Source organism: Castanea sativa, chromosome 8, assembly GCF_040712315.1.
Source record: "Castanea sativa cultivar Marrone di Chiusa Pesio chromosome 8, ASM4071231v1".
NCBI lineage: Eukaryota > Viridiplantae > Streptophyta > Magnoliopsida > Fagales > Fagaceae > Castanea > Castanea sativa.
The window spans coordinates 37,545,568-37,617,656 of record NC_134020.1 but is presented as its reverse complement, the minus strand read 5'-3'; the positions used below and the strand labels follow the sequence as shown (position 1 = coordinate 37,617,656).

The 72,089-nt window shown below is 33.9% G+C and overlaps 1 protein-coding gene, 1 long non-coding RNA gene and 2 pseudogenes across 2 annotated transcripts; all 4 read left to right on the top strand.

Annotated features, from left to right (window-relative positions):
* The first annotated feature begins 2,494 nt into the window (after window positions 1–2,494).
* Window positions 2,495–4,725, top strand: LOC142608304 (aluminum-activated malate transporter 2-like; annotated as a pseudogene).
* A 5,832-nt stretch (window positions 4,726–10,557) lies between these two features.
* LOC142606721 (uncharacterized) lies at window positions 10,558–15,071 on the top strand. Its single transcript, XR_012839168.1, has 4 exons — window positions 10,558–10,679; window positions 12,697–12,748; window positions 13,244–13,344; window positions 14,769–15,071. It is a non-coding gene; the product is annotated as an uncharacterized LOC142606721 (long non-coding RNA).
* Window positions 15,072–29,076: 14,005 nt separating this feature from the next.
* LOC142606275 (aluminum-activated malate transporter 8-like) lies at window positions 29,077–43,781 on the top strand (annotated as a pseudogene).
* Window positions 43,782–67,101: 23,320 nt separating this feature from the next.
* LOC142606685 (aluminum-activated malate transporter 8-like) lies at window positions 67,102–70,531 on the top strand. The gene is made up of 6 exons (XM_075778021.1): window positions 67,102–67,375; window positions 67,497–67,637; window positions 67,830–68,102; window positions 68,510–68,622; window positions 68,755–68,898; window positions 70,190–70,531. Exons 1-6 carry the CDS (start codon window positions 67,102–67,104, stop codon window positions 70,529–70,531), a joined length of 1,287 nt encoding a protein of 428 aa, XP_075634136.1.
* The last annotated feature ends 1,558 nt before the right edge of the window (window positions 70,532–72,089 follow it).

The window sequence follows — 72,089 nt, the reverse complement described above, 5'->3', positions numbered from 1 at the left end:
TGACTGCAGTGTCATCTCAAAAAAGTGAGGCCGTTTGCACCCTCTAATTAGAATCATAGAACAACATCGATAATTAAAAAATTCTTACGATTGTTAGAAGATGTGACTTTATTGTTATCTCTAGGATTTACATAAATAAATTTTGCCACAATTTATTTATATGATAACTTTTTCAATCATTTGCAATTGATCACTTCAATGAGTTATTGCAAAAAAATGTGTCTATAAATTTTCTCATAAACAAATGACATTAAAATCTTAACATTCTTTTCATTAGTAAAAATAATGGCATTGTATATACGTTACTCTAATAATAATTGATGAAGCAGAATCTTGTCGGTTTCTCTGGGATTCGTCCAGATGGTTCCTGGTAGTACTTTGACGAACCTATGGATTCAAGAACTTATTGAGTGGTCACCGTTGTGGTGCCTGCCACAACGTCTCCGATGCCAAAGTTAGTGTGAAAGAAGGCCACAGTCAAAATATCAAAAATAACTTAGTATAGGTTGTGATGCTGTGTGTACCTTGTATTGGTGTTGTGAGGGTTTTATATATCCTTGGGGACTATAGCCGTTGGGGTGTTAATGACTCCCCTGATAACGTCTCTGGTAGAGTAATGGGTTTTAATGCGTTTCCACCGGTTTGTCCAGCTGGTCTTGTAACGGTTGAGGCATTATTGACAGCATTGAATGGCATTAACGTTTTCTCCAATGACGCGGATAACTGGTCAGCTTCGTCCATAAAGGCTACCTCGTCTGTGTTTAACTTCGTCAGTACCATTAGTAATAAATTATTAAAATTAAAAAAAAAAAATTGGTGTCGTACGTACGTAAGATTGTATTGTTTCCAATGGATAACAACATTTATCTAGAGCTACTTTGCACTCGTGTCAATTTTGCTTTTTCAACCTCGATCTTTCAGTGAAATTTCCTTGTACTTGACCGTACAAAGTAAAGTAAAACTGTAGACATGGCAAAACAGGTTGGTCGGGTCGGGTTCAGGTTGGGTCAAACGGGTCACAGGTCAAAGCAGGTTATTTTTAAACTGGTCAATCGGGTTGCGGATATTGGGTCGGATTGACCCATATTTTTCAAACAATATTTTTTTTTAATTACAAAAACAAATCAATGACAATTTGTTTAGAGAGAATGAATAAAATCAATTAAGCAAATAAATTGCACTTAATGCCATTTGTTAATATCGTTCCAATTTTGACAGTTTTGAGCATAACAAAAATTATTTATAGTCATAAATTCACGATGGAAAAAGTCTTTTCAATGTTAATAGTTTACTATCAAAATGCATATAATTACAAGTTTACATCTTCCAAAAGAGATAGATATTAAAAGAAATAAAACAAGTAAGCCAGCAAAGTAGCTAATTATTGGTCTTCTTAAGTGCACATGTTTCTATTGCATTTAAAATAATACTAAAGTTAGATTACCTAGAAAAATAAACTAAACAAGAGAAAATGAGAACCGAAAGAAAAGAGAAAAACTGAAGTTCTGAAGGGTCTGAACTGAGGAAGAGGGGTTTGTAAACTTGTATTGTGGATTTAAGAATTTTGTCATTTAGAGGGCGTTTGGATCCGCCGTTTGTGCGTCTACGTTTTTGCTTTTTTTTTTTTTTTTTTTTTTACCCAGCGGCTTATTTTGACTTTTCAGCCATGAACAGTGTACAAATGCACTGTTCATGGGTCCCACAAATTTCACTTTTTAACAACTTTTTCATTAAAAATGGGTCCCACAAAACTATTCATGTATTTAAAAATTATTTTGCTACAGTGTTTTCAGTTTTCAGTTTTCAGTTTCAGCAAAATAAGTTTTATCCAAACGAACCTTTAGTCTCTTTGTTTGGCTTTGAAAATCCGAAATGGAATGGACTACAGCTACTAGGCAACAAGCATTGACCAATGACCATTGAATTTGAATGAGATTTTTTTTTTGAACGGTTGTGATACAGCCAAGCCTTGTCAATGTTGTCAACTTGTCATTGTGTAATGTCACTAATGTGTTGGACGGTGGACTTGTTGGTTATAACTGTGTAAGGTGCTGTGCTTGTGATGTGAGTTTCCAATTGTCAAGACATAATAATTGATTCAATATTTTATTAATTTATAATTTTATATGATTATATTTATATGAAATATTTAGGTGCTTTATGTATCTAGTATTTATATATAATTTAAATATTTTTTTAGTGAATTTTTTTGACAGGTTAGATTACGGGTTATTTGGGTCGGATCAGGTTGATCTGTAAAAAATTGGATCGGGTCACGAGTTAACCCGTTTTTGTTTCGGGTCAAAAAAATTAGGTTCGTGTCATGTATTTTTCGGGTCGAGTCAGAAAATTCTGACCCGTATTGCCATGTCTAAGTAAAAGACAAGAAAACGTGTACGCACAACTGAAGCAACACTATATTTCAAGTCCTCTAGCATATGCTCTCTTTGATCTTATAAATTAGTGGCTGTAGAGCTCGTCGAAAAGCATCCGAAGCCTTTCATTTTCTTTCCCACCTTGTCATCTTTTCATTCAAACTTGTCTGCCATAATTTAGCCATGGAGATAGTTAGTCCTGCAAGCCATGAGAAAGCAAGTCTGTTGTCTCGTGTGTGGTGGTTGTTCGAGGCCTTGCCTAAGAGGTTGACAGCCAAGGCGATTGAGACTGCTAGTAACACAAAAAAACTTGCCCAAGATGATCCGAGAAGAGTAACTCATTCGATAAAAGTGGGACTGGCACTCTCCTTGGTTTCATTATTCTACTACCATCAACCACTCTATGACAATTTTGGCGTCTCAGCAATGTGGGCTGTAATGACTGTGGTTGTCGTCTTTGAATTCTCTGTAGGTAAGTTGGTAACAATCATTTCTTTTTGGTAACATCTTTTAACTCGTTTAAAATTACAAATATGTACCCAAGTACATCTAGGGGTGAAAACTTTAAATTTTCTTGCTTATACTTTAAGGAAAAGAATAGAATTCTAATTCTCTGACTATGCTTTTGATCGCACTTTTCAGGAGCCACTCTTGGAAAAGGTTTAAATAGGGCATTGGCAACATTACTAGCGGGTTCTTTAGGACTTGGAGCACACCACTTAGCTAACCTATCTGGCCACATAGGTGAGCCCATTTTACTTGGGCTTTTTGTCTTCATACAAGGTAAGCAAATTTATCGAAAGAGTTGTGTTTATTACACAAACTATTACATGCAATTTTATATATTGAGTTTTTGAATAAACATTATAACTTTAAGTCATGATAAATCATGACTTTAAGTTATAGTTTCAATTCAAAAGTGAAATAAGTGTAAAACTGTGTATTTGTGTACAACAAGTAATTAGCATTCAAAGAAATATTGAATCATGAATTATATAACTAAGTCATTAACTATTTTATGCACTTGTCACGTATGTTGTGTTTTCAGCTGCAACATCAACATTTGTATGATTTTTCCCAAAAATTAAGGCCAGATATGATTATGGGTTGCTGATATTCATATTGACATTCTCCTTGATATCTGTGTCTGGTTTTCGAGATGCTGAGATATTAGAGTTGGCGCACAAGAGGCTATCAACCGTTCTCATAGGTGGCTCAAGCTGTGTGATTATCTCCATTTTGGTTTGCCCTGTTTGGGCGGGTGAAGATCTTCACAATCTCATTGCTCTCAACACGGAAAAGCTAGCCAACTTCTTAGAACATCCATCCGTAATAGGTACAAATACTCCATCGATTTATGCATATAATATATCACATGTATGGGTCGAAAAAATACATACATGAGACCAAAAAAAAAAAGCTCACATCACAAACTAACATGCTAACTGTCCTTTTTTCCCTATATATATATATATGTGTGTGTGTGTGTTTCTTGCGAATGTGCATACTGAATTGATGCGCTTAGTGGCCACCTCAACTCCGATATTCAAGTAATATTAAAACCCATATTTCATATTTGATCATTGTCCAAATTCACTTTACTTAAAACCAATTTAGGCACCTAATAACTAAAACAAGAAAAGAAAAGAGAGAAAGTTTGTCTAGTTGATGACTAGGAATGACCTTTTTTTCATAAAAAAAGTACATGCGTGTATGGGAAAAAGTAACACTAATATATAAAAATAAAAAATAAAAATTATAAGACACCCATTGCGCATATGATTAGCCATACATATGTACTTTCCTCACCTAGTTAATTAAAAAAAAATATACTTTCCTCACCTTAGTAATAGTATCCTCTGCTACCTTTGCAGGCAAAGCCAGAAATTTGCAGTAAAATCCGGGAGGCATGCACAACAATGAGCTTGGAAAGTGGCAAATGCCTAAGAGAATTAGCATGTGGAGTGAGAGCAATGACTCACCCATCATCGGCAAAACCCCATATTTCAAAAGCTAAAATTGCAGCCAAGAAACTCAAATTGTTACTCAAGTCAAGCTTATGGGAACACGATGCTGACCTCTTAGCAGTGATACCAAGTGTCACTGTGGCTTCATTACTAATTGATATTGTCAACTGCACAGAGAAAATCGCTGATTCCGTGCTTGAGCTTGCCTCCTTTGCACATTTTGAGAGTGTAGACCCTACTGTATCCCCAGAAAAATCACAAGTGAGACAAGGTGAACCAGATAAACCGCTCACTGAGATTGCTTGCCCTCAAGTTGTTATAATAGTTGGTCAGAAAATGACAATCCTCCGGGACCCTTGACTAATAGATACATTGAAATGTAAATATTTTACTAACATTTAACGATGATATTATACAAGAACTAGGTTATTGTAAAGTTTGGGTGTATAATTGAAAGTTTACTTGGTGTGTAAAACACTAGTAAATGTTTAAACTCCCAATTTCAAAATAATCAACACAAGCTTATGCTCAAATATTATATGTGCAGAATGATAAGTATAAGCTATACCCAAACAAACAAACAAACTACTTTAAGCCATAATTATAACACAACATAGCAGTAATTAAAGGCAAAGAGTAAGGGTTAGAAAGAAGTAAACACAAGATAACACCAGTATGTGTTATCGAAGAGGAAGCCGAAGAATTTGGCTAAAAACCTCTCCGCCGCCTTCCAAACGGTAAAATGATCCACTAAAAAATCAGTTGGGATACATGAATAGTAATAGACCCTCCCTCCAAGCCTAATTTACCTGATGCACCTAAGCCCTCTAAGCCTAATCTACCCGATGCACCTAAGCCTTCCAAACTTCATGCTCTAACAAGGTTAAGCCTAACCGTGTCTTCTCTAACTTTTCGAATCCCGTAATAAGCCCTTTGCATCAACTAAATGAATTGGTCCTCTTTAAACTGCTTCCCAAGCACCAAATAACCTTCTCACTGATATGGGTATGGTGAGATAAGGATTTGGCTATAGGTAGGGGGGCTAAAAAAAAATTTTAGTAGGTAAATTTTTTTTTTAAAATAGACTTGAGCCCCCTTTATCAAAAAGACTTGGGCCCCCCTTATCCTAGCCGGCCAACCCAGTCAAGACTTAAGAGCCCATGTAAATCTAAAAAAAAAATGTAAATAAGAAAAAAGAAAAAAGAAAAAAGAAAACCCAGCAAGAAAACCAAACGGAACAAGCTAAGTGAAAAACGAAGGAAAAAAGAAAAGAAAAGAGAGAGGTGAGACAAAGACAGTGAGAGGTGAGACAAAGAAAGTGAGAGGCAAGACTTAGAGAGTACTTACACTGCCATTCACGCCGTCGCCACGCGAGAGAGACCCATCTCGCTACCCACATCGTCGCTCACCTTGTGTTGTCAATTGTCGGCGTCGCATACCCAAACAGGAAATGGCCAGACCAACGCCGCCACCAGCGCCATGCGAGACCCATCTTCCCGCCGGTTGCTCGATTTGCCCAGCCCAACTTCATTGCTCCCACCTTCACAGTTCACAAGTATTTAATCTATCATTTCCTTCAAAACCTAATATAATATTTGTGAATCTTAGAATCTAACAATCTGTGCTTGTGGACTTATGGTGTTTGTGTTTTTACTGATGAGTGATGAACTGAGTTGGTGATTGTGAATTGAATATGTGCCTATGGTGTTTTTTTTTGGCTTTGTGGCTTTGTGACTCTCTGTCACTCTGTGTTTGTGACTCTCTCTCTTATATTATATAGATAAGAGAGAGAGAGAGAGAGAGAGAGAGAGAGAGAGAGAGAGAGAGAGAGAGAGAGAGAGAGAGAGTAGGGTTTGTAGAGATTAGAGAATATATTAGTGTAGTGTTTGACTGTTTATTCTTTGTTGACTGATAGTTGAGCAATAATACGGACAAGTGACAAAAAAAAAATGGTAAAGTTAGGAAAAGTTTTTTGTTGCTAGTGCCGAATAAATTCATAGTGTCGGAAGTGGGATTGAGTGAGTGTCGGAAATATGGAGACAAGACAAAGACAAAGAGATAAATAAAGGCAAAGACCAAAGACAAAAGACAAAAACCAATCATATGATATAGAAAATTGTCACACAAATTTAAGAAAATAATAGTGATTCACTTGTACCTATTGCTAACTCATAATGCTAAATTAGATAAATTTATAAATTGAAAAGAAGTGAGAAATACTAAATTTATAATTAAATGCATCATGCATATTACCTAGATTCTAGTATTTGTCTTTAGTTAGTAACAACAACTGTTTGTGAGATAATATATATGATTCTTATTTTATTTGTAGATCATGAAAAAATCAATTGCAATGTTTGATTTTTTCAAAAGAAAAGATTCAAATTCTTCAAAAGTCAACGTAGGATTGCTAACAACTAATGTAGCTATTCCAATTCTAGAAAATGTGGATGTTCCAATTCTAGAAAATATTCATTCCCCAATTCTAGAAAATGTCGATGTTCCAATCCCAAAAAATATTCATTCCCCAATTCCAGAAAATGCCGGTATCCCAATTCCGAAAAATAACCATATCCCTCAAATACAATTTCAAAAAGTTGATCTTGATTCTTTGGATCATGATCTCGGAGCACGCAAACAAATATGGGAATATCATGTTAATCAACGTGATGAAATTCAACGGGCTTACATTAAAAATGGTCCGCACCAACCTCTTCTATAGAAATACAACCAAAGTGGAAAACACAATCGTAGCTTTCAAGCTTCTTGGTTTGAATATTATTCAACATGGCTTGAATATTCTCCTACAAAAGATGCAGCTTATTGTCTACCTTGCTTATTGTCTACCTTGCTTTGTCTTTCATAATCCAAATAGGATTGTGGGACAAAATACATTCACTATTGGTGGATTTAGAAATTGGAAACAAGTTGGGGGCAAAAATTGTTATTTTCAAGGTCATATAGGAAAAGATCCTAACTCAGCTCATAGAGTTGCCGAGCAAATGTGTAAGGATTTGATGAACCAATGGTAGCATTTACAAAGGGTAGTTGATCATTTCATTACTGAACAAGTTGCTAATAATCGGTTGCAATTGAATGCCTTAATTTACATTGTCTGACATCTTGCCTTTCAAGTTATATTGTTTAGAGGTTGAGATGAAAGCTTTAGTTTATCTAATCGTGGGAACTTTCTTGAAGTATTGAACATTGTCACTTTTTGGAATGAGAAGGTTGCTAACATAACAAAAAAGGCTCCCAAAAATGCAACCTACACGTCACCTAAGATTCAAAAGGAAATTCAAATTGTTTACTCAGTTAACGTGAAGAGGGCAATTTGGGAAGAAATTGGTGATGCAAAGTTTTGCATAATGGTTGATGAAGCTTGTGATGAGTCCATGAAAGAGCAAATGGCTGTGGTTTTTAGATATGTTGATAGAGAAGGCTTTGTGAAAGAACATTTTTTTGGACTTATTCACGTTGTTGACACTGCTGCTTTAACTCTAAAGAAGGGGATATATTCTTTGTTTTCTCAACATTGCTTAAACATACAAAATATTTGAGGGCAAGGATATGATGGAGCAAGCAACGTGCGAGGTATGTGGAATGGATTACAAGCTTTGATTTTGAATAATTACTCTTATGCTCATATGCATACTACATCCATTGTTTTGCACATCGCTTACAATTGGCTTTAGTAAAAGCATCAAAACAAGTTGTCCCCATTAGTGGGTTTTTTCTTAAATTGCTTTTGGTGATCAAAACTGTTAATGCTTCATGCAAGTGTAATGAGCAATTGAAAGTTGCCAATGCTAATGAAATAGCACGTTTGATTGATCTTGAATAGCTTGAGACTGGAATTGGAATTAATCAAATTGGCACTTTACAATGACCTATAGAAACACGTTGGAGTTCACATTTTAGATCAGTTTCTAGCTTATTAAGGATGTTTACTTCAACTGTTGAAGTTTTACTAAATATAATTGATGATGCAAGTGATGGAGAACATCGGGTAGAAGCAGAGTCAGCTTATGATGGTTTAACTTCATTTGAATTTGTCTTCATTTTGCATCTTGAGAAGGAAACTATGGAGATCACTGATAAACTTTTTCAAGCTTTGTAAAGCCAATTTTAAGACATTTTAAATGCCATGCATTTAGTTTCATCTACTAAAGCATTTATCCAAAAATTTAGAGACGATGATTGGGATGGCTTACTCACCACAGTGATATCATTTTGTGAGAAGCATTGCATTGATGTCCTAGAGATGAATGCTTGTTATGTTAGGAAGTGAGGTTGAGCTTGTAATCAGCAAGATAACGTTACAATTGAGTATCATTATCGAGTAAATATTTTTTATGCTGCAATAGATTCTCAACTACAGGAACTAAATTATAGTTTTAATGAAGATGCAATGGAGTTACTTAGGCTTAGCTTAGCTTTAGAACCTCAAGAGGCATTAAAATCTTTCAGAAGTAGTGATCTTTGTTTGTTGGTAAAGAGTTTCTATCCACAAAATTTCACAGATTATGACAAACAAGTTTTGGAGAAGGAGCTTTATCATTTTGAGCATAATGTAGTTTAGGATCCAGAGTTCAAAAAATTGAACAGTTTATCTGAGTTGTGTCAACGGTTAGTGAGAACTAGAAAATCAAAACACTACAAACTTGTTTATAGAATGATGAGACTTGTGCTTACTTTTCTAGTTTCTATTACTACTACAAAGCGAACATTTTTAGCTATGAAAGTTGTCAAAACTAACATTAGAAATAAAATAAAAAATGATTTTTTGACGGACTCTTTGATGTTATACATTGAAAAGGATATAGCTTCGACATTTAGTTGAATTCAATCATAGATGATTTTGAAGATTTGAAAGAGAGTCAAGTTCCCTTTTCATAGATGATTATATCAAGAAACAATAGTATTTCGTGTCTTTTGTTTTTGTTGGTTGATGATTGTATCTTAATATATTAAGAAACAATGATTTTTGGGTATTTGTCTTGGTATAGTTTATTAATACTATATGGATCCGTATTTGAATTTTTTTTTCACTTATCTCTGGCCTCCCCCCTTAGCTTGAAATCATGGGTTCGTCCCTGCTCTCAAGGGTATGTCAATGGAGAGGGTGAGAGTAGAGGAATTTAGAGAATCAAAAGTATAAGATTGTGGATGAATCAATCTTGTTGTTCTCTAGGGTTTATCTTTAAAAATTCTCTCTGGAAGCTCTCTATATTTCGTGGGTATAAGGGTATTTATAGTAGGGTATGTGAGGGAATGTGAAAGTCATTTTTCTGCAAAATAAGGGGCTTTGGCGACTCACTTGCAACTAGGACAATTGGGACAAGTCGCGAGTTCCAATAACCAAATAACTGACCAGCCAGACTATACTTTCACTACAAAAAATGTGAGCAATAGGGGATTTTTTTAATCCACGTTTAGTAAAAACATAGCTATAGATACTCTGGGTCTGTTTGGATAGAACTTATTGCTGAAAACTGAAAACTGAAAACACTGTAGCAAAATAATTTTAAAATGTGTGAATAGTACCGCGGGACCCATTTTTAATGAAAAAGTTGCTGAAAAGTGAAATTTGTGGGTCCGTAAACAGTGCACGAATGCACTGTTTACAGAAGATTTAGTCAACACTTGCGGCTGGAGGAAAAAAAAAAAAAAAAAAAAAACTTAAAACGCAGACGCAGGAATAAGTTTATCCAAACGCCCTCTCTATAGCCGCATTTGTTATAAATGTGGCTAAAATTATGAACCTATAGCCGCGTTTTATAGGGCAGTTCTGTAGCTGCATTTTTGTTGTTTGTAGTGGCACCTTATCGGGTTGGGCCTATGGCCGCGTTTGTAAACCGTGGCTATAGGACAAGCCCATTTTTTAAAAAGGAAGTCCTACAGCCGTGTTTTCCATAAGTACACTTAAAGTCGCGTTTTTCAGAAACGCGGCTATAGTGTTGCCTGTAGCTGCGTGCTTTATTCGCGGCTATAGGTTGAACAAAATATATATGGCTTAAAGCATGATTATAGCTGCGTTTCTTTAAACGCGGCTACATGTTTGGCATAAATTAAAAAAAAAAAAAAAAAACCTCAGATTACTCTCTCTCTAACCCGGTCTCGCACTCTCCCTTTGACTCCCAAACCTTCACCGCCGATCCACCCCTCCCTACCACCAATCCTCCTCACCATGGCCGAAGCCTTCACTCTCTCTCACACCCGAACCTCCAGGTATCACTCTCTAATCACAATCTAAAAACTCTCGGACTCAGAGAGAGAGCCCCAAAACAACGCACATTCCATTCAAGATTCCACACCCATGGAAGACCAAGCCCAGGTAATGGTAACTACCACCAGCGCCGATTATACAACATTATTGTTTTCCTTAATTTTTGAAACTTCGTTTTTATCTTTTTGTTTTGTTTTTGTTTATTTTTATTATTATTTTGTCTTTTCTTTTGTAAAATATAAGTGAAGATTTGAAATTGAAAAAAATAAAAAATAAATAATTGTACGTTGAAGAAAGCTTATGCGGCAGCGCGTGTAAGTTAGTGTGTCTCTTTAGGTTTAAGAAGAATCAAGGGATTCGTTTGCTCACATAATAAAATGCACAGTTTTGGAAAGAAAAACGGAGAGAAATGGGATAGTACAGGGAGATATGAGATGGGAAAGCTTATGCGGCGGCGCGCGTATGTCTCTCACTCTCTCACTTTTCTGATTTTGCCCTCCCTTGAAATGCCCAAATGGGCTAATCCATCTTCTCATTCTCTTATTTTCCTCCTAAAATCCTCAGGTGTCTCTTTCTATGCTTCTGTGCAGTAGATTTACACAGTTTTACATGATTAGAAGTTTAGGGTTTGTTCAAACTTTGGAGAATAGAACAATATTTATACCTTTTTTTTTTTTTTGGATTTATACATAAGCAAATAAAGAAAGAAGGGCAACCCACATTGTTGAAGGCATAGAACTTAGAATTATTTGAGGGTTATTTTTTTTCTTTTGGGAATTTTCTTTACTGGGTATGTGCTATAATTCAAAGTTATTATGTAATCTCGCCCTTTAAACAATTCTAAGCTTAATTTAGGTTTATCCATAATAAAAAAAGAAGAAGCTTAATTTGGTGTTTTTTATTTGGTCCTGGTAATTTTATCTTTAACTATATGTAAGTAACCTGGAATTAGCTATAAATTTAGTTTCAATTTGTTTTCATTTGTTTAAATTATTCAATCTTTGCTGTGAAGTGTGTCACTGTGTCTGGTTTGTTTTTCTTCATTTTTCATTTCAGGGTTTGCTGCGATTTTAACCACATTGTTTTTGAAAATCAAGTACTTGGTGGGTGTTCTGTTTTTGTTTATATATGTCCACAGTTTGTTTAATTCTTTGGTTTGTTTGTTAGTTATTCCTCTTGATGTGCTATATCATCCACGGCTATTGGTTGTTTTTATTGACTTATTGGTGGTGCATTATTTGGTCGAATGGTTTTTTTTTTTTTTTTTTAATGTGTAATTTTACTATGTGAAATTTATTAGGCTGAGTTTAGATAGGGATTATTGCGTTTACGGTTCACGTTTCAGCTTTTTTTTAATTATTTTTTGCAGCTTTTTAGCTTTTAAGGGACAATTGTTACTGTTTATGTGCTGTGCATAAACAGTAGTCGCAAATTATGATTTTTTCAGCCACTTTTCTGCATGAACAGTGCATCTGTGCACTGTTTACGGACCCACAAATATCACTTTTTAGTAATTTTTTATTAAAAATGGGTCTCACGGTACTATTCACACATTTAAAAATTATTTTACTACTGTATTTTCAATTTTTAGTTTTTAGTTTTCAGCTGTATCTAAACGGACCTTAGTTTGTTTAGATGTTGTACTTTAAAGAATTGTTATTGTTTAAATTTTATTAGCTTGTTTATGCTGTATTGATGAGTATGTGACATTGACCTTGTGCATATTGAGGGGCCAACTTTGACCTTGTGCATATTTTGGTGCTACGTCCTACGTACCCTGATGATTTCTGTTTTGTTCTTCCGTGGGACACTATGGGTTGATACATGATGAAAATCAATATAACCTCCACTATGTATCTTGTACTTGTTAGGACTCGTAAATAGTTTTATAAAAAATCAGCTTTCAATCACGTTTTGTTATTTCAAATACCTCCAATCTACAGGTGGCGATATAGGATGCAAATTTTGTCCATGGCTTATGCATATCCCTTCACTTAGTTGGAACACCATGTTGGATTCTTTCTGCTTACTAGACCACTTTATTTTTTTATTTTTTATTATTTTTTTTTCACACAGTACTATTAGTCATACTATTACTGATGGGAATGAAACTGTGAATTCTCAGGTAAAACAAAATTTCTTTGATGTTGCACGGGAAGTTGGTTGGTAATTCTCAGGTAAAACAAAATCAATTAAATAATCTTCTCAATTATGTGCAGTATATAGTGTACATGGAGTCTTTATATTGAGTCAATCATGAAGTCCACTTGTGGACCACCACAAAGTGTAAAAGTGGAAGTCAGTCGTGAGTCACATCTTTGATGTTTGGCACGGGAAGTTGGTTGGTAATTCTCAGGAATATGACATTCACCATGCGGTTGTTATTTTGACATTTATCTTATTTCCCTTCTCTCTCTCTCGCGCACACGCACACACACACACGCTTTGCTTTAATACCTGAAGAATGAAAACAAAAAATAAAACTATGTTCCCATATTGAAGGTGGTTGTAATGAATATTTAATAAAATCAAATAATATGTACCTTTGATTTTCCTTTTTGCTAGATATTGCAATTTTAAATGTATTCGGCATAGCTCACAAAATGACAGTCAATAGACCTTTTCTTGTTAAGAAATAATGCATCTCTTATAAATTATGATTTTATTTGAAGGGATCAAAAGTCCCACTTGGGGGTAAAAGACATAGTCTTGGTATGACTTTTTATGAGCCTACAGTTATTGGTGATGTCAAGAGTGAGATGCTTCTATTAAGGTAAATGGTTTTCTTTTTAAAATTTTTACATTTGTTGTTCTACATTTGACTTTTTTTCAATCGTGGATATGATATTGCACTTATTCTTGTGTGCGTATTAACGTTTTATACTATGACCTCAACAGTAGCTGGGCCATTATATTCCACATATGGGTTTTATTCCATTTAATTGTGATGGACAAGTTTCAAGAGGCAACTTGAACATGTCTTTAAAAAGAAAATTGAATATGAGCATGATGTCAAAAGAAAAAGAAAAAGAAAAATTTGAGAGGCAAGAACACAAATAATGTGTGAACTTGAAGTCTTGAACACGATTTGTTTATTTTCAGAATGCCAAACCTTTACGGAATTCGAAGGTTGTACAAGTAACATGACACGGCATGGCCGACGTGGTAGGTGTGAAATAAGTTTGGTTCACTCGGGTTACCTATTGATCTGACATGAAACTAACAAGTTTAATTTGTTTTGTCAAATGTTTTATTTAGAATATTAGACCACTTACACTCCCTTTTGTTATAATGCAAACTCAACGTCTTAAAATATTGCCATGAAAGATCTAGTTGAAAAAGTAGTACTATAACATTAATCTAGTTGTTTGCCATATTGGGTTGAATCATTATATTGTCAAAGGGGGTAAGTATTTGTGTCAAATGTAGGTCAATTATGGGATTGGAAAGTTTCCCAAATATGAGCTATCGAATATGCATAAGATGGGTGAACCCAATTTACCTAAACAAGACTAGGAATTAAGGTGAAAACCAAACTGCTGACTTTGTTTAGCTTTGAGTTGTTCATGAATTGTGTCAAGACTACTCGTTAGAATTTGGAGTCGTTTCATTGTTGCTAGTAGAACTTCTCTCATTTAGGAATGTTATCCTTGATTTTGCATAAAGTGATCAAAAAGTGAAATTGAGTTAGCAAGTTGGACTCAATCCTCCATGTTTTACAAAATCCCTTTCCCCCCTTTCTTTTTGGTGAGAATCAAAGACATGGACATGACATGGAACATGGTGATACGAAAATTCTTGAAAAATTAAGACATAATTTGATGCAGATACTGCAATTTAGTTAAATAATAAATATATATTTTTAGATATGTTTTTATTTTTGTAGGCATCTTTTATGTTTAGTTTGGCAAAGATTTTTTTTTTTCCCACAACACAACTAGGACTTGGAATTTGATGATCAGTAATCTGTTAATTTTATTTTAAGAAAAATTTAAAGAAAGTTTCTTTGTTACTGAGTCTATTGAAAAAAAAAAAATTGTTTGCTTCTTTTGGTATTAACTGTGAATAATTGACTGATGTGAGTAGGGCATGTATATCCATGCCTCAGTACACTAATTACTGGGTTCTGTAGCGTAGCATTCCTATCTTTGGATAACCTTTATTTATTTATTAATTATAATAAAAAATTGTTTGCAGGGTCAGTCATATGTTGAGATATTTGTTGGGGACTTGTCTGTGGAGGAGGATGCCAGCGGTTTGATTCATCCTTATGTTTCTGCATCTTTATTCATCCTTATTTCAAAGTTTGTGCTGCTCATAATGGCCGATGGATGGGCTGGGATTGCTACAGAGATGCTCAGAATGGTTCCATTAGTTATAGGATCTTTTTGTGATGTATGAGAACATGCAAAATTTTTTGTCAGCGGAACTTACAAGCTGATATATTTTTTGTTGGGAACTTGAAAAATTTTGGCAATGAACTTCAGAAATTGCGATGCATAGGAACTTCATAAATGGTTTTGAATGCTTGCAGGAGTTTGCGATATAGCAAGGACAAAGGAGGCTTTAGCCGCGTTTCTAAAACGCAGCCAAAACGGTACATATAGTTGCGTTTTCTAGAACACAGCTATAGGTGTTTTTAAATGCAGCCCAAACACGGTCTATAGCCGCATTTTTAAAAACGCAGCTATAGGTCTCAGCCTATAGGAGAATAGGCCGTGCGTATAAATGCAGCTATAGACCAAATGGGGCTATAATTGCGTCTTTAGGATCTATAGCCGCGTTTTATAAACGCGGCTATAGCCCTTTTTTTTTTAGTGTTTTTGTCCTGTAGTGCTCTAGTTGTTATGACATTTGAACTTCCTACATACTTCACACATGTGACACTTTTGGCGAGTCACCACTCGCGAGATCTAGTCATGAGAATGCTCTTGAATGCACACATTTGATCAAATTTGCACACTCTCACACATAACCCTTACATTTTTCCCACCTAAATACAAGATTTTTTTTTTTTGAGAATCAGGCCTAAGCAGTCAGGCCGGCAATCATTTTATTACTGGAAGATCAGATACAAAAATCCTATGAATATCTGAAGGAATAGAGTTCAACCAAACTGAAACAGGAAAAGAAAGTCTCGCTCGTTGCGCTAGAGCATGTGCTAATACATTGCCTTGCCCATGTGTGTGAGAGAAAGAGGAGTACTACAAAGTACTGACTGAAGACATAATGTCTTTAACTAAATGACCCACCAACGGATGCTGAAAACATTGATTCTTGATTGCCAAAATGGATTCTTCGCCTTCCAGAGCCACGAAGACCAAGCTCACTAACAAAGAGGGTTGCTCTTCTAGCTGCAATTGTTTCCAGAGCTACTATGGATGAGGGCAGGGGAATAATCTCGGACAAGGCTGCCAGGACTTCACCGGAGGAGTTCCAAACCATGACACCAATTCTTGCTGCTCTCAAGTCTTCAAAAATTGCTCCATCAAAATTTGTTTTTAATAAACTTGCATCGGGTGGCTTTCAAATGACTTTCCTTGGCAACTTCTTTGTGACAGGCTTCAACCTTTGCTGCTGAAATTTCGAAAGGTTGTGCTGTGCTAGATCAGGGGTCTTCTCTAAGGGCGCGACTACCTCCTTGGCTCTAATTTTATTGCGCCAATTCCAAATGAACCAACAGGTCGTAATAAAGCCTTCAGTTCCTCGAGAATTCTGTAGCACCAACCTGAAAGATCAACAAAAGACAGCCTGATTTGTTGCAGCACGCAACTCATCAAAGTTAGTACCCCAAGCCACCTTAATATTCTCACAACTCCATAATGCATGAATCACTGTATCGGGCTCTCTATTGCAGCTTGTGCAACAGTTTGAAAGCACCACCTTCCTCCTGGCCAAATTATCCAACATAGGGAGTGACTCAGAACAAGCCTGCCATGCAAAAGTCTTAACTTTATTCGCCACTTTCATTCTCCATAGGCCTAACCAAAGTTTTCTGTTCACCTCATTGGTTGATCCCGAAGATGAATCATTGCTTCCATAGCACACAACAATTGGTAGCCGAGCTTCACAGAATACTGACCATCCTTAGATTTTGGCCAAATCAGAGTGTCTTCCTGGGGTGTCAAACAAAGGGAGATAGACTTGATTTTTTGTGACTCAAACGGCAGAAAACACCTCTCCAACAGGTACACATTCTACCAACCCGAATCAGCATCTATGAGGTCTGCTACCTTAGCAACAGCAGATAGCATTGAAGGAGGTGAAATAACCTTGCCTGACCCCTCCCCTAGCAGCCAACAGTCCTAGTAGATCCAGGCTGTTTGACCATAACCAATTTTGTATCTAGCACCATCAGCAATTAAATAACGTGCCTTAAGGATACTCCGCCAAGCGTAACAGCCTGATTTGACTTGAGCTGAAAAAATATTACCCGATGGGAAGAACTTAGCCTTAAACACCTGATAAAATAGTGATTCCTTGTCATGGACCAGCCGCCACACTTGCTTAGCTAACATGGCATCGTTGAATTTTCTAAGCTCTTTAAAGCCCATCCCACCTTCAATTTTTGGCAAGCACAAAGACTCCTATTTTTTCCAATGAATCTTACGCCTCTCACCACGTTGACCCCAAAAGAAATTTTTTATCATAACCTCAATCTCATGGCAAAGACTCATATAGGGAGTTTAAAACAACTCATAGCAAAAGTGGGGATGACTTGGACAATAGCTTTCAATAACACCTCCCTTCCAGCTTGTGACAAAAGTTTCTCCTTCCACCCTTAAAGTTTTCCCCAAATCCTCTCCTTTATATGAATAAAGCTTTCCTTCTTATTTCTCCCCACCATCGTCGACAACCCTAGATATTTGTCATACTCCTTAATTTCCAGTACACCAAGAAAATTCTTTATTTCAATTTTAGTGCCATCAAGAACTGATTTCCCAAAGAAGAGGTTTGTCTTGGTGCCATTTATTTTTTGACCAGATGCCCTTTCATAATGGACTAAGGCAGATTGAATTTCTTGCATATCACCCATCTTTGCACGACAAAAAATCAAACTATCATCGGTGAAGAAAAGATGAGAGATTTGTGGACCATTCTTGCAAAGCGAAAAACCCCTAAGATCACTTGTTGCCACAGCTTTCTTAAGCAGTCCATTCAGCCCTTCCGAGCACAACAAAAATAGGTAGGGAGCTAGAGGATCTCCTTAGCGAATCCCTCTTGTTGGTTTGATGAACCCCCGGGGTATTCCATTGATTAGAATGGAATATGAGACGGATTTAATTGTTGCCATCACCAACTCAACCCATCTACCATGAAAACCCATCTTCCGCATTAAGCTCTCTAAAAAAATTCATTCCACTCTGTCGTAAGCCTTACTCATATTTAGTTTCATTGCCATATACCCCTCTTTGCCTGGTTTTTTTATTTTTTATTTTTTTAATCTTCATGTGATGCAGCGTTTCAAAAGCCACCAAGATGTTATCCAAGATGGCTTTGTCAGATTGAAAAGCACTTTGAGATTCTGATACAAGATAAGGCAAGAGACTTTTCAAACAATTAACTAACACTTTAGAAATTAGCTTATACAGAATATTGCACAAAGATATGGGCCTGAAATCAGAAACTCTTTCCGGGTTTTTTATTTTCGGGATAAGGGTGACATAAGTATGCTTTAGACTGGCAGGAATATTACTTGAATTGAGGCAAGATAGTACTGCACAAGATACATCATCACTAATGGAATCCCAATAGTGTTGGTAGAAAATTGGGGGCATGCCATCCGGTCCTGGTGCTTTCAAAGACACCATTTGTTTTAAGGTCGTATCTACTTCATGCTTCAAGAAAGGGCTCACCAAATCTATATTCAAGGAATCAGGTACTACTCGAGGTATTGTGGCCAAAACTTCCTTCTACTGATTCGGGCTTGATGTTGAGAAGAGCTCACTGTAATAATCTATAAACAGTTTTGCAACATGATCATCACCTTCACACCACACCCCACTAGAGTTCCTTAGGCGTTTGATACTATTTTTCCTACACCTCTGAGAAGCTTATTTGCCATGGAAATAACGTGTATTTTGGTCCCCTTCTTTAAGCCAATGCAACTTAGAATGCTGTTGCCATAGCTATTCTTCCTTGGTGAGGAGTTCCCTTAACTCAGCCTTAAGTTCATGCAATCGGTCTGCACTACCACTTCCCACCGCTGCCTCTTCCGCTGCCTTGACTTGCTGCTTCTTCTCAGCTACTGCCTGAGATATATTTCCAAAAGATGCCTTACTCCATTGTCTCAATTTTGTTTGACAGTGGAAACACTTGGCCTCAACCATGGACATAGGATTCAATGAAGAGGTGGAATTTACCCAAACTGCTGCCATGGTGGTATGACAGGATTCTTCACTCAACCATACTTGTTCAAACCTCCAAGGCCTTTGGTTTCAGATAGGCAGACCTGCCATCTTAATGCTTAGTGGTTTATGGTCTGAGAAAATCGTATCAAGATGAGTGACTGAATACCCTGGGAAAAGTGTGATCGCCACAGGGTATTTAATTGCTGAATTATAAGCAGATTTAGCATAGAATAAAACCAACACATGGTTGAATAAATTCTACTTTACAATAATTGAGTTAAATTCTTCTACAATCAAGTTGAAAAGAACTAATAAATTGTTCAAATTTACCCTACATATGATAATTTGATAGTAGCAATTATATTAAGAAATTTATTGCTTTCCCATGATATCTTTGTTTCTTTCTTTACTGTAAATGTTTTTTTTTTTTTGAGGAACAACTGTAAATTTTCTTTAATTTCAACAACGTGGGGCGCCTTAAATTGAATGGTTTATGCCTTATATGGGATTTTCTTTCGCCATCACTATGACTTTATCAAATCATCTTTAAATTCTTTTTACTACAGGATTTTGTTTTTGTCATTAGAGATGTAAAAATTTTGTCCCATATCTTTGCCCATTGAGCCGCCTTTTGTTATTGGAATGGACCTATTAACATCTCTTTCTCTCCCTGATTGAGTTTTCCATCATAAAATTAGAGATAGGAATGAACCACTTCTCCTTTATCTTAATATATATGTTTATTAAAAAAAAAAAAGAACTAAAAAGTAAAACCCTAAAATTAATTTTGGAGTGGCCTAGGCTAAGTGTCCTTTTCTTCTTCATGGTATTTTGTGTAAGCGAGAGTGCCTCTTTCACAGGCAATGAAATTCAAGAAAAGTTAGGTAGAATTTTGTAGATATTGTACTTTAAATTTCTTAATTAAGTTCAATTATATTGTAGCATTAACTAATAATTTTTTTTATAAAAAATATATTAATTAATGCAGCTATATTAAAATTTTATTGTATTTTATACTATTATTTATGTAAAGATGTGCTACATATGAAATGCAAGTAAACTTTTTAGTTTTTGCTTAACAGCTTGGATCGTTACAACTCTAGTCATTTTTTTCTTTCCTCTTGTTGGACACAAGGGAAAAAATTCAATTGGATCTCATAACCTATGATATCAATTAAGGGCTTGTTTGGATTGAGAGGGGAGGGAAGGAGAGAGGAGGGGAGTAGAGTAAAATAAACTAATTTTTAGTCAACTCTACAATCTACTCTCCCTGTAGGGAATTTTCACTAATTCCTAAACCTGTGAGAAAAAAAAAAAGAAAAAAAGAAGGAAAAAACACACACCAAAGAAAAATAATCACACACATAAGACAGTATTTACGTGGTTCAGCAATTTGCCTACGTCCACGGAGTTGCAGAGATTTCACTATTATCAAGGAAAAAATACAAAGTGCGGCTACAGTCTTTTTTCTCTCTCAAAACCGACTACACAAACCCTAACCACAAAAACTGCGTTTTCTACATCCTGTGCATAGGACTAAGCCTGTGCCTCCGCTTAAGCATCCGCTTCGTGGACTAAGCCTCAGAAAATCTCCCATTAAAAACCATGCAACATTATTTGGGTCAAGTCGGGTCGTCAATCGGATCAAACATAAACTAAGCTCCACAAAGCCCAACACTCCCTCCCTCCCTCAATTCAAATAGACCATAAGTAAGCCTATTTGATATGGCTTTAAAATGAAAATAAGCTAATTTTATGTATTGTTTTTTAATACAATAACTTTTTTTTGCTAAGAAATTTCAGACGGAATATTGGTCGATGTGCTCTACCTGCTAAAGTTACGATAGCTTATAAAAAAACAATGTTTATAGCCATATATTATGAAGTTCAACGACATATATGACAATTGTAGGAAATGGTGTTGGAAATTCCTTTTGACTACTACAAATGCTTAAGTTGGTAGCAAGTGGGTTCAGTGTCCACACTTACCACACAAAATGATCATCATGAGCAGCGGTCTGCAGAAAAAGGAAGAGATAATTAAAGAGGTAAAGTGAAAATGTGCGGTTTGCGTTGTCTTCCACTAGGTTCTCTTACTGGCTGGGTATATAAAACTATGTTTATTTTAGTAGAAATCAAAGGTGGTGAAATTAGCAGAAACTTTATCAGTGATTTGCAAGAGCATCTATCACTTTAATACTCTACTACACTTATCATAGACTAGTTTTGCGCTTTTGTCTACATATAATCCAATTTGTCTAGGTTTTGACCTCTTAGTAGAAAATAACATTTTAGAGCAACAGCAGAATGAAAGTATAATAAAAGAAACTACCACAAGACAATTAATACAGCAAATAAAATAAAAGATAATACAACAAAACAAATAATAGAGCAAATAGAGTAAGGATATTACAGAAGAATAATTGATAACTTGAAAACACTGTAGCAAAATGAATAATAGTACGAATATCAAATAAGCTAAAACATGTTATAGCGCAGGAATAACTACAATTCTAAGCAAGTGGGATAGCGTTGACTCACACTCCTAATCCTGGGCCAAGTCATTCAGCAGGTTCAGGTCCAAGAAGGGAACCAAATGCCAACATGGGTAATCTCGTTACAGATTTCTGCCATTGAAATTACTTGTGCTAGAGAAATGGCCTATATAGTTTTGTGTTCCAATTCACAGAGTTTTAGAGGGTGGGGATGATAAGAGGTAAAGAAAATGTGGTCTACTGATGCATATCTCTATTTTTGCCGTATTTTCTCTCTTCCCTTCTTTTTTTTACCTTTTCGGTTTCTTTTCTTTTTGTTCTTTAATTCTTAGTTTTTTTCTTACTCCCCTCTTCATGGGTTTCTCCCTATTCATGGCTACCTCCCTTCCTTTTATATTGTTTGATTCCATGAGATTTCTACCTTTTGTCCCTAAGGCTTCACCAACTGTTTTTAGTTTCTTGTGGACATCTCTCTAGGATTGCCCACTAACCTGTTGGTTGCCCGGCCACTACCTTTGCTCAAAGTGTGCTTGTTGCACCACTTTTCATTCCAGGACAAATCTCCTAGTTTTGTTTCTCCCTCTCCCCTTCTCTGCCTTACCCAAATGGATAAGAGCTAGAGGCTTTCTCTCTACTTACCCCTATGGCATGCATCAAGTGGCCCTAGCCCATTACTTGCCTCTTTTGGATGAAATGCCATTCCACCAAGGCATTCTCCCCGAAAGAAGCCTCAGTAGAAACCCCAAAATAGACCCTTTTCTCCCCACTACCAAACCATGCCCTTTAAATCCCTTGACTGAGGACCTGCCCTCTAGATCCCTTGACTGAGGACCTACCTTTCCTGTATTGGTTAGGTACAAATAGGTGGTGCTCCAGCCCTTGTGTGAATTCCACTTACCTCTGTGTTTGTCTTCTTTTACTCCTACACCATTTCTACCATTCTTACCTTGTCTCATTTTGCTGCGTGCTCATGCTTCTCCCTTACAGTGTGAAGAGCGTGGGCCTTTGGGATTGCACTGCCTCCCCTTATTCCTATTGTGGGCCTAGACATTGTCTTGGCAAATGCCCTTGCACGTCTAGCCCTTTAGGCTTCCATTTATGTTGTTCCTTTTCTTGCCATGCCTATGGGCTTACCATGTTGGCCCATTGGATTTATTACTTTTTCCTTTGGGCTCCTATGACCCATTTACTTTACCTTTACCTCTTATTGTACCCATGGGCCTGTTAGCTGTTATTCTTGCCATGCTGGCCTATTGCACTTATTAACTTTTCTTATGGGCTTTCATGACCCATTTACTTTATCTTTACCTCTTGTTGTGCCCATGGGCCTGTTGGCTGCCATCCCTGCCATGTTGGCCCATTGGGTTTATTACCTCTTTTCCTTGGGCTTCCACAACCCATTTACTTTACTTTTACGTCTTGTTGCACCCATGGGCTAGCTAGCTGCCATTCTTGCCATGCTAGCCTGTTGGACTTATTACCTCTTTTCTTGGGCTTCCACAGTCGATTTACTTTGCTTTTACCTCTTTCATTTCCTTTTTTCTCTCACCTTCCCCTATTGTTGGACTTCTTTTGTCATTGGGCTTTTTTGTCAAAAATGGGCATCAACACACCCCTACAACAAATTCCTAGCTCCGATAGTATTAACCCCTAGCAAAAAATCTTAAAGCCACCACTAGTGGGACCTGAGTGTGCTAGGTTTTAAAAGTTTAGAATAATTGGCAAATCGTGAACATACAAGAACATACAAGCTGCAAAAAGAAGATTTCAGAATTTGCCTGGTTTGACCGATCAAAGAACAAGCTCGACCGATCGAAAGTTGTATCTGCAAAATTTTAATTAAGCCTAAACAGCAGTTCAAGCCCATTAAGGATTAGAGTTTCAGATCTACTTCTCTCACTATATAAAGGAAACCCTAAGCACGTTTTTATAAGGCTTTTCAGAGAGTGAAGAGTGTGCCTCTTTTTTATTTAGGGTTTTGTTCCTAAAAAGCTCTCTCATATCTTCTACCAGTGTTATTACTTGAAGAATCTCAAGCTCCAGTGTTGTAGAAGTTGTTGCCTTCTCTAGTCATCAATGGTGCTGATGATCTAAACCTTCAAGGGTGGTCTTGGTGTCACAAATAGGAGAGTTTGTGTTGCTAAACCTTTGAGTGGGATCTCAAAGTCACAAACGTGGGTGTTTGTGTTTTGCAAAGATCAAAGAAAGAAGTAGTCCGTGGACTCGGAGCTATTATGGGGTCGTGGTAGTAAGTTTTCTACTCGAGGTAGCAATAGGATATTAGTGGTCTAAGTCGCTATTGTATAAACTTCAATTCTTTCATAGTAGATTTGCTATTTTACCTTGAGGATAGCTAGGTCAAATCCTCCCTAGGATTTTTACCAGTTTGGTTTTTCGGGGTCATCATATCATTGTGTTCTTTATGTTTCCGCTGCTTTGCATGATATGATTGCTTTGTTTTAACCTAGATCTGAATAATAAACCTAAGATTCACTTGGTTAATTAATTAGGTTAAACAATCTAGTTTTACAAGGGTCTAAATGTACAAATGATATCAGAGCGGGTTAGCTCTAGTGTTTAGATTTTTTAATCAAAGAGTTGATCCTTGATCCTTGTTATCATGGATAATTTTCAGTGTCTTACTGTTTTTGATTGTGATGATTTGAATAAAAAGAACACTGTTGTTTCTGTTGATTTTATTAATGCTTGTGAAACTCTTCGTAAGGAATTATTGAAATCTTTGAAAATTTCTAAGAAATTCAAGGAAGAATTAAAATTGGCTAATCTTGAAAATGTGGAATTGGTTGTTAGATTAGATGAATCTAATAAAAAAAATGAATTTTTGAGAAATCAAATTTTCTTTCAAGATGAGAAGATGAAATGCTTGGAACAAGAGTTAGTTGAATCTAAAGCTAAAATTGAAAATTTGACTAGTACCAAGCCTGCTGTTGATAACAGAAGTGTTTTTGTTTCTCTTAAGCCTAAAGCTGAAAAAGTTTATATCCCTCATTTCAAGAGGAATAATAAAGAAAAGGCTAATGTATTTAGGTTAGACAAATGTAAAAGTTCTGATGTAGACGCTGAAGTTTCTAAACCTGTCTAAACCTACTGCTAGTGTGCAAAAGAAATATGTTTTTGTGCCTACCTGTCACCTTTGTGGTGTTATTGGTCATATTAGACCAAATTGTTTTTTGTTGAGGCAAAAACCAAAATCTAAGACTAGATTTGCTGCTAGGAATAAAGATGTTCCTAAATTTGTTCCTGTTTGTCACTTTTGTGGTGTCTCTGGTCACATTCGTCCTAATTGTAATAAATTGAAATTTAAACATTCTGTATTTCAATCTAAGATATGTGATGATATTTCTCCTGCCATAAGTCCTAATAAATTGTTTCATATGCTTTTGAAAAATTTAAGCTTGTTGGCTTGTGAAAGGAAATTGTAAGATTTTAGTCTTTCTCAGAAGATTGGTGTAAACCCTCAAATATACTCTGCTTCTCATGAATTTTCACCTACAAAACTGAAGACTCGTGCTATATGGGTGAGAAAAGATTTTCTAAGGTGAGTATTGTTTACTTGTCCTTGATTCTCCAATGTACCATTTTTATGCATGACATGAATGATATATTATGTACACATGAAAAACATAGTTACACAAGTCTATTTATAAATACACCCTCTTCTTTTGATAAAAATTTAGATCTGTGTTGCGATGAAAAGTTGATTTTTGATTTTAAAAAAATCAGATTTGTTTTCTGCTTGTATAAAAAATTGATTTTTGGTGAAAGAAAAAGTTAGATATGTTTTTGGAGTAAAGTAAAAGAAATTTTTTTGTTAAAAAAATCAGATATGTTTTTTGGGAACAAGAAAAATTGATTTTTGGGTTTGTAAAAAATCATATCAATTTTTGCAAAAAAAGAATGTTTTATTATTATTATTTTTTGTATAGGATTAGAAAAAATCATATCTATTTTTTATGTGGAAAAAGGATTTTAGAAGAGGATTATATTCATAAAATCAACCTATGCAACATGCATCAAACAAAACAAACTTGACTAATCATGACTATTTTTTATTTTAGAATCTGCTTTGTTATATATATAAAAAAAAAAAAAAATATATATATATATAAATCAGATCTACATTTAAAGAAAATATCGATAAGTTTTTGACTAGAGAAAAATTCAGATTTGTATCTAAGAAAGATACAAATCAGTTTTTGAGTAAGAAAAATTCAAATCTACATCTAATGAAGATGTAGATCAATTTTGTTTAAAGAAAAATTTAGACCTACATCTAATGAAGATGTAGATCAATTTTGTTTGAAGAAAAATTCAGATCTACATCTAATGAATATGTAGCTCCATTTTGATTTTGAGAAAAAAAAATTAATATCATGCAGATTTTGAAACTAAGAAAGAGATCACAACAGTATCAAGAGAAATCAAGAACATGTTTTGACATTGTTAGGTTCTAAAAGTTTAAAACAATTGGCAAATTGTAAATACAAACTTGTTTAGATATAGATCCTAGAGTCTATAGGTATTATTAGACAATGCTCAAGGTGATATAAGTCAAGATTCAAGAACATACAAGCTGCAGCAAGAAGAATTCGAAATCTACCTGGTTCAATCGATCGAAAGACAGGCTTGACCGATCGAAACACGAATCTACAGAATTTTAAGTCGGCTCAAACAGCAGTTCAAGCCCATTAAAGATTAGAGTTTTAGATCTACTTCTTCTAGTATATAAAGGATACCCTAAGCACATTTTTAAAAGGTTTTTTAGAGAGAGAAGAGTGTATCTCTTTTGTATCTAGGGTTTTGTACCCAAAAGCTTTCTAGAGTCTTTTATGAGTTGTGTGTTGAATTTTCTGTGAGATCTAGAGCTGTTTACTTTCATACACACACATTAAGCTATCAAGATCAAGATTCACATCAAGAACTGGATGGTTGTTTCAGTTGTTGCATAAAGAATTTTAAAGAAGATCTTAAACCTTTGAGTGGAGTCTCAAGATCACAAGTAGGAGAACTTGTGGTTGCTGTAGATCAAGGAAAGAAGTAGTTCGTGGACTCGGAGTTGTCATATGGTCGTGGTAGTAAGTTTTTTACTCAAGGTAGCAATAGGATGTTAGTGGTCTAAGTCTTATTGTACAAATTCAATTCTTTCATAGTGGATTTGCTTTTTATCTTGAGGATAGCTAAGTTAAATCCTTCTTAGGTTTTTTATTGGTTTGGCTTTCCTGAGTTATCAAATCTTTGTGTTCTTTATTTTCCATTGCTTTACGTAATATGATTGTTTTGTTTTAACCTAGATCTAAATAATAAACCTAAGTATTCACTTGGTTAATTAATTAGGTTAAACAATCTAGTTTACAAGGGTTTAAAAATGTACGGACATAATAAATCAACAACTCATGATATGAATACTTTAAAAGAACTAAACTAAAAATATAAACAAACACATATCATCATAATAAGAGAAGCATAAGGAAAAGAACAAGGTAATCAGAAAACAACCTCTTGCATGGCACAACCTTCTTCTTGAGAGGATATTTTAGGGTTCAAAGGAATTTATGCAATTATCTTTGCTAAAAATCCTAGCATTTTGAAAAAGAATATAAAAAATGGGAGTTAGAAATATAGGTATTCTAAGAGTGTAAAAATGTATCCCCTCTTAGAGCGTAAAAATTTTTGCTGAATTCTGAGTCCCAGTCCCTATATATAGAGGCCAAAAAACTCTAAAAAATGGCTCCGATATGTAGAACGCGAATCGGGACTCATCCTTTTGTGAAAAGATCGATAAGTATGTGCCTTATCATCACCTGAAGGCCATTGGGCCAAAGCCCAAAAGATGCCAATTTAGCACTTTTAAAGTGTCATTTGGCACTCCAAAAGTGCCGAATGGTGCTTTTGGATGTCAAACACACTTTCGTGTTCAGGTGCCGTTTGGACTCTCCTTTTAGGATTTTTTTGATCTGGTCCTTACACCTAGACGTGTTTTCATCCTTCGTCCATGATTTTTTTTTTTTTTATCTCTTTTCTAGATAATTAAGGCTTTTTAATAACAATCATCTTGTAGATAAATCCCTTAAAATAAATCTTGATAAAATTCAGATTATCCACAATTTTATTGTTATCCAATTATCCCTTTTATTCCTATGCATGCAATCCTATTTTAGCCACTAATTATCAACCAATCATAAAATTATTTAATTAATTTTAATTGTTTAACCAATCAAAATTAATTTAAATTAATCATGCGTAGTCGACTCTTACTAGACACAATGCATATGGACCGTGTAAACTTGATCATGTGATATCTTTCGATCCGACGGTCCGATATAGAAACCAGACACACTATTGATGCATGTAATGAATAAACTGATGCATGCAATGCAAGAACAAATTGATGCATGTAATGCAAAGACAAATTGATGCATGTAATGCAAAGACAAATTGATGCATGTAATGCAAGAATGATTTTTTGGGTACATGGATGGTCATTCCAATAATTTTTCATGAATAAATCATGGGTGCAAAATCGAGTGTTTACAATACTTATACTTGTTTTCTTCACTTCACTGTGCAACGCTTCACTGTAAATGTTTTAATAAGTTCTCATATATATATATATATATATAAAAGAATGTGCCCATTTATATACAAATTTTTAATAAAAATATAATTTATTATCTTTTTCATCTAATAGGGACATACAAGTAAATTTATATAAACTACGTTTATAATCCCTTCTCTGCTCATTTTTCATTTTCCAAATTTTCATCTCCCCAATTAAACGGACCATAATTTGGTAAAAAAGAATCCTATTGAATTAATCTCTCAAAAAAAAAAAAAAATTGTCTAGTATGGTTTAAAGATCAAATCATGTTCACGGCATACGAATTGTATAATGAAAAAATATAGGAGTACAACCAGCTGTTAATTGTGGACTTCCACTAAGTTTCATTCCTTCCATTTCTTCTAGAGCGTCAAGTTTAATCAACCTCCGTAGGAGAGGGACGCCTCAAGCAAGACTGGGTTGCAATTAGCATGCATGTATGTCATGAATTTGTCTGTTCTAACTATGGTGTTCTTATTTTTCAAATTGTTGAAACTCACTTGACCTTAGGCCATGCTTTCACACCCAAAAACTTGTCTAACATCTCTCCTTCGCAAATCTAGCTTGACCCGTTAATTAAGCTAGCTAGGAAGACTTGAATCTCTCTAAAACACAGTTCATAGATTTGGATTTAAACCCTTTTGCCTCAATTCTATTAAAATAATCTACATATTTGGAAATCTAACAAACTAGAGTTGGAATATTAATTATATGAAATTGGCTGGACTTATCCAATAATCTTAAGGTCAGGACCAATTATTTCTCCCTAGCTAGAACCACCGCCCACCAACCCATATCCCCTTCCCACTTTGGGGCATCTTTTTCACGTTGTTCATAAAAATTGTGACAAGCTTGCAGTGTAAGAACTATATACTTCCATTCAACATTTATCACGTATATATAAATAGACATTTTCACCAAACATCAAGATCGGAAACCTCTCTCTCTTTTTACTCTCTAAGTCTTATCTCTCTCTCTCTCTCTCTCTCTCTCTCTAAACCATTGCAATCTTGCATTTTTTAATCCATAGCGAATTAGCAATGATTGCTGCTCCAAGTATTGAAAATGCTGGACCTTTCACTCGTGCATGTGGAAGGCACAAGCTATTGCCTAATAAGATCGTCGAGATGGCAAAGAAGATTAAGAAACTGGGACAAGATGATCCACGGAGAATTATCCATCCGCTAAAAGTAGGACTGGCTCTCACATTGGTTTCCTTATTCTACTACATCCAACCACTCTATGATCGTATTGGCGAAAATTCAATATGGGCTGTCATAACAGTCATTCTTGTCTGTTGGTAAGCTTGATATTTATAAACCAATTTACGGTATAACAGCTTCAGAATTGGAACTATCAATTCCATTTGCAACGTTTTTCTTTTTGATTTTTTCCCAATCTTCTGTAGGCGCAACTCTGGGAAAAGGCTTAAACAGGATGCTAGCAACGCTGTCAGCTGGTGCTCTAGGTGTTGGAGTTCATCACCTAGCAACTCTCTCTGGTGAGAAAGGAGAGCCCATTGTACTTGGATTCTTCGTCGCTATGATAGGTAACATGTTACAGACAGATTGTGATAATTTAATGTTATGGTTCCAAATTCTCAAACTCATTAGAGGTCTAATGCATATATGCAGCTGCAACAGTAACATTTGTGAGATTTTTTCCCACAATGAAGGCGAGGTATGATTATGGGCTGCTCATATTCATATTGACTTTCTCTTTAGTATCTGTTTCGGGTTACCGAGAAGATAAGGTGCTACACATTGCCCATCAGAGGGTAACCACAATAATCATGGGTAGCTTTATCGCTATTGTTACATGCATCTGTATATGTCTCGTTTGGATTGGAGATGAACTCCAAAATCTGGTAGCTAACAACATTGAAAAGCTTGGGAATTTCTTACAAGGTATGTATTTTATGCTCGACACACACACACACACATATGAAACTTTCATGCCCCATATATAAAAATCATGAACGCTCCAAAACTCTAGTCATATTTGTGTTGGACACATGCAGTGGCGGCTCCAGGAATTTTTCCCAGGGTGTTCCTAAAAATTTTTCCTATAAATTTTTTTTTTGGGTACGTGGTTTTCTTATCAAATATTTGTCCATAATTATAGCAAAAGAATAAACAATAAACTATAAGTTCATTTGAAATATTAATAAAATTATTAATTATTGTTGTTTAGTTGTTTCATTAATTTTTTATCTTTTATAAACTATAATTTGTTATATTGTTGTTTCATTAATTATAAAATTATTAATTGTTGTTTATCCTAGAGTAACATAATTTAATTTGTTTATCTTTTATAATGTATTGGTTAATTAAATTATTAATTATTAGTTACTTCCACCAATTAATTATTAGTTAATTAAATGATTATTTATTAATTATTAGTTAATTAAATGATTATTTATTAATTATTAGTTAATTAAATGATTGTTCATTAATTATTAGTTGCACTATTACACTAGCAAATAGCCACCCCCCATTCACCCCAATTCGACAAGCCCCAATGCCCCCATGGCCCCAATCACAACTCACAAGACTAGAGCCAATCAGATAAAGCCAATTAATTGTATTTCACAAAAAGACACTAGCACCAACACAGACAATTAATTTATCTCACCACACCAACATCAATACCAACGGATAACTCCAAAAAAAGTGCAAATATTAATAAAACTTTATAAAGCATACTAACCAAAAGGCAAAAGAAAACAAATGACAATCACAAAAAAAAGAAAAAAAAATCACAGTTCTCAATTCAAAGTCTTAAAAGAGAGAGAGAGTCTGAGACAGAAAGATAGAGGGAGAGTCTCATTTTTTCACTTTCATTCTTCCCTCTTCACTCTTTAGATACAGAGAGTAAAGAGACTGAGACTGAGTCACATAGATGAAATACCTGAGGGGCGGCGCCGTCAGGCACAGTGGCGAGGCGAGGAACTGAGGAAGACCGATCGGGCAGTGGGGCAGCACGTCGAGATGTAGCTTTCGTTTGAATGGGAGATCGAGTTTGAGCCGGCCCGATCTGGCGATCTCCTACTCCGTGGTCCGTTCCGTTGGTTGTTGCGTCTGTGAAATTTTTTGCGTTTGTGTTTGTGAAGTGTGAAGTGTGAAGTGTTTGGCCTGATCTGATTTCAATATATTAGGTTAGTTTTTTTTTTTTTTTTTTTTTTGAGAATCCGTGGGTTACTGGGTTTGCTACCATCTGTTGGGCTTGCCGTGGGCTTGATGTTGGGCTTTTCATCCGTTGCTTTTTTTCGAGAATCTGTGGGCTTGTCGCTGGCTCTGTTACACTTTTTTTTTTTTTTTTCAATTTTTTTTAGGGTGTTCCTACCTATGATTGAAGGTGTTCCTAAATTTTTTTTAAGGGTAAACAAATAAATTGTTTTTAATTATTATATATATAAAAAAAATTTAAGTTCAGGGTGTTCCTGGGAACACCCTGAAATGTACATGGCGCCGCCACTGGACACATGTCCATTTCAGATATGTCATGAACAGAACACTCTTACATATGTGTCCATAATGTATTGGGAGGAATAAACATACTTATGTTTTTAAAGATTTAAACAATTTTTATTTATTAATTTTGAAAACTTAGAATAAACAAAAAATATTTCTATAAATAAATAAAATATACCTATTAATTATTTTTGTAAACCGACTCGTGCTAATTCTTCAAGAATTACCTTGTGACTATGTCACATGTCCTCTTCGTGACCTTAGTATATAATTCCTTTCCATTCTCTCTCTCTCTCTCTCTCTTTTTCCCCTTTTCTTTTGTTGTGGAGAATCAATATTGACCAATACAAACTTATAGGATTTGGGAGTGATTTCTTCAAAATATCAGAAGATAGGCAGCCCTTGAGTGATATAGCATATATTCAAGGAAATAAAAGCCTTCTCACTTCAAAAAACAATGAAGAAACTATGGTGAGTATAAAATTGTCGCCCTAGCTCTCTTGTTTTCACCTCAAAAAAAGAAAAAAAGAAAAATGAAGTTATTTGAGTTCCATAGCTACTTGACTTTTTTTTCTTCAATTTTTTGTGTTGGGTTCTAAGATATTAGAAACTAAATGTATTAGAACTTCAATTTGTAATGTGTTGGCAAACTATGATCAAAACTTAAAGTCTACATTCACTACAAGAAACTTGGCTATTTTCAACGGTTGAAACCATCGAAAAAAATATTTTCAACGGTTGAAACCGTCGAAAAAAACATTTTCAATAGTTGGAATGTGAAAGCTCTGATACCAATTGAAAGCTCAGATTTGTGTTAAAAACACACGAGCTATTTAGACCCCAAAATTAAAAATTACGACTCAGTTGATTTTACTCTAACTTAAACTAAGTGCGGAATAGAGTAAATGCAAGCAAACAAACAAAACAACTACTGTAAGCCATATTCAATAAAACACAACAGTAAAACGAAAGCTAAAATAGTAGGGAAGAGAGATGCAAACGCAAGATAATAAGCCGATGTGTTATCGAAAAGGAAACCAGAGAACACGGCGAAAAACCTCTCCGCCGCTCTAGAAGCGGTAAATCGATCCACTAGACAATAAGTTGAGATACACGAATAGGAAAAGACCCTCCAAGCCTAGTTTACCCAATGCACTAAAGCCCTCCAAGCTCCTACTCCAACAAGGCTTCTCGGAACCGTGTTTTTTCTAGCTTTTTGGATTCCGCAATGCACCCGATTGCATCCGCCAAAACTTGTCTTCTTCTAATGCTTCCCAGCAGCACCAAAAACTCACTAAACACTCAGTATGGGTGTGGTAAGTGTTTGAGCTATCAACCTCTCAAGGATTTAGAAATGGAGAGGTAGGAGTAGAATTGTAGGTATGACAATCTCACACTCTCAACGGTTTGAGACTAGGGTTTTCTCTTTTGAAAAGCTCTCTACTCAATATGTGGGTAATGATGATATATATAGTGTGTATGAGGATATAGTGGAGCAGATAGAACAAAATAGCAAAACAAACTATTTTGCGGGTATCTCGCGGGTAGGCCTTACCCGCGAGACACTCGCGAAAACCAACTGTCATCATCTGTCATGACTCTTCACATTCCAGTCATGTGCAAAGCACATGCATCACTTTGCAGGATGCTTAGTTGCGAGCTACCCGCGAAAACTCTTTTGTCTTCAAATGCTTGAGTCTTCACACACTCTCTCTCTATCACACAATCCTTACAATAAAATCCCACATAAAATACAGGGTACAAAATATTGAATAAAAATACAATCAAATTTGGCACAAAATTAAAGCCAACACAAAATAGTTGTAAATCACAACTTTACAAAATGACCATAGAGAACCGTTATTAAAAACTGTGTCAAGAACATTTTTCTAAGGCCTATCCAACCGTTGAAAAAAGTATTACACATTTATCGACGGTTAATAACTGTCAAAATATATATACCAAGGGAGTCAATTTCGTACCGGAGGTTGTACCAGTTTGGTCAGCAAAACGATATATTTTGGTTCCGGTCAATACCGGTGTACTGTTTCAGATTTACCGCTATTTTGTATATTTAATATATATATATACACACAAAAAAAAAAATCTCTATTTACCATAAAACATTACCTCAATTTAGAACAAATTATTCATAGTTTTAAACTTTAGCATCAACTAAGAAAAACACAATATAAAAAACAGAAAGTTGCTTATTGCATACAAAGAAGAAAAAAATATAAATAATTATATTAACACAAGATACTTCACAAGTACCATCAAGTGTCAAAACTTGATGGTGCACAGTAAATGCACATGACCCATCTGATGCCTTGAAGAAAAACAAAAAGTAAGCCCAACGTTGAGGTGCATGTCCCAACACGTTCACCCTTTAGACCGAAAAATAAAAACTTGTCTCATTTTAAAATAAAATGGGACTCTTGTCTTTCAAGGATGTAGAGAAAATAGGAAGTTTGCTTGCTGAAATGAAAACAAGAAGAGAAAGGATAGTCCACTTGAAAGGAGGAAGAAGAAGTGAGGGATGATCTAGCAAGTTGAAATTTGGACTACCATGGTCATCCAATAGTCTAAAGATAAAGATATGTAAGTACCAAAAATACTCAAAAAAAAAAAAAAATTCATTCATCTTGTACCGCCCCGGAACAAGTTTACCGGCGAAACACACTGGAATTCGCCGGAACTGCTGAAATACTTTGGTATTTTGGGAGGTATGAAACAATAGTGTTTCTGTACGGTTTGACCTGCCAAAACAGTAAGTTCCGATCGTACCGGCCGATACGGTATGGAATTGTCTTCCCTGATATACACATAAATGTAGATTAAAGTATGCTTATTACTTTTATCCATAGGCACCCAATAGTTGAAACAAGTATTTCTTGTTAAAAAAAGAAAATTTGGATGCACTCTTTCACATTAATCAAAATTTAATAATCTGAAACAAATTGTAAAAATCAATACAACTCAACTACTTTGCCTACTGCCCTTTATAGTCTTAAATTTACATTGTTCATCTACCTTTCAAAATAGAAGATTCTTATAACCTTTAACCTTCAAGACCAATTCATTGGAAATTTTAAAAACATAATGACTCACATCTGCCATCCAAACATCTATAACCGAGTCCTCTTCAATGCGCATGAGATTCCATTAATCACTAAGTTCTTTTGATGCTTGCAAAAAGTGTCATCCATTAGTCATTGTTATAAGTGCCAAACCTAAATAAAAAGCCAAGGGTAGTTCATTTTAGGAAGAAAATGCACGTACCTAAAAAAAAAAAAAATAAATAAAACCAGCACAAAAAAAGTCACATATTAGCAATTTACAAATGTATAGATGCAAACTTGGTAAGTGACCATATTAAAACTATCAACATTTTAAAGGAGGTAATTTATTCTATTAACATTTCCGAAATTCAAATTCAAATAAGAAAACACTTAAAATTGAATAAAGTCATTTCTTAAAATTAAAATTGACCATATTAAAACTAGCTAAAATTAAAAGAAATGCAATAAACAAAAACAAATAACTGTGCACATGCTATAAATAGAAACTGAATGTAACTGACTTAGAACAAAGTTTGGGTACCTTATTTCATAAACAATGTACCTTATTTCATAACTGATTTGGAACAAAGCGTGTCTCTTGTGAATCATTCCTACAAAAAAAGTCAAAAATACTTTGAGAGACTTAAGCTTGGCTCATTTAATAGTCAAGAGGAAATACATAATTAAAACAGTATTTAAACTCACATTCTTATTTAACCTCCAACAAAGTGACATGATTGCATTCCATGAATCACAAGAGCACATCTGTAATGTAAGTCATTGTCTACTAAAGTGACCTCCATACACATCCTGTAAGCACTAAGTAGTAGAGAGTAGAGGTTTTTAGCAGGGGCACAAAACATACAGTTTGCTCAGTTACGTTCCACATGTTGTTTATGAAATAAGGTACCCAAAGTGCTACTGGGTCAAAGTTTCCCTACAATGTTCCCAAAGAAGAAACAAAGTTTGTGTGTGTGTCTATATATATATATATATATATATATATATATATATAATAGAAACTTGCAATTTGAAATTAGGTATAAAAAAAACCCTCCAAAAAAAAGGCTAAAATGTTCTAACACAGATGCCAAAGAGAATGTATTGAGTTTGAGTACCTTACCCTCAGCTTCAGTATATGGCGTTGTTCTAGACCTGTTCCAAAGAAAGACAAGAAAAAATAAATAAAATAAGTGAGCACTTTTCATGATAAAAAACTGTAAAGCCAAAACTGTAAAACCACTGCTTTAAAATTAGCTATAAAAAAACCCTCCAAAAAAAAGGCTAAAATGTTCTAACACAGATGCCAAAGAGAATGTATTGAATTTGAGTACCTTACCCTTAGCTTCAGTATATGGTGTTGTTCTAGACCTGTTCCAAAGAAAGACAAGCAAAAAAAAAAAAAAAAAACAACAAGTGTGCACTTTTCAAGATAAAAAACTGGAAAACCAAAACTGTAAAACCACTACTTTCACTATCACAACATGAGAACAAGCATTTACAAAATCAGAGGCTAATTGTACTTCAAAAGGAAAACAAAAAAATATAGTGTTGGCAATGTACTGAAACTCTAGTGTAGCTTCTAGATGATTGGCAATATAGAGACATTCAGTTTCAGTCAACAAGGAAAAAGAAAATATGGTTATCTTTTCTCTCCAGATCTAATCTATAAATTTACTTGTGGACCCAGACACCCCCCCCCCCCAAAGAAAAACCCTACATAACATAAAGAACTAAAACTCAAATTAGAAAAGGAGACTCACTAGACCCAGGGAGTCATTAAACTCTTAGCTCACTTCAACCACTTTCCAAAAAATGGGACAATAAATATCACTAGTAGCATCGACACTTTCAACCACACCAAAGCTGCTACCCTATGATACAGGAGCCCCCATTTCTAGTAATTCAACAGAAAACATCACCTAAATAATCATGAGCATGGTTGGTTATGCCACTAGTATCAGAATTCCCCTCTATGTTAATCCACTCATGAGAGTCAAGATACTTAAGATCCTTCACAATTGCACGTAAAATGCATAAGAAAAGTATAAGCACAATAGGTAGGTCAATTTTCAAGGAATCCAACAAAGACATGATATCAACAATTCCCAAAATCAATATTAGATAAAGTGATTCTGTAGCTAGAAATGAAAAGATATTGCAGAATGCTACAAAATCAATGAACTAGATTATCATTTATATGGGAGAACTATCTCTATTCTATATGGATATATCGATTAGAAATTTGATTGGATAACTTTATGTGAAAACAAAACTCCAATAAAAAATTTGAGAAAGAGAGAGAGAGAGTTGAGTAATGCACTCACAAATGAAGAATGCTACTTGTTAAGTTTGCAGAAGCATTCAAAACCCTTTTACATTTTTTTTTTACAATACTCTTGACACCCCACATACTGTTGGAGTATGTTAGGAATGCTATAAGCATATAGATAATAATTGTTGTATTGAGATTTAATTAGTTAGTTAGTTACAATTTCAAACATGTTAATCACATTTAGCACATGTTAGAATTATTAATGCACATGGGGAATAATAGAACCAATAGGATGAGGTCACGTGGACCAATGAGATTAGAACTAGTCTCCTATAAATACATAACTGTAATCCAATATGAGATATCAATTGAAGAATAAATCAACTTCTTAGTGCATTAGTGCATCTCTCTTTCTCTCTCTCTCTCTTTCTCTATGGAGGGTGATTACCTCGAATTAAGTTAATTTCTCTACAATCCCTATCCATTCCCCTATAATTCTCATCAATCTCCATTACGAACCACCGGGTTTCTAACAATTGCTATCAAAGTCGTCGATCTTGATACAGGTGAATATGACTGGTAAGAAATCTTAAAAATGGTGAATGAAGTTTTAAAGAATTTCAAGGCTTTGTACGAATCTCACAATGTCATTTTAAAGAAGGTCAAGGCCTTGGATGAATCTAACATGGCTATGAAGGAAGAGCTCTCAAGATTACAAGAGGGTCTTGAGAACATGACAGAAGAGGAGTTACAATCTCTTGATTCAATGAAACTTGAAGAATAAATTAAGTTCCAAGAATCTACTACAATTGTTGCAAGCCGGGATGTTGATTTTTGTGTTAAAGTGGAGGATGATATACATGTACATGCTGCCCATGAAGTTAAGTCGAAAGAACCAACAAAGAAGGTGATGATGATCTTCCAAGAACTAATTCTTGATGCATCATTGGAGGCTTCCATCCAAGAGTCTATGATTCAAGAATTGGCAATCCAAGTGTCGGTAATCCAAGAATCCAAGATACAAGTGTCAAGAATTTTACTAGTTCTAGAATTAAATGAGGTCTTAAGGATATAAGAACATTTCAAGGTTCAAAGAATCAATGAGACCTTGAAGATTGAAGAACCATTGAAGGCTCAAGAATTTGAGCAAAGTTTGAAGATCTATGAAGAAGAAACCTTCATGTGCACAGGATTGCTTGTCAAAGAGAAATGCATGAATATGGTGATCAAAATGTTACTACGGTATTGGTCCATTGGAAGATCTCATTTAATGAAGATGTTGTTTCACAACAACACATTGTGGTAAAGGTGTTTTCAAGGGGAGGAAAATGTTAGGAATGCTATAAGCATATGGATAATAATTGTTGTATTGAGATTTAGTTAGTTAGTTAGTTAGTTAGTAACAATTTCAAGCATGTTAATCACATTTAGCACACGTTGGAATTATTAATACACATGAGGAATAATAGAACTAATAGGATAAGGCCATGTGGGCCAATAAGATTTGAGCTAGTCTCCTATAAATACATGATTGTAATTCAACATTAGATATCAATTGAAGAATAAACTAATTTTTTAGTGCATTAGTGCATCTCTCTCTCTCTCTGTCTCTCTCTCTCTATGTAGGGTGACTACTTCGAATTAAATCAATTTCTCTACAATCCCTATCCATTCCCCTATAATTCTCATCAATCTCCATTACGAACCACCGGGTTCCTAATAGAGCATCATTAATAATAGTAGTAAATAAGCTGTTTTTTCATATAAGTAAATAGTTGAATGGAGATGGAGAGGTCCTTGAAATCAGAGTATGACCATTTAAAAAATAACAGCCAATTGTCTCTACATAACTTTATCCAAACACTTGTGTGTGCAAATGATGAATTGAGATGAACCATATTGTAAGCACACTGTTCAACCTAAGTAGAATTCACAATAATAAGAAAATCACAATGATAAGAACCCACTAGTTCTTAAGAGTTTAGATGATCTATGGTACTAATTGGCCTAACTTTAATCACAATTGCAGCACAACATAAACTGACCTCACACAGATAGACAATATACTGATGTATGAATACCCAGATTCAAGAACCCACTGACCTCGATTAGCACAAATAAAAATCAAAATTTGGTAAATAAATATGATACCAGTGATGAATGAAAAAAAAAAAATTCCAAAAACCAATATCCTAATCAAAGAATCATAGATCAACCATTTCAAGCAACAAATACAAAAATTTAAATGAGAGATCCAAATCCACATTTTCGTCTTTTTGATTTATATATATAAGGCAAATAAAGAACAACCCATCAAAGCAAAGTCTCATAAATAGCAGAAGTAGAGCCTCAGTGGAACATAGAGATCCTGAAGCCATGTTTGAAAGAAAACTTTGAAGTCTGAACACCCCCCCCCCCAAAAAAAAGAAAAGAAAAAGAAACTTTTTTTTCCCCCTCAAGAGTCAACAGAAGCATGCAACACTATATATTTTTTGTTTCTCTTATAATAATACCTGGTGGGGTTGGGAGAGAAATTTTGGAGGCGGTTGTGTAAATGCAGCCAGAGGTGAACGATGCGCATTTATCTATATTTCAATTTGAGTGAGAATATAAATGATATCAGCCAGAGAATTAAAAAAGGATCATGATTCATTTCCATATCCAATAACAAGTGAAAGAAAGACACACAGTTCCAAAAAAATTTCTCCTCGATGAATAAAAAATGAACCCATTCAAACCATTAATTAGCAAATATGACGAGAGGTCCATCCTAAGGGCCACCCTAATTCATGACCCTTAAGGCAATTAGGCTAGGTAGTCCACTAGTCCTAAAATGCCTCAAGACTTCAAAGAAAAAGCATACTAAAGAAGTTATATCCTAAGAATGTCCATCAAACCAAAGATCCAAGTATCCAACTAAACCTTTCCAGCAAAAAATCCAAACATCTGCTGCAAATGGCCTCTGGGCCAAATGGAACTTCCATCCCTTTTAAGTATGGGGTGGGGGACAAGTTCAGGGGTTCAAATACCGTGGATAAAAAAAAATACCACTAATAATAAATCTTTTCCATTTTTCAATGCACTTCTATAAATGCATTGCATTCTCAAATTCCTTGATTTTTAGAGACTAGTGCTTACATTATTGACCCTCTTATTGAAGAACTAGTGCATATATTGAATCTAGATCATTTTTTACAAATGGAACCTCTATGCAGTGACCAGAATGAACAACACAAATTTTATTTTTGTTAATTGAAAATGCCAAAAAGGTGCAAGCCCTTTGCGACAGTTAGTTGTATGGTACCTTGATGAGACTATAGGAAACTAGGTACAAAAAAGTAATTCAAAGATTATCTATATGAACTCTAGATGCACAAGTTTAATGTAGTGATCAACCAATGATTTAATTTTCTTGTCATTTCTACATATATAGAAAGTAATAAGATGCTAAGTGGCAAATTGACAAAGAACTGTTAAGGCTTTTCTCCTTGTTCTTATTTTCTTATCCAAATTCTTTGGCTTTGGTATTGGTAAGACCATTTATAGAACTACCTATGCCAGAGTTGTTGATTGTGTTTAAATATATTGATAGATACAATGCATATTCAAGAAATGAAAACTAAAACAAGCTAATACCCACTTAAATGCAATCACAACATCAAAACCCACTTCATGTGAATATGGCAAAGAGACGTAACACAAATTAAAAGGCAAATGAACTTACCGAGCACTTATAATTTGAACTCACACATGTTCTAGCTTTCAATCCCACAAATAGTGAAATTTGAACTCTCCTTGACCATTCATTGAGCTGAACTCCCAATGCACCTACAATCACACTGAAAGCACGCAATACACAAAACCACAAATTCAATTTTGACATATCATTTCAAATTCAAGAACAAAAACCACAAAAGTTCAAAATCTTTCAGGCGAATAACAAAGTATGGACAAAATTCGAGTCTAAGAAAAATAAACTGTCATAAATAAGTTTTTAGAACAGCAAAGTTGAGAGAAATAGAATAAATACCTGATCGGAGGGAGAATAATGGAAAAATTGAGTCGAGAATCTGTTTGGTTGCCTAGAAAATAATAGGAAAATCAACTGCCAAGACCTATGAGAGAGCGAAAGCGAGAGAGCGAGAGCGAGATATAGAGCAATAGAGAGAGGCAGAAATTGAATTTTGCTTGGTTTCCTAGAAAATAACAAGAAAATTGACAACCAAGACCTATGAGAGAGAGAGAGAGCGATAGAGAGAGTGAGAGTGAGATATAGAGTGAAAGAGAGGGAGTGATTGTAGGGTAAATATATTTAATCGTAAAATAGCTATATATCAAAAGCTCCATGTTTTTATTTTCAACATTTATAACCTGTTGATAAAAAATAGTTATTTTTATTTTCAACATTAATTCAACTGTTGATATAAATTAGCACTGTTTAATCAGTTGGATGAATTTCTCATCGCTTATTTAGCTCTTATTTCAACAGTTATGCTAACTGTGGAAATATATATGTGAATTTCTCACCACTTATTTAAACAATTATGTCAACTGTAGAAATACATATGTGAATTTTTCAAAAGTTGAGTTTAAATGTAAAAACAGAAGGCTTTTATTAACATTTTTTGGTGACTGTAGATAAAAATATGTTGAAAAAGCTCATGTTTATTGTAGAGATTTAGGCTGCTCAAAGTGTGTTTAATTGTAAAGTTGGAATCGAGTGATTGCAGGATTTATTGGTTTAAATCTGCAAAGCTCGATCAATTGAAAATTAGGCTCGGTCGATCAAACCTTGTGCAGATTAATTTTCTGCAGAATTTTCCAACTCAGCCCAACTCCGATTTGACGTGTAGTGTTTTATGCTTTATGTCTCATATAAATAGGAAAACCCTAACTATGTTTTAGAAGTCTTTGATATGCTGAGTGTTGAATCTCTTGTGAAATCTAGAGGTGTTTACCTTCATATACACTTAGGGTTATCAAGATCAAGATTCATATCAAGAGCTTGGTGATTGTTTCAGCTGCTACTTGAAGAACTTAAACAAAGTCACAAGTAGGAGAACTTGTAGTTGCTGTGGCTCAAAGAAAGAAGTAGTCTATGGACACAGAGCTATCATGGGGTCGTGATAGTAATAGAATGTTAGTGGTCTAAGTTCTATTGTACAAACTTCAATTCTTTCATAGTAGATCTGTTTTAACTTGATGATAGCTAGGTTAAATCATTCCTATATTTTTTACCGGTTTAGTTATCCTGTGTCATCAAATCTTTGTGTTCTTTATATTTTCTGCGACTTTATTATTTATGGTTGTTTGTGCTAAACCTAATCTTGAATAACGATCTTGTTAATCAACTTAGTCTAACATTAGATTAAGCATATTGTTTTAAGGAGTCTAAAAACGTACATTTTGTAATTATTATTTTAATTTTCAGGCTAATCTAGCAAGATGAGAACTGTGGCACTATCGTTTTGGGCTCTTTCATCCTTGGAAACAATATGTTAAAGTTGGAACCCTAACTCGATAATGCACCTACAAAATTGAAGCTCTTAACAACTACCTTAACTCTGAGATTCAAGTAAATCAGTAATACTCAAATATATAGTGGATAATTATTTCGCACAAGTCATTATGTATAGAAAACTCTTCTGTGAAGATTATGTAGAAACAATTATGTATACTCTTTTTTTATATTTTATTTGTTGTTGAAGTGTATACTCTCTCTCTCTCTCTCTCTCTCACACACATAGATATGTATATATATATATATATGATTATTTATTTATTTATTTTGCTTTTTGCCTCCCAACACAAATGTGGAGGGAGGGGAAGACCATTTAAAGATTACCCCCCCCCCTCCCTCCCCTCCCAACAAATGTTTCCCTTCATCTTTTGTTACTGTATTTCAATTTTCAATAACTTTTTATATTTCAATTTTCAATAACAGTACCTAATTACAAATAAGTTCACATATATTCCAAATAGTATAAAAAAATTGTTAATCTTTTGGTGTTGGTTCTAATTCTATATGATTGTAATGATAACTTTGTCTCAAGAGTAAACTTAGTGTTAGTTTGGATACAAACGCGTTTGCGTTTTTGTTGGCGTTGTGTTTTTTGTGTGGGTCCTGTGACTATTTACAAGATCCATAAATACGGATTTCAGCAAATTTTTCTTTAAAACTGGATCTGACGGCACTATTTACAAATTTTAAAATTATTTTGCTACAGTGTTTTCAGTTTTTAATTTTCAGCAATAAGCGGTATCCAAATAAATCCTTATTTATATTTGTAGTTATTCTTATTCGTTATCTGTTTTTTTTTTTTTTTTTTTTGGATAAACTATTCGGTATCTGTTGAAGTCATCATAATATATTATTTTGTTATATATATGATAATGAATTATTGTTGATTATTTTGTTAGGCGTCATGTATCATATTAAATTTATGAAATGATAATTATATATTTATTTCTACTCTTTAATTGAAAATATTTTTGTTTATTTAAAAAAAAATTATGACAAAACTTTCACAAATTTTTTTATTGACCCATTAGGTAGAGATAATTCACTTACCTATGTTTTTCCATCCTCACAGACGCTCAATGAGTTCGGACGCAAAATTCAAGAGCCAAGGACAAAAATCTGCTCAGAATCTGGAAAAGCTCTTAGGGAATTAGCATCAGCAGTCAAAAAAATGAACCAACCAACATCATCAGTTGCACACATTGAAAACTCAAAAACCGCTTTTGAAAACCTGACATTCGTGCTTGCTACGTACCATTTGGAAAATGCTAATCTCCAAGAGATCATACCATCTGCAGAAGTTGCTTTGACTCTAATTGATTTTGTACCATGCATCGTGAAGATTGCCGATGCAGTTCAAGAATTAGCCTCCCTTGCACATTTCAAGACTCCGGCCACAAGAGTGTCACCATAAAAACCATATGTATGAGCTCCATCGATCAAAGAACAATATTGCTGCCACTTTCCGTTGGTTCATATTCGATCTCTGTTGGAGTTAGTGGATCTTTCTAAAAGGTCCAACTCGACTACAAGAATAATACTGGCTTTTGATAATATAAGAAGGCTTGATCTAATCCTTCAGCTGTGAAATGCTCATCTTGAAGGGAGTGTTACTGTTATTATAATAATGGTACTAAAAACTGAACAAGAAAAATTAATGGAAAGAGACTGATCATGCTCAATCTAATCGTATTACTGTAGAATTTTATAGTCCCAATACATGTGTATTTCTTCTCAAGGATTGGGAATGACATGGACTTGCCTATGTTATGCATGTCACTTCATACCTTGAGATTTTTTTTCTTCATAACAAATACACTTGTATGATATCCTAATGGGCGGTCAAGATTTGTCTCCCCGGATCTGTTTGATAAATCTCTCGAAAAATAACATTTTCTTAAGAAAGTTGAAGGTCTGATGTTGACCGCATGCATTTTGTACAATGAAAAATTGGAGTAGGAAACCAAAAAATTTATGTATATACACTTTGTCATAAACATTACCACAATTTATGTACGAGTCAAGTAGTGATTGAATTTGTTTTTCACCAAACACTAAAGAATCAGTTATGTAATCTAACTTGTAAAAAAATCTTTGGTAAAATGAGTTGTAGGAAACAGTAGCTGTTAATTGTGGATTTCACTAGTTTCATTCCGTCCATGCATGCTTGCATGCACGTACGTACGCATGGAAGCCATGAATTTGAATGTCTTAATATATGGTTCCTATTTTTGACCTTAAGGCCATGCTTTCCGACTCAAAATTTGTAATAACATCTGTGCCTAAATGTTTTTTTTTTTTTTTGATAAGCACAAATGTTTGATGACATTGGTTGTTATCTGTTTTGACCAATAAAGTACTTCAAGTTAAGAACCAATTAGACTTCCATGTGCCTGTCACTCTGTCGGTACTACCACATTTCCCTTTCCACTACCGCGTTGCTTTCACATTGTTCATAAAAAATTGTGATATGCGTGTACTCCAAAATTTTTGAAATTCTCATTAAAGCTCTTTAAAAAGTTAACTAAACTTAATTATTTTAGGCTTCCCCCAAGTAAGAATTATGAACTCCTTAGCGGAAAAAAAATTAATGCTTTAAAAGGGAGTCGATCTCGTATTAGAGGCTATGCCGATTTAACCAGTGGAACGATATATTTCGATACCGATCAATACCGGTGTACTATTTCAGGTTTACCATTATTTTATATATATATATATGTGTGTGTGTGTGTGTATTATAATAAATATAAAAGTTTACCATAAAACATTACTTCAATTTAGAACAAATTATTCATAATTTTAGACTTTAGCATCAATTAAAAGAAGAAAAAAAACACAATCTAAAAAATAGAAAGTTTAATTATTCATTGCATACTAAAAAAACAAATAATATAATAAGTTAATGCAAATAGATTACCATTTAGCGCTTACAAAAATTCAAAAATTACAAAAAAAAAAAAAGTTTTTTTATACCGGCCTGTACACCCGGTATTATCCAAAATTGGTCAGTATGGCCGGTACGGCCAGTATTTAAACTGGTACGAAACGTTGACATTTCAATACCGGTATACGTACTAGTACGGTACATACCGACTGGTATCGGTATGGTATCGACTACACTATTTAAAAGTGATGTTACGTCATTGTTATTATGCCATGTGGTATTATTTTATTAAACTAACTAAATACATGTGATAAGATTATGTGTCATTTGACGGAAATATAGATGGAAGCGTTGTTGATCCAAACGAAATATAACTTTAAGAGTGTGAAATTCAAAATTTGAAATTTTAGGGTATAAAGTCCAAGACACCAAACTTCAAGGATGTAGTTTGCACTTTAACCTTTTTTTTTTTAGTGCACTTTAGAAAGATTATTTAATTTTCAAATGTTTTATTTTTTATTTATTTTTGTTAGAGATATATTAAGCCCAATAGTATAGGTTCAAGTCCAATCTAACATAGTGTGGAGGCCAAGTATTATACTTGTACAACAAGTCTATTAATCATAGTTAATATATGGTTAATCTAGGATTTAGCCTTTTATATGTACCTATATATATTGAGTTCATTGTAACACAAAATTTGTACTTGGTTTGCAGATTAAGCAAGATTAGGCTCCCCTATGCTATTGGGTTTAATATATCTCTAACAATTTTGAAGATTTTTTAAAGAAAAATGAAACTTGCCACAAACGAGCTTGATTGTAGGATGTAGTATAATGATAGGATAACAAACAATGTTAAATAAATAGGAGGAAAGAAACATAAAAGAGAAGAAGAAAGAAACATTGGAAATTTATGTGGTTTAAACTAACGGTCTATGAATACGGAGGAAACCTTTGAGAGCTACATAATTTATCTATGAGTGAAGTACAAATCTTGTATTACAATAAAAGAGAAACCTTAAACTGACCATACATTAACTATAGTTAATAGACTTGTGGTACAAATATACTTTTTGTCATGTACACATTAAGTAAAATTGGGTTTGCACCTTGACTACTGGGCTTGATATGTCTTTAACAAACCATATTAAGACTTAAAAGTGTGATGAGTAAGGCAAATAACAGTTTTTTCCTCAAGTTCAAGAATTATTTGATAATGGTTAAAAATTTTCTAGTCAAAATAAAGCAGGAACATTATTAATAAGGGTCAATTTCAGTACCATATCCTGAGATTTGGGTTAATACCAACTAGGTCCAAGAGATTTTAAAATTGATCAATTTAGTCCCTAAACACCGTTAATGCCGTTAGTCAGCCCTCTCTTCTCTCTCTCATCTCTCTGATTCTCCCTTGCCCTTTATTCTCTCTCTTGCCTCTCTCTTCTCTCTTTGTGTGTACACCCAGCCAAACCCATACCAAACCAGCAAGACATACATAGATTTTGACTAATGAACCCATCAAATTCTTCTCTTGTACAAAGCCAAACAAAATCACTGCCCCACAAACAAAGCTTACATCACTAATTTAAGCACATATGCACAGTACATCCAAGCCCATTGGAAATCAACCCCTATATCCTATTTTCCAAACCTTAATAGCCAAGCTCAAAACACCCAATATCCCATTTTACAAACACAAATCAAAATCACTAAATCCCTACAACCAACAAAAACTCAATCCCTAAATTAACAAAACCAAAAACCTATCACAATACCAAACACAAAAGGGATTTAACCAAAAACAAAAGGAGAAAATAAATTTAAAAAGTAAATAAGAAAATAAGAGAGAAATAAAGAGGAGAAGGCATTGGCCAGTGGTTGTGGTGGTGGTGGTGAGCTCAGCTGCCATTAGTGGTGGCGTGGCATTGTGGAGTTCGGCCATGGTTGAGCCTGAGAGAAAAAGAATTGACAGAGAGAACCACTGTGGTACTGGTGTTGGCTTGTGGTGACTATGGCGATGGCGGCAATGGTGGTTGTGGCTTGAGATTTTGAGGCTCATAGTTTAGGGTTATAGAGAGGAATGAGAAATCTTGAGATGAAAGAAGAGAGAGACATGAAAGGAGAGAGAGAATATTGTGCTAAATGACTAACGGATGGGCTAACAGTGTTTAAGGAGTAAGTTGGGCTTAGGGATTAAGTTGATCAATTTTGAAATGTGTTGGACTTGGTTGGCATTAGTCCAAACCTTAGGGTAGGTTGCTGAAATTTACCCTATTATTAATAACGAGGAATTTGATATCCAAGTATCGTGAGAAGACACCAGATTTATGTGACGCCACATTGGGAACAAGTTAAAGTCTTTGAATTTGAAATTTTGCATTTAATTTAATTACAATGAAGTCAAACATTAAAATGTAGAGTTGCTTGAAAAGGTAGATGTAAATCAATAATAAAAAAAGATCAAGCGATAAAAATTGTTAGAAATTCTGGAAAATCTTATGAGACTCAAGTTCAAGGTGAACAAATAACCCACAAGTTCTTATTGGATTCCATTGATTCTCCGAGTCCCGACATCAAAGCATCGGAATGCAATGACTTCATTAAGGATGAAAATTTTATTTGAATTTTATTCCTAAATTGATTGACCTCATAAATCAGTTAAAGGGTTCTATAAAGAATTTTCTGGTCCGCTACTTCTGGTAAATAAGTTTTATAACATTTCACGATGTGCAAAATGCTTTAATCATTGATTCATTTGGTTAGAATATTTTATTTTAAAATTGAAAATACGAGTATGGTTTTTTTTTTTTTCAAGTGAAGTTCAACCTATAAATTGTTTGAGAGTAATTTATGATTATCAAATCACTTTAGTTAGTACATTGGTAATTTCCTATTTTAGGATTGAGATAATGAAAATGCAATATCTAAGGTATTATATACACTGGTTTCTAAAATAAAGGGTATTATAATTATATACACTGGGTGCAAGTGAATCCAACGGCAGAAATTTTTTTTTTTTTTCTTTTTTGGTTTTTTGTATTTGATCCAATGGTAGAGGAAAAAAGTTAACTTTTTCCCCTCTTACTGAATTCAATTGTACCTGGTGTCTAGAAATTATCTTGGATCTCAATCCCTTATTTTACATCAATGAGGCATATATAATGGCCCTTATCATTATATGGAATAAAGCTAAATTCCCTTCTGATTATTGTGAGACACAGTTATTTTTCTTTCATATCTAAGAATAATGTTAAACTAAAACAGAGATCTAACCCCTAGATGCTATTCAATCTACATAAGCAGAGAATATACATATATATAGCATAAGAGCATATACATATTGACTAATAAAAATCAAGCATAATAGCAAATTAATTGCTGCTTTTTACAGGGAGGAAGCTATTTGATGGCTTGGGGGGCTATGCCCCCCGGAATTTAAAAAATGACCCAGTAGTATATATATATTTTTATGAAATTTTAAATTTGTACCCAAGAAAATTCTCCTTGACCTACCCAAACATGATCCTTTTAAACTAACAAATTGACCCAAACAACAGCAGAAAAGATTCACATAGTCATACCAAACAATTTAGAAAATGACAAAATTTATATAAAGTATCTTAAGTTCTTCTCCTAAAATTCAGTCACGTGGTTACTCAATTAAAAAATACACTTACATTTTATAAGAAAAAAAAAACCACATAACAAAATTTTAAGAAACAACACCTAAGTCTTGTGATTTGGAAAAACCCCAAAATTTTCCAAAAAAGAAATTATGAATTTATACCATGACAACACCACAGCCTCATTCAGTCAATCTGCTTCACTCGTTCTTATAGTAAAGATTCTTACAGTCCGTTTAAGAATAGTTATTTAACTGAAACTGAAAACTTTTTGGTAAAAATGTAGAAAAATAAATTGAATATTACAATAAGACTTATGAATAGTATCAAAAAGTGCAGTGTGACCTATAAATAAAAACAAAAATAAGTTAAAATTGCAAATAAAATGAAAATTTCAGCCCATCCAAAATATCTTTTACTGGTGTTAATTTGTCACATTGTCTTCTCTGCCCGAGCATGCACCATGCTTTCATTTTTCACTAGAGAAATGTCAAATGCGTTTACATACTCTCTCTCTAGCAGCTGTTGCATTTTTTGTTATCTTCTATACAAAATGTGTGGCTATGATGCGTTGGGATGTTTTGAACTTTTGATTCTTTTGACTTGTGTTGGATTTTTTTTTTTTTAGCATCTAATTGGGCCATTCTAAAGATAACAATGGTGGTGAACTGGGCCAACAGATTAGGTTAAAGACATAGATTTGTGTGGCCATTTATTAGTTTAAATTAGATTATCAATATCATATTTGCATGGTATATTATAGACACGTGCACAACATTTTACAATTGTATATGATGTCGTACAAATTAGCTTAGTCTACAATGTAAATCTTATATTGATAGTGTAATGTAAATCAATAATTGAATGAAAGAAAAAAAGAAAAAATATATATCTTTTATAAAAATAACAATAATATCAAAACAGTCCACTGCTATTGAATAATATCAAAAACTTTGATTTTCTTTACCAAACCAAAACAATTAAATTCCATTTGATAGATTGTATTGCAATGTATTAAAAAAAAAATTTAGTTTGCGTTTTTTCATTTGTTGACAATTTTATTTATTAAAACAACAGCCCAATTGTCGATACTATATGAATGCTAGTTTGAATTTTTAGGAAAAAAATTGTTTTACTTCAAATCAGGGAAGTCTGTTTCATACCGTACCGGCCAGTACGGCCGGTATTTACCGTTCTAGCACCTTGGCCAGTACAAAAATAAGGTTGTTTCGTACCGGAAAATATACCAGCCATACCGGGTCATTTCGGCCATACCGGAGGAAAATTTCAGATTACGGCCAGTAAATGCATACCGAACCGGAAAAAGAATTATGTTTCTTTGTCACTCTCACCTTCCACCGGCGAGGCGGCGACGATCTCGACATTCTCAACCTCAAGTCGGGGTCGTGGACTGATTTAGTTGCTACTGCTCCTTCATCTTCATCTTCATCTTCTTCTTCTTCTTCTCTCTCTCTCTGGCGTCTCTGCTACTTTCTCTTTCTCTCTCTCTTTCTCGGTTTTTTTTTTTTTTTTTGAAACTTTTCTTTTTTCAAGCCTCTCTGCTGGTCTGCCCAAGAAAAGACTTCATAGCCTTTTGATATTTTCAAAGCATCAGAAGATGGGTTGGCATTTATTGAGTGGGTGGGTCTTTGATTATTTAATAGTTTTTTTTTTTTTTTGGCTTCTCACTTTTATATTAATGATGATAACTCCAAAAAAAAAATATATATATATATAAAATTATCAAAGTAATATATTGAGTTATTAGAAATATAATTTTGTATATTATATAAAATAGTAAAAAATAGCGGTAAACTCGAAACGGTATACCGGTATTAACCAACATCCGAAATATATCGTACCGTAGGCCAAATCGGTACAACCTTCAATACAGTATTGACTTTCTTACTTCATATCAGTTCGATTGAGATGCTTAAAATCCTAGCTTCATTCCTGGTTTTTGACTAGTGAAAAGTCATGCATGTTAATCCCGTCATCTCAGACATACCTGCATGTTTTGACTTTTGATTCTTTCATATTCACTTATGGCTTCAACGCTTTTGTCTTTTTACTTACCTTTCAATCAAATATAAATGTTTTCAAGACAGACTCCAAACTTTGTGATGTAATCTCTTTGTCTGGTATTAAAAAAAAAAAAAAAAAGTCAAATATAAATGTTTCATGAGGCATCTTGTTATTCTAGAAGTCCACATGTGAAAAAAAAAAAAACCATTACTATTAGATTATCACTTGAATCCCATATTTTGTCTTTTATTCAATTCATTATGTACGTTTTTTGTTTTTGTTTTTGTTTTTTTTTGTTTTTTATATTAAAAATGTTCATATTTAAAACATAAAAATGATAGTATGTAGTATGTATAAATGATATAAAAAATGAGTGTAATAATTATATTGTGTAGTATCTAATTAAGACCTTACTTTTTGTTCTTCCTACCTTTAGTCACTTTTGTCTCTTGCTGTGCGTTTGGAAAACTGCTCCTTATCCAAACACGCTTACCTTGGTAAATTCCTCTTTTTTTGAGGCAATTTTGAATTTGGCAAACTATTATTTTAAACTCATTCATATCTACCATCTCAAACGCATATCTCCGGATGTAGGGATGCACATTCTAAAAATGAATATAAAAAAACATATGTCAAATAGTAAATGTGTAAGAATCAAAACCCTTTCGAACTTGTACCCTTAAACATAAAGTTAAATAAAATCCTCAAGAATGCCTCGTGACTAAAAATGACACATAAAGTAAAACTTACTTAAAGCACCTTGAAGCACACAGTTAGCATCAAACAAACAATAAAAATTGAAAAAAATAAATAAATAGACTAATCTGTGATAGAGCTAATTAGCTAAACTAATGGCATAAGTTTGTAATTTGTCCATAAAATGCAAAAATTTCGATTTAAATGAAAAAAATTATTTTTATTTTCCTTCAAATTTTAGTAGTCAAATCTAGTCATTGAAACTTGTCGACCATAGTTACTTTTCTCATTGTCTTGTTTTTCCCACCATAGCGAATACCATAAATAAATAAAGGATTTTCACCAAAGTAAACATAGCACAAATTGTAACTAGACCAAATTATGAATCTATGATGACTTTTTTGGGAGGGGAAAATGGATGGAATCAATTGCTTACAGAGACCTGCAGAATTACAAAGCAAAATTCAAGAGGCATGCACAAATATGAGCTTGGAATCAGGCAAAGCTTTTGAAAGCTCGGATTTGTGTTAAAACACAAGAGCTTGTTTAGACCCCAATTTAAAAGATTACGGCTCGGTTGATTTTATTCTAACTTAAACTCAATGCAGAATAAAGTAAATGCGAGCGAACAAACGAAATAACTACTCTAAGCCATATTCAACAAATCATAGCAGTAAAATGAAAACTAATAGAGTAGGGAAGAGAAATGCAAACACAAGATAACACGCCGATATGTTCTCGAAGAGGAAATCGAAGAACTCGGTGAAAAACCTCTCCGCCGCCCTCTAAACGCTAATTGATCCACTAGAGAATAAAGTTGGAGTACACGAATAACAAAAGACCCTTCAAGCCTAATTTACCCAATGTATTTGAGCCCTCCAAGCTCCTACTACCAACGGACTTCACAAAGTCATGTTTTCTCTAGCTTTTCAGATCCCGCAATATGCCCGATTGCATCTGCCAAGCCTCACCGGCTTCTTTTGACAAATTCCCAAAACTTCCTAATCTCCAAAACACTCTCTACACTCTAAAAGGGTGTGGGTTGTGTTTGGGTACAAATCTCCTCTCAAGATATGGCAATGGGAGAGGGAAGGAGAAGAGGCTACAATGATTTCTCACTAAGAATGGGTAGCTCTCTCTCTAAAAGATGGGTGTGTGTATTGTTGAAAACCTATCTAGGGTTTTTCTCTCTGAATGGCCTCCTTTTACATTTGTGGGTAATGAGGGTATATATAGTGTGAGTGAAGGGTAAGAAAGTCACACTTAAAAAAAAAAAATCCAGGCAAAGAGTTTCGTGGGTATCTCACAGGAAGGCCTTACCCACGAGATATTTGCGAAATCCTCTAGGTTGGCACAACTCTTCAGCTTTCAACATGTGCTTCTCACGCGTCCTTTTCGCAGGATACTCTTCTCGTGAGCTACTCGCGAGCCAATCGCAAAAATGCACTGATTCTTCATTTCAAGCTTGATTCTTCACCAACTTAAAATTAAACCCAATACAATAAAATCCCACAAAGTACAATGAATAAATTTAAGCAATTACAACACTTTTTGTCAAGGAATAAAGCCAACATAAAACATAGTTTTAAATCACAACTTTACAATCTCTCCCTTTGGCTATTTTGTGACAAAACACTCTATAACAGACTCTAGACTTAAATGTGAGTTTGAAAACAATGACAAAACTCACTCACACCTAAATCTAGAAGCTGTAAAGCACTTGGAACATATATACCTGTAACCTAAAACACTTGCACAAAACGTGTTAGACCCTTAAGGTAAATCAAGTGATAAAAGGACAAGTATAATGTAACAAGTAAAATACGATCAAGTAAACATGATGTGAAACAAATGAGCAACTTGATCATACACCAAAACAGTCGTATGGAAATGACTACAATGATCATGTAGCAAAGAAAATGATCATCCGAATATGCAATCATTAAAACACAAAGACATAAAGATATATGCATGTCCAACACTCAACCAATGCAAAACACCAAAGTGTTTGTATTAAGGATACACGATTCAACAAGGGCACAAGAACACATAACCAATACAAAACAAAAAAGGTATTTGCATTAAGGATACAAGATCCAACAAAGGCACAAGTGTGTTCCAACACATAAACACGATGCAATGAGAGCAACAAAGTATAGATACTAAAAGAACTCAAAGTACCATAAAGCAACGAGAAAAACAAGTATAATATAAAACAAAGCAAAACAAGGTTTTCTCAAAAAGATGTCTTCTCCCTCTTAGTATATGCATCTCCCCTATGACTTTCTCCCCCTACGAATGTGCACAAGGTTGAATTTCTCCCCCTAAGAATGTGCACATGATGAATTTCTCCCTCTAAGAATGTGCACATGATGTCATATAGAAATGACGATACACTCCGGTATACTCTCCAGTATACACTCCCCCTTTTTGTCATGAATAGACAAATGAAGCAAGGGGAAGGAGGGAAAGAAAAGAAGATATGAACAAGAATAAGATGCATGAGGGGTGCAAGATGAATGATAAAATGAAGCACAAACAAAAGGAAAAACATCTTACGAAGACAATGCTACAAAGCAAAGAGTAAACATGACATGCTAAGGATGTGGAACATGATATAAACCTAGGCATGATATAGGCACAAGAATATGTTATGTGTGCTAAAAAGTCTAAAAAGACTTAACTAGCATGAGTGAAGTGCAAAACATGTCAAGTGTTAGAGTGTGTGCAGTAAAGGTGCATCTAGTGTGTGCATGTGAGATGCATGACCAATGCATGAAAAAGCACTCACGGGAAAAAGTGTATAAAACACACCACCAATGATCAAAACATGATAAACATGAATAATTATGTTGATCCCCAAAAATTGGTACTCATCGGAGTACAAAACAGCGAGAAAATACCATTTAGGCATTTTATCAAACACTTAGAGTGCACATACTACACATGTATGTTAAACAATGCAAGAACATATGAAAATCTTGCCTAAATACATTTTATTTTTGCCACAAGGGGCCAACATCCAAATCAAATCAACATTTAAAACAAAGCCCAATCAAAAGACTGGCAAAAATTAAGTTTTCCAACTCCCATTTGAGAAAATCTCAACTATGAACATAAAACCACCAAAAACATAATCTTAGGATCAAAATCAATGAAAATAGTTAAAGATTACCTTAGAGATGTAAATGGAATGAGAAACACTTGAATTTAGTTGGGTTTTGATGTAGAAACATTAAAACAGGGGTTTGGGAGAAGATGAGAGAAGTTTAAAACAAATGACCCACGAAATGCCCTTTAAAAGCTGATCTGAAAATTTTCGTAGGAAGTTTCACTGGTGTCTCGCTGGTAAACTTTACTTGTGAAATAGTCACGAAATTCTTTGTCTAAAGCTGAAAAATTGGAGAATTGGACCCTTTAACTCGTGACTGAGCTTACATAACGAAAACATTCAGAAAACATGTTTTTCACACAAAAACAACTTAAAAAACTTTGAAAAACATGAGTGATACAAATCACTTCCAAAAGCAAACCAAAAGAAAAAAATCTTTTTGGTTTGACTCACATAAGGTTAAGCACACACACTTTACATTTGAACATGTACAAATACACAAATGAAATAGGCATTCATTGAATATTAAACTTGTGTGTTGTGTGTGTGGATCAAGTGTGGAATAGTCCATAGTCTACAGTGAAACTTCAATGATCAATTCAATCAAGTCATACAGAACTAGTACTATGTCAAATGGACTATCTCAATTATAGAAATTAGCATATATGATCTCCCACAAGAAAATGATTACATTTCTTTGAAACTTTTCATTTGGCTTTTTTACAAATTATAACATTTAATCGTTTTGAACAAAGTACATTTCATTTTGAGATCGATGCTTAAACTTTTTGATATTTCAACTTTGTGAGTAAGCTTTTGGCTTTTTGAGGCACCATACACTTCAATACAAGTCGCTTTCCCTTTTTCCTAGTCAAATACTAGCATGTGTGACGGCTTTTGTAGCTCAATATTTCTTTTCGAGATTTGACATTTGATGAGCTCTTTAAGCAAAAATATAAAAATGTGGAAAAAGATATAAGCACAAGTCTGCACATGTATCAAGATCAACAAGACTATTGACTAATCATTCATGTCAAGTTTGAAGATCGATTTACAACAATCACATATAGATTTCAAAATTTGTCTCACAAAGATAGATTTCATACTAAACAAACTAAGCTTGTAAATGTACTACGCCATTAGTACAAAAGTACTAGGCCAAACTCACATGTGATATACACAACATAAGCGATCAAACTTTTTGAAGATTTTTCAACTTTTATGAGTTTTTGAATTTTTCAACACACTCAAAAACATAACATGAAAAGTAAGAGGAAAAAAAAAAAAACAACGCATATAAAGAGATGCATGATGCACAAATGCATGACAATGCAAGAAGGGTTCTACAAAGATCGAAAGAATTAGATCAATGACCAAAAGAATTAGATCAAGGACCAAAAGAGCATAAGCTCAACCATATGAATCCTTCCTCATCCAAACGAAACGATTGTTTGGAATGAGTGCCTTATGAGAAGTGAAACGATGGTTGGAAGATTGAGAATCGGAGATGCACATAGACAAGGACGTAAGAACATCAAAAACTTTCTTCAACAACTTATCATTTTCTCCCAAAACCAGTTTAGCTTGTAAAGCACAACTTCCAAGAAGCTCAAGTTTTTCTTTTCTTTTGATTCTTTTAAGAGCTTAAAACTTAGACCAATGAGGTCTAAGATGACCAAAGGCACCACAATGGTGACAAACAATGGGTTTAGGTCGACTAGGCTTTTTAGGGAGGGATCTAACAACATGGTTTTGTTCTCTCTTCAACTTGGGACAAGTTGGAACAAACTTAGATGACCGATCACATCGCAATGGTGGCAAGTTGGAACAAACTTAGATCCATCAAAAACCTTAGATTGAGACCTAAACGAAGGCTTTAGCTTAAGAACTTTTCTCTCCACTTTTTGATTTCTTTTGCGTGGAAGAATGTACACCGATTTGTCATTTGAGGTAGAACACATAATAGACACAAAATCAGGTACCACAACATAATTGCAAAAAATATTTTCATCCTTTTTAGTAATAGGTTCAACAATCAAACACTTGGCATGCATCTTAAGAGATTCATTTTCATATTTTAACTCATCAACAAGCTTGTTAGACAAAACAAGTTTAGAATTCAAGTCCATATTCAAACATTCAAACTCTTTCAACTTTTCAAGAGAATTTTCAGCAAGTTTTTTATACTTTTCAACCAAATTATTGGATTCATAAAGCTTAGCAATCAAATCATCGTTTTCACAATGAAACTTGTTCAAATTCTTATGAAACTTCTTAGCTTCTTTCTTCAAGAGTTTGACATTTGGAATATTAATAACAACACTCATAGATTTGTTAGGATTAGTGCCTTTAAATCTTATTGTATGATGTTATATATGATATTATGTATGACATGATGTATGACTTAATATTGTGATTGATAAAATTATTTTATTATTATCTAAAATAATGGTAACATGAATATAGGACATTATCATATAGTCCATGAAATACATTGTATGTGATTTATGTGAAAAGTCACAGAAGATGTAAATCATAAGTTTTTTGTAAACTCAGAATTTATAGTTTGTAGTCGGTGATGAAATTGGGCATTTCATCTACGAAGACTATAACGCATCAACTAAGATGATTTGTCTTGATCATGGAAGTGGAGACTTCTAGTTGATATATTGATATGTTTTAAGAGTTAAGACATATTGAACAGGACCGCTGTGAAATTTATTATTCTCCTAACGACTGTTAAATGAATAATAAATCTCATGACTTCTATTTGCATGAACTCTTAATCCTGAGAGAATAATTGACCTAATCATGAGGTGTAGATTACTTTGATATATCAGGAGTAAGATCTAAAGTGACGGTCAAAACTTCAGTATGTTGGGTAGCCACATTTAGTGTTGATGGAACATATATTCTCAAGATGGAATTCATAGTCTCTTGATGGAATTCATAGTCTCTTGATGGAGATATAAAATATTCATTTGAGATAAATTTAATGGGTTCAGTTATTTAGAGAGTTAGGCCTAACCACTTTATTAAGAAATTACTAAAGTATATATTTATGAAATTGGATTTCATAAATATATAATGAATAATTTTAAAGAATTAAACTGGGTACTCAAGAATAAGATGTAGTAAGTTACAAAGTGGCAGTCTACATTTATGACTTTGTGTTACTACGAATATTTTATGAAGGGATTGCATATATAATAAAATCTTGGGATATAATTTATTAATAAGGCCTAGAGTGCAATTATATTTATATAGTGGTATTAAATATAATTAATGGTAATTTTGAACTTGTCAAGAGTTGACGGAAAAGCTCAAGGTCTATTGGAGCTAGTGTCTTATTGGTCCCTTTTGGTCTCACTCCAAGTCACACAATAAAGCCTAATTGGAAAGGCCCAATAGGCCAGCCTAATTAGATAATCAGTTAGTTATAAAGGGAGAAACATACAGAATTTTTAGAAAGAAAAAAAATAAGAAACGGTGTGTGAGAGAGTGTAAAAACACTTTTATTCTCCCTTTGAAAAACTAATTGAGAGACCACACATCTTCGGCGTAAAGTGAAATTGGAGTGAAGATTAAAAGTGTTCCCAAGTACTTCTAATATTTGTTTTGAATTTCTCCATACCAAGGTAGGCTATTTTGTTCTTAAATTCTGAAATTTACATAGTACACGTTATCAATCATGAATGAAATAGATTCTTGTTCGTTGCTTCAGCTATGTGTTTTGTATGAGATACAAAACCAGAATTTTTCCTTCAAGATTCATGTAACATGTCATCATAATATTAAGGATTAACACTCATAGAGACATTTTCACAAACACATGAACTACACTTCATGTTAGCCTTAGCCATAACACTTATCATAGCAAGGCAAGGGGTCTAGGATCTCACTTAGATAATGAAACCACAACAAGTGCACCCACTTTGATATCAATTGAAAGCTCAAATTTGTGTTAAAACACAAGAGCTTGTTTAGACCCCAATTTAAAAGATTATGGCTCGGTTGATTTTACTCTAACTTAAACTCAATGCGGAATAGAGCAAATGTGAGCGAACAAACGAAACAACTGCTCTAAGCCATATTCAACAAATCATAGCAGTAAAATGAAAGTTAAAAGAGTAGGGAAGAGAAAGGAAAACACAAGATAATACGTTGTTGTGTTATTGAAGAGGAAACCGAAGAACTCGACAAAAAATCTCTTTGCCACCCTTCAAGCAATAATCAATCCACTAGAGAATAAAGTTGGAGTATACGAACAACAAAAGACCCTCCAAGTCTAGTCTTCCCAACGTACTGGAACCCTCTAAGCTCTTGCTACCAACGGACTTCACGGAGTCATGTCTTCTTTAGCTTTTTGGATCTCGCAATACGCCTGATTGCATCTGCCAAGCCTCACTGGCTTCTTTTGGCAAATCTCCAAAGTTTTCCAAGCTCCAAAACACTCTCTACACTCTAAAAGGGTGTGAGTTGTGTTTTGGTACAAATTTCCTCTCAAGGTATGGCAATGGGAGAGAGAAGGAGAAGAGGCTACAATGATTTCTCACTAAAGATGGGTACCTCTCTCTTTAAAAGATGGGTGTGTGTGTTGTTGAAAACCTATTTAGGGTTTTTCTCTCTGAATGACCTCATTTCACATTTGTGGGTAATGAGGGTATATATAGAGTGGGTGAAGGGTAAGAAAGTCACATTTTAAAAAAAAAACTCCAGGCAGAGAGTTTCGTGGGTATCTCACGGGAAGGCCTTACCCGCGAGACATTCATGAAATCCTCCAGGTTGGCACAACTCTTCAGCTTCCAGCATGTGCTTCTCACGTGCCCTTTTCGCTGGATACTCTTCTAGCAAGCTACTCGCGAGCCAATCGCGAAAATGCACTGATTCTTTATTTCAAGCTTGATTCTTCACCAATTTAATACTAAACTCAATACAATAAAATCCCACAAAGTACAAGGCATGAATTTAAGCAATTACAACACTTTTTATCACGGAATAAAGCCAACATAAAACATAGTTGTAAATCACAACTTTACAGCTTTGAAGGAATTAGCATCGGCAATCAAACCAATGACACCACCATCCTCATTCAATCCCCACATTGTAAAATCAAAAGATGCTACCAACAGTCTGAAATCCTTGCTCCGATCAAGCTTCTGTAAAGAGATTGACCTCCTAGAGGTAATACAAGCTGTAACCATGTAATCGCTGCTAGTTGATGTTGTTTGTTGCACAGAGAAAATTGCAAAGTACATTAATGAGCTCGCTTCTGTTGCACAATTTCAAAGTGTTGAGCCTTCTTGTGGTGTCAATGAACCACATCATATTATCACAGTTGATCAGCTAGCTATCTCCAAAATTACCATAAAATATTGTGTCTCTCAACTATTGACTACGTTGATGTGTTGTTAACAAGTTCTCAATATGGCAATTTTGTATTAGCCGATTTTGAGAAGTGGCAAAATTGGACACGACTCACGAATTCGACATGACACAATACGAACTTAGCAGGTTATGAGTTGAGACTTAATGAGTTTGTGTTATATTTGGGTTGACACGACTAACCCGTTTAATAAATGGGTTGGGTTAGTGTTTAACATATGAAACCCGTTTGACCCGTTTAACTCGTTTAATTAAATGACATTTTACCAATATACCCTTCAAATCCTAAGTATATAAACTTATTAGTTGTTGTGGTTTATTTTTTTTGACATTTTGTGATTGATTATTTGTGATATTAAGATGTGCTTTAGTTTTGAATGATTATTTGTGATGCAATTATTTGTTAATTCTAAATTTTATATTAAAAATATTTATTTGTCTGTTTTTTCATAATTTTTTTTTTCATTTTGATAAAATCTGATAAACAGGTCGACAATATTGACCCGTTTAATAAATGGGTCATGTTAGAGTTGAGGAATCTTGACCCATTTAATAAACATGTCAGGTTAGTGTTGACCCATATAATCGGATACTAATGAGTTGACATGACACGAATCCGACACACGAACACAAATTTCCACTAGAGAATCATGAGGAAAAACTACTATTTTCAAATTATTTTCTAAATTCGCTTATAGAGAGTTGTTAGTTTTATAGTCAAAATGAAATATGCTCCACCCGATTTATATTTTTGAACCAGTGAATGAGCACTTGTGAGCACAAAGGTTTCTGTGATCTCCAAGGAAAATGGTTAGTTACATCAACATTATATCATAACATGAGTAAGCTATTCACAATTGAAGTCTCAAATAATTGTTTATAATACTCATACCAAGCCAATAAATTCAATGTGGGACTCAATAGAGACCCACACAGCACACACTCAACAAATTCAATGCCATTATTCAATCAATCTAGGATATCACAATTTCCTACACTTAAATTTGTGACATTCTTATTATGGTTCATGCTATAAGATAGTGTCTTCGAGTCCACATAGGATAATGCATTGAACAAAATTGATGCTCATACAAGCATGAACTCTAACAGACCACTGGATGCTAGCAATCATACCCGGGAAGAAGGTGCATGTCTAAGTTGAGAGTGTCAAAGTGACAAGGATGAAGGAGGCGAAGAAGTAGCAGTATAAATTCCAGTAGCAGGAATACGAAGACTGGAAACAATGAACAAGCATCAAACTCTACAATGGCAACTCTCAAAACTTTTTTTAGGGTGGTCACTAAGAAATTTAAATTATACAAAATCTAGTAAAGTGATAACTTGAATATTTGTTACAATTGCGAGTCGAGCCGCTAAGGGGAGCAAAATTGTTATGACTGTAAAGCCAAAAAGAATATAATTGACGTCACCATCAAGGGGAACTGACAACTACAATATTTTTCTCAATACCATTTTTTGGGGGAAAAATGAAATTAGAAATTATTTTTATTGAATAGATTGAATGAGCTACAAATTTGAATATTTAGAGATTTTTATCTTTTTTTTTTTTTATTATAAGCTTTTTGTTGAATAATTTGATCACTTAGTGTTGTTTGGTCTTATCTTGTTATTGTTTAGTTATATTTGTTGTTATTTGGGCTAATATTTATTGTTGTTATTTAAACTTTTTCTTTTTAATTTTATAAAGGGATTAAGGATTACTTTTGGGGGGCAGAATTAATTTTGGAGTAATGCTACGTCCACAACATTTTTACAATAAATATTATGCAAATAGCTGTTATTAGCTAGTGAGTAAAAAAACTAATATCATTATTGGGCCCAAATTAGAATTAGTAATAGCTTACCATATTGGATTTGTTGTAAAATTATTTTGAAAATGTTGTGAATGTAGCATTATTTTTATTTTTGTTGAACTCAACTTTTTGTAATTCTCAAGTCAAGTTGTTCAACATTTTTTATTAGGATGATCACAATAGGTTAATTTAAAATTTAATAATTTTTTGGCAAGTGTATATATGCATTTTGTTGTAAGTCAGGTTGGTCTTGTGACCACCCTAGCTTGTTTGTGGAGCCGCCAATGAACTCTACAGCTAGTCCCAGGCGCATGTTTCATGCTTTTTAGGATGGTCTTTGAAAAATTTAAATTATACAAAATTTAATAAAAATATAACTTGTGTAAATCTACATAAAAAATTAAATAATAATAATAATAATAATAATAATAATAATAATAATAATAATAATATTAAAAGATGTTTCTAAACCTAGTAATAGTCTTCTTTTCGTTGTGTAATAAATATGTTCATTAAAATAAAAAGTACATGGACCTTATTGGCGCCTATAGGGACCCCAATTAAATGACAGGGAATGTACAAGTCTTTGCTTTGTTGTTCATCTCTGGTAGGATTCATGTTGTTCATCTTTATTGCCTAGTTTGTTTGTTTGTTTATTTGTTTCTTTTTTTTTCTTTTCCACCTAGCAGTGTATATATATTAGATTATATTATACATAATAATAAAGAAAAATAGTATAAGTTTATATGTGTGGTGTGTTAATTTTTATATTATTTGATTAGTACAAATAAATTATTTCTTTTTATATTATGTAATAAAGGTATAAGAGTAATTTATATAAACTATATTTTCTATTTTCCCACTTTTCTCCTCAATAAAAAAAAAAAGAGTTTTTCATCCATTCTACTTTTCCACACACACACACACACATACACACACGAGGGAAAGTTAAATTTTTTCTATTTTTCTACTTTTTCATCCTCTCACAAATTTTTTACCCTCCCACTTTTTCACTCCTCCAACCAAATGGGTCTTTAAGCAATGTGAGATAATTACCTCTCGTTTTTTTTTTTTTTTAGAAACAAACACACATTCAAGGGAGAAAAAAAAAAAAAGGTTCTAACATAGAGCCTTTCCACAAACTCCAGTCAAAAGCAATAGAATATTTCTGTTCATTTCTTGTTGTTTGACCTTTTCTATATTATTGTTATGACAATTTTTGCTATTATTTAAGTTAATTTTTATTGTTGTTATTTAGACTTTTTATATACAATTTTTGTTTAAGGGGTTAAAGATTATGTTTGTGGGATCTATTATTTTTATTGAACCCAAAAATTTGAGATTCTCTAGCATTCAATATTTTTTAGGATGGTCAAGATAGGTTAGTTTAAATTAATTATGTATGTGTGTGTGTGTATGTGTGTGTGTGTATATATATATATATATATATATATTTTTTGCAATTCAAGGTGTTCATTTGAATACCCTAAGGACTTGAAGTCAATGTGCAGCCGTCCCTGGTCTACAATGGTGACACATGTCACCTTGTGTGTGCCATCTATGCGAAGAGAGGAGTTGATGGAGGGGGACTAGGGTGGGCCATGACTCCCTTGAATTTTCAAAAATTGCTCTTTTTTATAAACAAGGATATTTAGAATTCTTCAAGTATTTGACTATTCCTTTGAGCATGTGTAGTCCTCATGTTCCACACACACTAAGTTATTACAGGGAAAAATTCTATGGAAGTGGCCTTAAGATGCTAGAAAGAGGTGTTTTAAACCCAGAATCCCACGATTCTGGAAAGAGATTTTGAACTCAGAATTCTATGAGGCCTTACTACAACAAAATGTATTTTTAGTGAGGAAAAAATTCGTCACTAAAAGTCCAGGTTTTTGTCACTAAGAACCTTTAGCGACGAAATCGAACTTTTAGCGATGAAACTCATTTTGTCGCTGAAACCCCGTTGCTAAAAGTCCTAGTGACGAAGAATTTCATCACTAAAAGTCTGATTTGTTTTAAAAAGAAAAAACTTTTAGCGACGAAAACATTTCGTTGATAAATGTTTTCCTTGCTAAAAATACTATTTAGTGACGAAATATTTTTGTCACTAAAAACACTTCAGTTTATTAAATTATATTTAGTGACGAACAATTTCGACACTAAAACTATTTTCAGGTACATATAGTGACGAAAAAATTTGTTACTAAAACTATTTTTAAGAAAATCTACGCACATATAGTGATGAGAATTTTCGTCACTAAAACCATTTCTTACAAAATTTTGCTACATTTAACAATGAAATATTTCATCACTAAAACAATTTTTTGTTTCTATATTTGTGACGAAAAAATTTGTCACTAAAACTTATTTTCTATTTTTATTTTTTTCATAACTTGGATATTAACCTGTAACCTATCATTACATTATTAAAACCTCAAATTTGAATAACACATTTATTTCAACAACACATTTATAAAAAAAGATCTATACATTCCACAAGTAAAAAATAAAAGAAGTATCCAATTCAAACCCCTTCCATACAATAATTGTTTGCAATACATACAATAACTCAAGATGTTTTATAACAATACAAAAAGTGTAGTATAATATATTTAGAACTAACAGAAGATGTCCTCATATGTCTTCAAGTAATGCCAAAAGTAAATCCCCTAAAAGCCACCAATAAGAAATCTACACAAATATAAAAACAATACTACATTAAAATCGTAAAGTAAAAACATTAACTATGTTATAAGAAATATTTTTAACAATGTATTAGGAGTGGCCACACCAATGAATTAAAATCACAACTCCTAATGTATAAGTTGTAGAAAGAAAATATAGATTTTCAAGTGTAATATATATAATACAATTAGTTTCAAATAATGCATTAAAAAAAGTAGTCATATCATGTAGTGCGGGTCAATTGCTAATATAAAGTACTAACCAATAAGTGTTTTAACTTGAAGATGAACCACTCTTATAGGTAAGAGCATCATCATAACCCTTGCAACAAATTTCAGATTTAAAACAGAATCAATGGCTACAAAAAAAAAAAAAAAAAAAAAAAAAAAAAGAAGAAGAAAGTGATCCAAAGGACCATAATACAACCAAAGCATTTTAATACATTACTACAAGTGATTAAATCAAACCATTATTAAAATTAGCTAAGTAAAACACATGTTGAGGAAAACGTAGGAATTTACAAACCAACCCACTTAACAAAGGTTTCAAGTAAATTTCACAAAATTCCAACATACTCGTCATATTTCTAGATTCACTACATAAGAAGTCAGCCCTTTTGTAAAAATTCCACACACACTAAGTTATTACAAGGAAAAATTCTATGGAAGTGGCCCCAAGATGCTAGAAAGAGGTTTTTTAAACCCAGAATCCCACGATTCTGAAAAAAGATTTTGAACTCAAAATTCTATGAGGCCTTTTATACTGTTTTTTAGGAGTTTTAACCTATGGAATGAAGATACTAATTAGTTTTTTATTTAGGCAAGGATTGAACCCCAAATCTTATATTCAACTATAAAATTTTTTACTAATTGAGTTAACTAAAACCGACACGCTTGATGTAAATAGTTTGTAAAATGTAAGAAAAGAAGATATAGTAAATCCTGTTATAAACATATTTTATGCGTATATACTTGATGTACATATATATAATATATATTTACCATGACCTCCTTGAAGAAAATTTATAGTTTCGCAACTACGAGACAACGTGTATGGCAGGTGGGAAACACGCTTAAAGCCTCTGGTAGTGCATGGGAGGTCCAATTTTTTTTTTTTTGATATAATGGGAGGTCCAATTGACGTGATTACAGAAAGGTCAAAGAAAAACAACAATGCACAATAATAACAATAGTAATAAATTAACATGACATTAATGATTACAGTGGGCACAAAGATGAGCATGACTTGCTTTTAATTTACTAATAAGTTAAAACTAAATAAATAAATAAAAGGATTTTAGTGAGAGAGTAGATAAAACTTTGTTTGAATTCTCTTGTCAACCAGATACCTAGGAGCTAGGGTTATCAAAAAAACAAGATTCCTAGGACTGCTTTTGTCAGCGATGATGAAACACGTACAAAACGTAGTAAACAAAGAACTCTAGGAATTTCAAAATCAACCGCATCTTTTATTCCACCTTCTTTTTCTTTGGGCCAGGATAGTGACATACTTAAAACATAGCTTGTCAAATATTTGTGCTTGTGAGAGAGGGAGAAAAATATCTTTTACGGGTGTATGTTTTCTCTCTCTCACAGCTGGTGGAACTTATTAATTATGGGTTCTATCAGCTGGTGGAACTTATTAATTATGGGTTCTATCAGCTGTGAGAAGAGAGAAATATACATCCGTAATAAGTTATATTTTTTCTTTAAGAGAGTAATTTTTTTCTTATAAATCTCTGAAAAAAGAGAATTTTTTTTAATATGTTTAAAGATAAAATCAAGTTCACGGCATGCGTACTGTATAATGAAAAATAGGGGTAGAAACAGTCAAACAGCTGTTAATTGTGGACTTCACTAGTTTCCTTCCTTCCATTTCTTCTAAAGGTCAAGTTTAATCAACTTCCATAGGAGAGGAATAGATAGAACAACACTGGGATGCAGCTTGCAGGCATGGATGTCATGAATTATTTTGTCGGTTCTAACTATGGTGTTATTGTTTTCCAAATTGTTGAAACTCATTTGAACTTAGGCCATGACTTTACACCCAAAAACTTGTCTAACATCTCTCCATCATAAACCTAGACGGCGCAGAATACCCGTTAATTAAGCTAGCTAGGAAGACTTAACTCTCTCTACGAAGTTCACAGATTTGGATTTAAAGCCTTTCGCCTCAATTCCATTAAAATAATCTAGAGATTTAATTGGAAATCTAACAAACTATAGTTTGGAGTTTTTGGACCTTTCATGTAATTAGCTGGACCGTTTTTTATCCAATGGTTGGACGTCAGGACCAATTATAGCTTCGTAGAACCACCGCCCACCACGCCATATCCCCTTCCCATTTTGGGGTATATTTTTCACGTTGTTCACGAAAATCGTACGATAAAGTTCCATTCAACATTTATCACGTATAAATAGACATTTTTACTAAACATCATAGATCCAAACCCTTCTCTCTTTTTACTCTTCTCTCGCATCCATTGCAATCTTGCATTTTCAATCCAAAGCAATGAATATTGCTGCTCCAAGTATCGAAAATGCTGGACCTTTCACTCGTGCATGTGGATGGCACAAGTTATTGGCTAATAAGATTGTCGAAGTGGCAGAGAAGATTAAGAAACTGGGACAAGATGATCCAAGGAGAATTGTCCATTCGCTAAAAGTAGGACTGGCTCTCACATTGGTTTCCTTATTCTACTACATTCAACCACTCTATGATCGTATTGGCGAAAATTTAATATGGGCTGTCATGACAGTCGTTCTTGTCTTTGAGTTTTCTGTTGGTAAGCATGGAACTTATTTAATTACCATGATATATAAACCAATTTTTTATGGTATAACAGCTTCAGAATTGGAACTAACAATTGGCAACGTTTTTTTTTTTTTTTTCCCAATCTTCTATAGGAGCAACTCTGGGAAAAGGCTTAAACAGGATGCTAGCAACGTTTTCAGCTGGTGCTCTAGGTTTTGGAGTTCATTACCTAGCAACTCTCGCTGGTGAGAAAGGAGAGCCCATTGTACTTGGATTCTTCGTCGCTATGATAGGTAACATGCTAGAGCTAGCTAATTCTAATATATATTCTAATAATTTTTTTTATGCCTTTTTATATTTTTCAAAAAAGTAGTGTCACAATTTTTTTTATATAAAATTGTTAACAGTTACCTTAATACTCCCGAACCTTTTAAAGTTATAGTTCAAAATTCCCAAACTCATGATTAGATTTGTTATGCATGCAGCTGCAGCAGTAACATTTGTAAGATTCTTTCCCACAATGAAGACAAGGTATGACTACGGGCTGCTCATATTCATATTGACTTTCTCCTTAGTATCTGTTTCGAGTTACCGAGAAGATAAGGTGCTACGCATGGCCCATCAAAGGGTAACCACAATCATTGTGGGTAGCTTTATCGCCATTGCTACATGCATCTGTATACGTCCCGTTTGGATTGGAGAGGAACTTCAAAATTTGGTAGCTAACAACATTGAAAAGCTTGGGAATTTCTTACAAGGTATATATATTTTATGCTCCATATATATATAGAGAGAGAGAGAGAAATAAATATGAAACTTTCATGCCCCATATATAAAAATCATGAACACCCCATAACTCTAATCATATTTGTGTTGGACATCCGTTTCCGATATGTCAAGAACATAACACTCATATATGCGTCCATATATAATGTATTGGGAGGAAAAACCATATTTATGTTTTTGAAGATTGAAACAAAATATGCCTCTTAATTATTTTTTGTATGCTAACTCATGTCCTAATTTTTCAAGAATTCCTTGTAACTATGTCCCATGTCATGTTAGTGTCCTTAGTATATAATTCCTTTCCGTTCTTTCTTTTTTTTTTTTTTTTTTTCTTCTCTTTTAATTTAATTTCTCAATATTGACCAATACAAACTTACAGGATTTAGTGGTGAATACTTCAAAATATCAGAGGATGGGCAACCCTTGAGTGACAAACCATTTCTTCAAGGATATAAAAGTCTTCTCACTTCAAAAAACACCGAAGAAACTATGGTTAGTATAAAATTGTCCCCCTAATTCTCTTGTTTACACCTCAAAAAAAGAAAAGAAAAAAGAGTTATTTGAATTCCATGGCTACTTGAATTTTTCTTCTTAAATTTTTTGTAATTATTTTTTAATTTTCAGGCTAATCTAGCAAGATGGGAACTGTGGCACTATCGCTTTGGGTTCCGTCATCCTTGGAAACAATACGTTAAAATTGGAACCTTAACTCAGCAATGCGCTTGCAAAATTGACGCTCTTAACAACTACCTTAACTCTAAGATCCAAGTAAATCAGCACTACTCAAATTCTAAATAGATGATTTGATTCACACAAGTCATATGCATATATAGAACACACTTCTGCAAAGACTATGTAGACAACAATTGTCTATACTCTTCTTCTTTTTTTTCTTTTTTTTTTTTTTTGCTAAAGTGCTTACTCACACACGTATAAATACATATGATATATATATATATATATATATATATATATATATATATATATATATATATTTTTTTTTTTGTTTTTGTTTTCGAACCCTGAATGTCCCTTACACAAGGGTGGATCGGAGGGCAGGAGTAGACCATTTAAAGATCCCCTCCGTCCAAAAAAAAAAAAAACCAAAAATTATTTCCCTTCGTCTTTTATTAGTGTATTTCAATTTTCAATATCAGTACCTTAATATTACATTACAAATAAGTTCACATATATTCCAAATAGTGTAAAAATTATATTATTCTTTTGGTGTTGTGTCATATTTCTTTATGATTTGTAATGATGATTAATTTTTCCATGCAAGTCAATCACTCTTTTATGCAATGACTTATTATTTTCGATCAATTTATATTTTTGAATCACTCAAGTTTATAATATGTAAGTTTCTAAATTCTATAACTTTGTCTCAGGAGTAAACTTATATTGTTAACTTATTTATAGTTATTTTTATTCGCCTATCTGTTAAAGTCATCATAATATATTATCAAATTTGTTATATGACGATGAACTATTGTTGATTGTTTTGTTAGGCGTCATGTATCATATCAAATTTACGAAATGATAATTATATATTTATTTCTATTCTTTAATTATATATTTTTGTTTATTTTAAAGGCCCCTGATGAAAATTAAAATTTTTAAATAAATTAAATAATTATTTAATAATTAAAATGCTTTATCAGTTAATATTTACTTACTTTAAAGGGCTTTGTAACTGAATTGACACATTTTTATGCACAAAGTGTTAAGGAGTTGTGAGGTTATCAGCAATCTATAATTATCTTTAGAAAAAACTCAAATAGTGTGCGTTTGTTTAGCATTATGTCTGTGTTGAAGCTAGGTTTGTATTTTTTTGGTTGGTTCCATGGCATTGTTCAAGGACCAGCCAAAGCAGAAAAATGCGTGAACAATGTTCGTAAACAGTATTTTGTTTTTTAAAAAATATTTTACTACAATATTTTTAGCAATAAATTTTCAATTTTCAGCAAATAAGCGGTATCCTCACAGTCGCTCAATAAGTTTTAATCCTGACTCTTGAAGTAGAGTTAATTCACTGACCAATGATTTGCCATCCTCACAGGCGCTCGATGAGTTCGGAAGCAAAATTCAAGATCCAAGCACAAAAATCTGCTCAGAATCTGGGAAAGCTCTTAGGGAGTTAGCATCAGCAGTCAAAAAAATGAACCAATCAACATCAGTTAATGCCCACATTGAAAACTTAAAAACCGCTACTGCAAACCTGAAATTCTTGCTTGATACATACCATTTGAAAGATGCTAATCTCCAAGATATTATACCATCTGCAGAAGTTGCTTTAACTCTAATGGATGTTGTACCATGCATCGTGAAGATTGCCGATGCAGTTCATGAATTAGCCTCCCTTGCACATTTCAAGACTCCGGCCACAAGAGTGTCACCATAACAACCATATATATGTGCTCCATCGATCGGAGAACAATATTGCTGCCACTTTCCGATGGTTCATATCCAATTTGTTGTAGGTAGTGGATTTTTCTACTAAGTCCAGCTCAGCTACAAGAATAATATTGGCGTGTGAAAGTATAAGAAGCTAGATCTAATCCTTCAGCAGCAAAATGATCATCTAGAGGGGAGTGTTACTATTATTATAATAATGATACTAAAAACTTAAGAAGTTAAAGATAAATGGATGGTTACTGATAATGCTTAATCTAATCCTATTACTGTAGAGCTTTATAGTGTGAATAAATGTGAGGTTTTCCTCAAGGTTTGGGAAATATCAAGGACTTGCCTTTGTTTAGTACGTCGTCATAACTTTAGATTTTGGTTCTTCATAACAAATACACTAGTATGATTTCCTTTCCCTCATAGTAAGTTGTGACATTATATTATATTTTCAAATGAAATTCTTATGCAAAATATAACTTTAAAGAATGACTACTAATTAAAATGATTGATCAAAAGCAAAAAATAAAAATAAATTTGAAGTTATTTCAATGCAAAAACGCTTGCAAGCGAGGGTGAAGCTAAGACTTTAAGGGTCCTTTTGATAGGCATCTACAATTTTGTACCTAATTGAGGGTTGTAGGCTATTTTACCTAATTGAGGGTTGTAGGGTATTGTACCTAAATGATAGTTAGTGTATCTGTTAGTAGCAGCATATCAGTTAGTTAGTTAGTAGGAGCATTTGGCGGTTAGAGTAGCTAGGGTCATGCTGGTATAAAGATCAGGAATCATATTGTACAAAGGATTAATGAATGAATTCTCTTGTTAATCTCCTTCTTTTCTCTCTAATCCTCTGTACTCTCATTTCTTTCTCTTTTCTCTACAACAGAGGCTCAGGTACCCTCAAAGTGACCTACCTTAATTCCTAATTCAATCACACAATTCCTAACATTGGTATCAAAGCATCTGATCCTTCTACACCACCATAACTTGTTCCAACTTACAAAATTCAGAAAAAATTGTAGCTTTAGCTAAGGTTTCAGAAAATCATGAGTAGGCTTTACAAGAAATTTAGAAACAATTGCAAACCATTTTTGGGTTCATGTAGAGAATGGCTGAAGCAGAGGAGAAGCCATAACAAGCTCCAAGTTCAGGCTCTCGAGCTCTTCTCGTCAATAATCATGTGGGAAATTCAAAATCTTTACCTGTGAATTCTATTAAGAATCTAAAATTGGAGTTTCCTAGGTTCCAAGGAGAAGATTCAACTTGCTGAGTGTTGAGGACAATTTTTTCACACCACATGGCTTCATTTCATTGGTGACCCGTACCACATCAACATTATCATGGATTTTGGAAAAACCTCTTTTAAAACCCAAAAGAGCCCATATTTGCACAAAAAAGCGTCAAAGCCCATGGTTCAAGCTCGTGGCACATCATCTCATTTTTGGCTCATGATCCAAGCTCATAAGTCTCATTGGGGGAATTTTGGGAGTCATGGTTTGGAGGGCCAAGAAGTGTATTCAGTAAAACTCCAGTGGTCCAAAGTTGATAAAGGA

What these genes read in the sequence shown, in the direction of transcription:
- LOC142606685 (XM_075778021.1), top strand. Translation starts at nt 67,102, where the DNA reads ATGAATATTGCTGCTCCAAGTATCGAAAATGCTGGACCTTTCACTCGT. An exon ending in GCTTGGGAATTTCTTACAAG is followed by an intron (nt 68,103 to 68,509) that starts GTATATATATTT and finishes ACAAACTTACAG; the next exon opens with GATTTAGTGGTGAATACTTC. An exon ending in AAAACACCGAAGAAACTATG is followed by an intron (nt 68,623 to 68,754) that starts GTTAGTATAAAA and finishes TTTAATTTTCAG; the next exon opens with GCTAATCTAGCAAGATGGGA.